Source organism: Aplidium turbinatum, chromosome 16 (genome assembly GCF_918807975.1).
Source record: "Aplidium turbinatum chromosome 16, kaAplTurb1.1, whole genome shotgun sequence".
NCBI lineage: Eukaryota > Metazoa > Chordata > Ascidiacea > Aplousobranchia > Polyclinidae > Aplidium > Aplidium turbinatum.
In genome coordinates this window covers 8,821,019-8,872,015 of record NC_137487.1, presented here as the reverse complement: position 1 = coordinate 8,872,015, position 50,997 = coordinate 8,821,019, and the positions used below count along the sequence as shown (strand labels likewise).

Sequence of the window (50,997 nt, the reverse complement as noted above, 5' to 3'; positions counted from 1 at the left end):
GGCTAACTGAAAGTTCTGCAGACTGTTAAAGATGATAATTTTTTGATTAAAAAACATTAACAGCTAAATTAGGCCTATTCACTATTTTAAGCTGCTAAACTGCAAATAACTAGCAAGCATTATCAATGCAAAAAAATATCTCTTACATCCACAAGTTCAATTCTCTGCACACCTTTAATCAGTGCATTTGCCCAAATAGCCCACTAAAGTTTGTACAGTTACATGCTAAAAGTTCTGCCCTTGCACACACTATGTTTTGTCAAAAATAGGCTATCTGTATATTCCAGGGTAGTCTGTTATTATGCAGTTTACAAAGCTGTTCTTATGCTGTTGGCCAATAATGTGCTTATCTTTCATATGATTTAGCCTATTTCAAGTATATTTCAGCTTCATTCAGTACCGTATCTATATTTTGCGATTTATTTCAGAAATTTATTATACATAATTGCATACACAACAGCTAACTGCTAAAATGCTATCTATTGCTCGTACAAAAATGTTTCATTTGGATGAAGAATCGATTAGTCAACTTCAGTATTGCGATGATAGCGATGATGAAGATGTTTTGGTGCCTGATGAAGAAGATATTGCCTTCTTGGAAGATGATTTTAAAAATGTTGTCAACAATGGTGGTGATTGTCCAATTGAGGTTGTTATTGAACCTCTAGAACAAGTTCAGCTGGTCACACATCTCAAGCTGAACCTCATGTGGTAGACCATTCTTCAATGATGTCAATGAAAGCCAGTCACTGACAAGAGAATGTTCAAGATCCCAATTTGTTGACATGGAAGAAGTCTAGGCCTACTGGTACACCTGTAAACCTAAACTATCAATTATCTAGTCTAGGCCTACTGTGCACAAGTAAAAAGTTGGAAAACAGGACAAACAATAAATGTGAAGAGTGCAATATTTTCCTTTGCAATGTGAATGGCAGGGACTGTTTCAGAATGTACCATCAAGTATAAGTGCATGTTACAATAGCTTTCAATGATACACTGTTAGACCCTAAGGCCTAAATGTTCTTCATTACAATGTACTGTTTTGTTGTTTTGTGAAATTACAAAAATTTGCATACATAGTAGTACGGTACGCATCCTAAAAGTTACTTCTTCTGCAGTAAATGCTGTAGGTGGTAGGCTACTTCAGGTTGGTAGTGGTGGACATCCACTGCAATACCATATAATACAAAGCCTGCATATGAAACAGAAGAATTTGTTTTGTAAAACTTCTGTCTATTGTGTTTTTAGCCATGTTTTTTAGTCACTGTAAGAGCAAAAATTAAAAAAACAATGTTTAAGTATTGCGGATAAAAAATTACCGTTGAGGACCGATGGGACATATATGTCCCATGCGATATCTCCGGCATGTGAAATATTTTTTTAATTTTTTTTTGATAGATGTTTTTTATATGACATATGAAGTGTAAACAAACAAATTCTACCTAAAAAATTTGTCTGGAAAATTAATGGTCCTCAAAGGGTTAAGCATTGATCAACAATCTGCTGTCTCAAAACAATTAAGTTGAACATAGCCTTATTAAAAAAATTAATTTATTTATATGAGATTTTTTTAGTTAGGAAACCAAACCTTTGTGAGATGTCCTTTGAAATTTCACACGACGCACCACTTCGTTGCTACGCACACTCACAGTTTGAGAACCACTGCAATACATCAATAAAGCACAGCCAATTTTTAAATATTGTAATTTATCAATCATGCTACAAACTCGGAAACTTTCACAGACCCCTTGGGTCCCCAGAACCCCGGTTGAGAACCACTGATCAAAACAAAGCCTTTTAAAACTTATTACAAATTTTTTACCCCTTTTTTCATGAAGTTGTTCATGAACAACACTTTGTAAATATGTTATGACGTCATGATGACAAAAAAATCCAGTGACAAAATATTATTTCTTATGTAGTAAGTTTTACATTTCGGTAAGAAAAATATTTATCCCTCGCTTAAAACAAATTCATGAATGAAAGGGATATCATAATCCAGGTGATACAGAAAAGCAGTAATATTTGAACCATTGATTTGTTATAGGCTACTGTACAGCATCATGTCTTTTGCTTCTAAAGTAATCGTTATCACAGGTAAGACTTGAAACAACTTAAGTAGGCCTAGCTATACATAGCAGAGATGTTCGGATTTTAGAACTTAAAATTCAAATCCATTTCTGGATTTCAAGTTAAAATCAAAATTCAGATTATAAGCATTGTAAAGATATCATGTTATAGATTTGGCAATAAACTAACATAATAAACTTCACAGTGTAGATTCAAACGATCTGTTATAGCCTGATGCTGCGGGTTCTTTTTGGCAATATCAAATTACACTAGCTTTCGGAACACAGTTCCCTAGTCATGTGTTATGACGAATGGTGTTGAAGTCAGTGAGTGGTTTTTTAAAGTGGCTCTTTGTTTTAGCTTGAGGCTGCCGGCTGTTGAGTTTCTGTGCTGTTAGGCGTTATTGCTGTGAGATTTTGTTGGATCAGTTGATTAGTAGATTAGGTGACGTAGTTCTTCCCTTTCGGCGCGGTTGTTGATTTTAGGATTTTGTTTGCTAATGAATATGGCCTCTTTGAAACGTAATTGTACCGCGTCATTTTCTCTTCCAATAATTTTAAATTCAAAGTCTGCTTGGCATTGTTGTTGGTGATCAAATACCGAACTTTTATCCGAGGTGAGATGTTCTTTGAGGCGGGAATGGAGTGGGCGGATCGTGCTGCCTATGTAGCTTTCCTTGCATTTTTTACATATAATCTTATAGACACAGTTCTTGGTGTTGCACATGTTGTCGTTCCGTAGTTGGCAGTTTTGCATCCGGCAGGGTTCGGGTTTTTGTGGTTTTTTAAGTGCGTTTCGGAGGGTTCGGGAGCGCCGAAAGAGGCGGACTGGTAAGTCCAGGTCTTTGAAGATTTTCTTTATTTTACGGTCCAACAGCATACGGTCCAACAGTCCAACAGACTCACAGCAATAACGCCTAACAGCACAGAAACTCAACAGCCGGCAGCCTCAAGCTAAAACAAAGAGCCACTTTAAAAAAACACTCACTGACTTCAACACCATTCGTCATAGCACATGACTAGGGAACTGTGTTCCGAAAGCTAGTGTAATTTGATATTGCCAAAAAGAACCCGCAGCATCAGGCTATAACTGTATAACAGATCGTTTGAATCTACACTGTGAAGTAAGCAACGATCATGCTGCTAAAAGCGAAACTCATTCAACTACATAACATAATAAATCTGAAAGTAAAACTTGTCGAAGTGAAAGGATCACTATGGTGAGAGGTTTTTAAGCAACTAGTTTATTAATACAAAATAAAGAAAAATCATTTTTCTGGTAGTTTTTAGAAAGATATTAAAGTACAATTTGTGAAGAGAAATTTCTATTTAACCATAAACAATACTTAGCAACACAACATTTAATATGATAACAAAACAAAAATAAATTGAAATAGCGAACGTTTTCGGTTATTTATGTAGTCCTTTTCAAGTCTTTAAAAGAAGAAAAAAATTTACATGTATATGAAATATTAGAGACAAATAATAATATTATCTGATATTTATCTATAACATTAAAGTGTAATATCCAAATTAGCAGATCCAAATCCGGATGCTGAAATAGCTTAAATCCAAAACCGATCCAAATTCTGTCGCTGACCTGAAATCTGGCCGGATTTAAATCTCTCAGGCTCTGATAAATTGTTTTCTATTGTTTTTTTTTCGCTCAACACTCAGAGCTCAAGGTTGGTAGGCCTATACTCCGTTATGCGCATTTGTAATCCGCAGGTCGCTGCAGCAGATGAGGTCTATTAACCAGTCAGTAGGCAAGATTTAACCCAGCTGAGAATAGTTTCGCTGTGAAAAGTTTAAGAGATCAAGTTGCTTGCAGCATTATTTCTTAAAATCGAATTTGAGAAGAACCAGGGCGAGTTTTAAATGAAATTTGCAACAAAAGCTTTGAATGCTGGCTAGCGTGGATGCTAGGCCGTTATAGTTAGCGAATGCCCGTTGTTTCAGTAGCCTAAGTGCTCAGACTTGTGCTGATAGCCAGGAAGAATGATCCCTTCTTCACAAAAGTTTAGTAAATAAGGTTTGCGTCCTAATTTTGGAATGCTAACTTTTCAGGTAGGCTACTTGTCAGATTTAGCCAACCAAGTGTGTTGCTGGCATGCTTATGGAAATTTCGAGATCATACGCAAATGTTGCGAGTTGTGAGAAACCTGATTAACTAAACTTTTCCTCATAAAATTTCAGCCGCGTTAAATCTTGCCTTCTGACTGGTCAAAACATCCCATTTGCTGCAGCGACCTGCAGATTACAAACACGTCTCCGGGGTGAATATTTACAAAAGGTTCCCTAGTGTGTGTTACGGCCAATCTCTGTACAAATCAAACGTCATATAAAACCGTTCAAGTCTGCTGAATATTACGTCATGGAAGTTGCTAGAAAATGTGCCAAAATTGCACCATCGTTCATAGACTTGTGTCAAACTTGTTTGGACTTGTTTGGGCCTGTTTAAACAGGAAATATTACATCAGCTTTAAACACCTGTTGGAATGACTTCATAATTGTCTTTCATTTATTGCGTCACAGTTACTTTCTACGTGAATTTGAGATATTGATATCTATTCTGGCCATTCGTAAAATGATTGTTTGAAAGTTGGCCGCACATTTAACTGTTGGCTTAGTGCTTGCTAGCTGGACAAAAGTTCCGTCTTTTATCCAAGTAATCTGTTGTGTAGTGACAGTTTAAGTGGTGTAGGCGTTGCACCCCCTCGTTTTCGGTAGCCTCGGGCTAATTTTACAGGAATACACTGTTTGAAAAGAAGTTCAAGTGTGTGTTTCTTCGGTCATTATATACAGACGAACGGATTAGGGAACTTTATGTTAAAATTTTCCCAAGAAGAGATTATGGTTTACCGCTGTGACCAGTGTGTGCCCTATCTCGAAAATTGACCAATCATAAGCTGTATCGCTTTGATACGTCATTTCACTTGCAAATTGTTTTGCGTTTTGGAAAAAGAATTTGTAGGTTTACTCGCTGTCTAACAGGCTGGTAGGTTAACTTGGTGAGTGAGAGTTAACTGAAGCCTGAAGTTAAAGTTAGTTAGTTAACTGATGCAAATCTGAATAAAAAATTATTCAATGTAGCTTGCTGCAGAAACAAGTTTTTCTCAGGCTGTGGATATCAACTAGGCTACAGCAAACAGCTATGCAAACTGTTGGAAAAAGTTATACGTCAATAACTTATGCAGTTTGGTTAAGAAGTGGACAATTAGTTACCATAATGTAATAAATGACAATGATCCAACCCAAACATTCCTCATTTGCGATACACTTCCACTCAGGGTCGTTGAAAGGATAATTTTGGCCAGGTACCGAGAAGATTCTCGGGCCTCAAATCAAGACAATTCTAAAAAACAAACCAACCCTAGCGGAGTATTAATAATAATTTAAACGACTTTTTGTCTCTCAGGTGCAACGTGCGGTATCGGCGAAGCTACAGCAAAATTATTTGCCAAGCATGGAGCCATGTTGACCATCACTGGACGAAATGAAGCCAAACTTTTAAAAGTTTCTCAAGAGTGCAAAAAGCTTGGAGCAGAGGAGGTGCGTCTCTCATATAAAAAAAATCTGAAATTTTTTGTCACTAACGCACGAAAGTTTTTCGAAAGAAGATGCTGTTGATATTAGTGGAAGGTGGACACAAACGTTGGCTTTCTTACTTTCTCGTCCACTCAATCTAAAGCAGGGCTACTCAACTGGCTGACCGCGGTCCGAATCCAGACCTTCTGGGTGTTGATGGTGTACCTTGAGCTTTTGGAAGAATAATCTCATTACCACCTTTCAGGGCTTCTTTAAACATATTTCTACTTGGAGGAAGCAATTTTTACTGTGATTATCCTAGTTGCTGGGGGACTTGAACTTCCAGACTCTCCGATACTTTCTCAGAAATGCAATTGAAGTTACATTTTACCTAAAAAAGTGGTTTGGTACAGATACTTTAACTTTCGTGGTTGCGTGTGATATAGCTTATTCACCCGGACCGTTACAAATATTCAACTTGTCAAACTGGACCTTGGTTGAGATTAGTTGAGTAACCCTGATCTAAAGCTTCAACAGCTGTTGTTGGAAATATTATTTTTTAAAGGTATTGAAGATTATTGCTGACCAGAAGAACATGGAAGATCTCGAAAATATTATTAAGAAAACAGTCGAGAATTTCAGAAAACTCAATGTCCTTGTGAACAATGCCGGATTTATAAAGGAAAAATTTGGCGTTACGCTGGAACGCGTAAGTTATCTTCTTGCTTGTTCAAGTGTGGACTTCGTCGATTGAGATATCAATTCAATAATTTGTTTCAAATATTGATCAACACAACAACACATTTCTTTGGATCAATTTTGATCAATTGTCCTAATAAACACAGAAACACAGAAAAGTAATTTCATTCATTCTTTCTGTTTGTAACGTTGGATTAATGAAGACATACATATCATTGTGTTTAGTTGAAATCTCCCTTCCCCCTTCTTAAGGCTACTGGCTGGATCCGCCCATGCTGAACTCTATGAATTGTCATTCTTTGTTTGTAATCTTTGATGACGGTTTCTTAGATTGGGTGGCTTGCCTTCCCGTCTATGCATTAAACTGATTCTGCTTGGCACAAATGCCTATGTCTTGATATGACAAAACGAATAAGGCTAAACTGGCATGATCTAAGTTGATAAAAAGTTGTATGTGCAGGCTCCGATTGAAATGTTTGATGAAATCTTTCAAGTGAACGTCAAATCTCACTTCCACTTGACGCAATTGGCGATTCCACATTTAGAAAAAACCAACGGTGCGTAAGTTAAGAGCAATGATCAAATGAATGAATTATAACAATGTGTCAGTTTCATGGTTTCTTTTTGGAGTTTCACAGCTGCAAGTGATTCTGCAGTAGCCTAATAATTTTTTTTATATTTTAGCAATTAGCATTGCTAGGCGTGAATGACGAGCTCGATTTATTATTGCTCAATTTACTTGGACTGTTTTCTCATAGAAGTCTTTGTGTGGCTCGGCCTAGATTTGAACGTAGGTTCCAGGTCTACCATTCCAGTTGCCAAAACTCCAACCAGTCGGCCAAAAAAATAAGTAAACGAAAAACATAAATCTTTGACAAGCATTTTAAAATTGCAAGCGTACAATAAGAAATTTGAAACATTTGTTTACCAAATTATCATTTCTCTCAAACGTAAACGTCACAACAATTGGAATTTTTTAACAAAATTAGCAGCCTATACAAGAAAATATTGATCAATTTCAATTTATATAAAAATTGGTAACGTTTAGCGGAGAATTTAGTCAAAATATCCTCTATATGCGACTATTGGGCACTTTTTTAGTCATCATAATGCCTCCATTACTGTGTAGATTTTTAGTTACTTTAGTTTTATAATAAATGAAACAATCCAGTTTGGCAACTAGATAAAATTTATTTGTAGAACTTTCGCCGCCGTAAAGCCGGCTTCATTCAGCACTCTTATTCAAATAGAAACTTAGGTTTTTAACTGAAGAAAGAATAACTTACAACTGCACCAATTTGTAGGTAGCTTACTGGTTTTAGCAGAATTCCACTTGGCATCTAACCTAGACCTTTCACAAGCAGTGGTGCAGATAGTCTACAAACTCAGACATTGCCTTATCCTTCACAGCTAACATTTGAAAATAAAACAAGGAAACGCTTTTTTTCATAGGTAGCGTGATCAATATCACCGGAATCATGGGATCGACAGTGGGGAAATTTTTTCCAATGTATGCGATGGCGAAGAGCTCTATGGAACAATTCACTAAGCTCGCTGCTTTAAGTGAGTCAAGGAAAATGATTTGTAGCCTACTTTAGCCCTCACTGGATTGTAACTAACATTTTATCTTACTGGATTGTAACAGACTGGCCTGCACTGGAATGTAACTTACTCTTTACCTTATCAGGCTTATGCCAGGTTAAGACCTATTTTGAGGTCCAAACACTCATACATGTTGTTTACTGGGCCTTATTTCCAGAGGTGGGCATCCGCTACTTTAAAAGTAGTGCGCTACCTACTACCACTACTCGAGCTAAAGTAGCACCCTTACTCTAGCTGAGGACGTACTCCCAGAGTCCCAATGTGGCTTTAGACCTTCTCGCGGCACTGTAGATATGATCTTTTGTGCTCGACAACTCCAAGAAAAGTGTCAAGAACAACAACAACCTCTTTCATTTATCTTTTGGAACCTGAAGAAGGCATTTGATCAAGTTCCTCGACCTGCTATGTGGTCTGTTCTTGCTCGATTTGGATGCCCTGACGACTTTATTACCCTGATTCGTGCTCTCCATGATGGCATGCTTGGCAGAGTCTGTTACCAAAACACCCTCTCCGACCCATTCCCCGTTACAGGTGGACTCAAACAAGGATGCGTTCTTGCACCTACATGTTTTTCACTGTATATGGCTGCAATGCTTAACGAGGTCCCACAAACCTCTCCTGGTATCAACATGCGCTCTCGCATGGACGGAGAGCTTTTCAATCTTGCTCGCTTCCATGCTAAGTCGAAAACCTCTGCTCATACAATTCATGAGTTACAGTTTGCCGATGACAATGCCACACCTGTTTGGACTCCTAAATTAGGAGTCCAAACAGGTGTGGAGGTCATTAGGAGTCCTAATGACCTCCAAACGATAGCCACCATCTACAACAACTCTTATGAGCATTTTGGAATGGAAGTTAACACTGATAAAACTAGGATACTCAACCAAACGCCACCTGACCACACCTTCCCAGAGATCAATATCAACTAAAACCCTTTAGGTGAAGTAGACTACTTCTCTTACCTTGGTAGCATACTTTCAACAGCACCAACATGTGCAAAGGATATTGAACAACGTATAAAAGCAGCTCACTGTGCCTATGGAAGACTTTACCATCGTGTTTTCCACAACCATGCTATCCGTACAAAAATTATGGTCTTCCGGGCAGTCGTTCTATTTACTCTTCTCTATGCTTGTGAAACCTGGACATTATACCGTCGTGACACCAAACGTCTTGAAAATTTCCAGCAGAGGAAACTGAAGCAAATGCTAGGTACTCGTTGGGAAGATTGTCTTACCAACGATGCAATTCTTGATCGCGCTAGGCTGCCCAGTTTAGAAGCCACCATATTGCAACACCGCCTTCGCTGGACAGGGCATGTCATACGAATGGACCCAACGAGGCTTCCACGAATAATGCTTTATATGGTGAACTAGAGACAGGAAAGAGACCCCCGGAAGACCAAAAATGACATGCAAAGGTCAGCTGAAAGTCTCCCTCACCCATGCAAACATTGATCTGGATTCATGGGAACTACTTGCTAGTGACAGACCACTTTGGAGAAAAATAATTAGGGAAGGCACGGAAATTTTTGATAAAAACAGGATACAAAAGGCCCAAGAAAAACGAAACACTAGAAAAGAAAAGCTAAAACTACCACGTCCCCCATCCTCCATACAATGTGACTTTTGCCCACGTCTTTTCCATCATACACTGGGCCTCTAAAGCCACCTACGACATCACCATCCAAAACGAAATTCAATTTGAAGATAAAACCAATGCTCGGACACGAGCTGGAGCTGACGATTTCCAGAGGTGGGCATCCGCTACTTTAAAAGTAGTGCGCTACCTACTACCACTACTCAAGCTAAAGCAGCGCCCTCTTCCACTACCAATCAAAAGTAGCGAGCAACCCGCTACTGCTACTCGGGCTAAAGTAGTGCGCCCTACCGCTACTTCTCCTGCTACTTTTCTTTTAAACGGACACAGAAAGCACTTCATTGTGACGTCAAAATAACCTTGAAAACGAATGAGATCATTCGTTTACATTGCCATACATATACAGTACATTTCAACGTTGTCACAGTAAACACGTTGTAGGTAAAATTTAGTGTTATGCATCTTTTAAAAACCTGAGTCGCTGCGAAATGTGTGTAGCTGAGGCCAGACCGTTTAGGCTTCGGTACTTCAACAGAAAAAAGTCTCTCCACCACAGCATCAAAGGGGATGGCAAATAGGAATGTTGTATTTAATGAACAGACGTTTTAAATAGGCACAGGGAAAACTCAAGGACTTGCTTCTGTCTGAAAAAAGGCCTCCGTAATTGACGTTTCTTTATGTACCGACGTATCATGTAATGGCATTAACACATCAAAAATTCTTCCTCGGAGTCGTGCCTGGTGTTGGTGTCAAGCTTGTCGTTATCAACTTAGCTTGATATTTACCGTAATAGTCGAATGATTTCTACCTTGATTATTTCCCACATTGTTGCCATGAATATCTCCAAAAACGAGTCATTTTTTTAAACTTTAAATCGGAAAGTAGCAGATAGCGTTATTACGACTGAAAAAAATGTAGCGCTTCTCCTCTGCCGTTGCACTGGCAAAAGAGTAGGCCCGCTACTGCAGCCGATACTCCATCAAAAATATAGTGCCGCTATCGCTACAACTACCAAAAAAAGTAACGGCACTAGCAGCGGCGTTACAAAAGTACCGCGCTATACTGCCCACCTCTGCTTTTTTCACAATAGTTAAGCAGCAACAACAATACTATTAACAATTATTACTATGCTCATTAAATTCTCTTGACGTGATGTGATACAGGCATCAAAGGGGTTGACGTTCTGACTGTGTTACTGAGGTTATGTGAATGCGTTAATGATCATTTATTGTCACAAGTCTGGCTTCAAAAGGGATCAGAGTAAACTCAGTCGCGTAAGTACAATTCTTCTTCTGAAATAAATGAAACAAACTTGCTGTTTTAATCATGAGCAGCCAAGCGCAATGCACGAGACTGAAAACCTCGATAAAGTAAAAAACCGTCCAGCAAAATCATCCTATTTTTTACTTGGATTAACATTTCGGTCACGAATGCTGAGCTTAAAAACAGTTTTTCTAAAGAATCTTTTTTCGAAAGGAAACAAAATCAAGAACAGAATCAAGAACAAAATAAATGTTCGACAGAACACAAATTCCAGACAGAAAAATCTGTGATACAGTCTTTAATGTAGGCTACAATGTCATAGCCTACTTTACAATGTAAAAATGATGGATTGTATTGCCTGGGATGTGTTTGCTAAGTTGATTGATTTTGAATCTTTATTTTTGGACTTAGAAAGCTACTGATAGATTTTATTCTTAGCAGTTTCGCATAGGTCACTTGTCAAGGGTTTTTACCACCGAGGCAGACCGGACGGGTTACTTTGAATACATGAACATAGATGTTGTGTTCTAACAGTTTGTAAATCGATCAAAAACTTATAGCGAAAGACCATAGATTTTGCAGCTCATTTTGGTTCAGCCATTTTGAAGATTTCACGGTTAAGACAAAAACTAGGGGACATAATCGGCTTTTTTTTAAATCCAACTTTAGCTCTGGTTTAAGAATACAGCAGGACATTCTAAGACCTCTGGAATTTTTTTTTTTTTAATTTTCGTCCAACACCTCCCCAATACCCTAAAAATTACTTTTTGCGTTTAGTATCCTAATATTGTATGGACGTCACTTTTTGTTTATGCCATTTAATGTTTAAATATTATTTGCTACTGTACTAAGCACATTAAATATGTTGCAACCTGCCACAAACATTTTTCTGGTTTTGGTTTCATCGTATGTGCGTAAAAGCCCGAAATTAATGCAAACAGTTTGTATGATATTCCAAAACAAAAGTTCATACATAGTTTGTATGAAGCTAGTTGTATTAAGCAGCCGCAAATTGATCAAAACCTATGTCCAAAAACTAGTTTTCAAAAAAGAAGTCGCTATAAGCTTATATTGTTATGATAACTGATTTAACTGATATAACGTCTTTTGCTTTTGTCAGGAAAAACTTACTTTACATCTTTGATTCAAACCCTTATTCTGAGATTCTCTTCCACCTACCTGTCCATTTTATCTGCTAATTTTAGTTTAATCACTTAAATTGACTTGCGTTTGGTATGCTTCTGCTGCAACAACCAATTGAAAACTTCAAGCTGACAACTGCTGCTCAAGATGCTTCTCAACAGCAAGATGTTGTGCTCATAATGCGTGGTTGTCGACGCGAGGTGGTTGTTCAGAACGCTCTATCAAAAGGACAGTATAGCCAACGCACTAATCTTGAAGTGAACTGTCAGAAGGTGTTTCCTTAAATTCCCTTACGATGCATGATCTCAAGAAAAGGCAACATTAATGAATGAACTCTTTTTTCTTTAAGCCTACCGTGTCCCCCCGATTATTTTCTGACCTACAAGGCATTTATGGTGGAGAACTTTAAGACCACGGTTTTTGGTTAACCTGTACACCGGTGAAAGCCTAGCCAGCTTGATTGATTGATTGAATTTTTATCCTCGGACTAGGAAAGCTTCTAGCAAAGCTTAATTCTAGCAGTTTCGCATACTTAGAGGCTTTGAATCATTGACGCAGGCCAGGTCACTGAGATTGACAGAGTGAAGCTTCCGGCTGTAAAGTGTTATTGCCGGGGAATTATTCCATTCATTAGTTGCCGCTGAATGGAGAACAGTTCTTAACGTGCGTTGCTCAAGCGCATACCCTGAGAGTCGAACCAGCGCCGCTTGATCTTAAAGCTTCTTCGTTCCAGAAGTCACGCGCTAACCAACTGAGCAATCGGGGTGGGTAAATCCTATAACCATAGCTCAGCCAGCCATGAATATTGACTACCTTGACCCTATACAGTGTCCATAAATGCACATTATAGACTTGTTTTATGGTAACAAGTAGGTGATTGCAATCACTGTCTGTTCTAGCAACAGTAGCAACCACCACTAATTTACATACATTAGGCTTACTTCAGGACATGGCCTACAACTATGGGCTCCGAGAGGGGGGAGAAGTCGGGAAAATATTCCCCCTAGCAAAACATTGTAAAGCAAATACGAGTAGATTTTTGTTGTCTTATTTTTGAGAGGCCCATTTTTACTACTAAAATGAAAATATGCCAACTCAATAATAAACAAATTCTTGAATGCAGTGCATAGTTCCAAGTATGTTTCAATGATTAAGATGTCACTTTATATCTAAAGTCATGGCTTAAGTTGAAATCAAAATTACCCCCCGACCCTCTACTAATAGGTCTACATTGTTTGTTGATATGTTACATCATATGGAGAAGAGCAAACTACAGCTTTTATCTAGCACAATATGCTTTATTCCAATCTCAAGATCTTTGTTTTTAAAGATATTAGTTTGGAAGCCACTTTGTTTACGCAATAGGCTATATAGCCTAGGCCACAAAGGCGGTGCCTAATGAACTAGCAGTTTACATTGCTTATAGCCTAGGAGCCTCCAGATATTTTTACTGGCGATTCTATTAAGTATCACTAGCTTAGTAGGCTACAAAATTGTTGTTTTTGAAACTGGTTTAATTATGTTTCAGCATTATAAACTGTTTGCTACGGTATTTTTGATGTTTACTTAACTCAGGTGTCCTTACTTCTTGTTTTAGGCCTGGAAGCGTCAAAACGAATATTTTTGTCAGTCATGATTGTCTAAACGAAAAAGATTCTGACGAGTATTTTGTAAATATGACAAAACAGCATCCTCTCGGAAACAAAATTGTGGAAGCGGATGAGGTTGCGAGTTCTGTTCTATTCCTCTCTTCTGATGACGCATCTGCTATTACTGGAACGTGCATGTATGTTGACAGAGGTCGGAAGATTGCAAAAAGTTAGTAGACTACAGTACGCAAAAAGAAGATGAAAACTTCAACAAAATGAATGAACATAATCTTGCGACATCAGAGGTGGTACAACTTTGCAAAAGAATCAAACCACAGCCAGTTTTTCCTCAGCGGTTGTTCCAATATGGTATGGCGAATTTTATGGCCTATATGAGGGGTTGTCAACATTTGTTGGATCATGTGGTCAAAATATTCAATTTTGTTGTTTCAATTATTTGTAGAATTTCCAATGTTGATGTGCTTTCTAAACAATACAGTTGTGTTTGTGATTTTTTTTGCCATGAAACTTTAAGCATATAGGCCCATTTCTATGAATCCACATTTCAAATGCCTTCAACCATATCTTAATACGAGCTGTTTTTGTACGCGGAAAGCACGTTACGCGCTATCTTAGCTCCGTGCTAATTAATCGCTAATACCGGAAGCTATGAAAATCACAGAACCAAAATATTTTATAAGGTAATAGCCATGTGTATTGTGCGTATAGAAATTAAATTTTTACCCAACAACTTTATTAAAATAAAATGTTTGAGATGAAACAACGTCAGAAAGTCGGTTTTTATTTTAATTTCTCAAAAATTGCTTCAAAATTGAAATTTTTGAATTATAACACAGAATAGTGCTAAACTAAACAAAAATTTACTTTTGCTCATATAAGGCATTTCTGATCGTTTTTACATTTCAAAGTAATTGCACTAACATTTATATTGCACTAACAATAAATTATATATACTGTATCTAGCATTGCACGAAAATGTCTAGCCACCTGAGACGAAATGCTTATTGTGAAGGGCAGGAAAATAGAAAAATGACCAATGTAGGTTTAGAAAATTCGTAAAGAATAAAAACTAAAAGTCAAGAAATGTCACATTTCTAGCATAGGCTATTTCCTTCTGTGAAATATTTCACTAATAGAGTGGGGCGTTCTCATAAAACCCTGTGTCGCTACAGATAGGGTTAAATCCTTATAACTTACCATTTGTAATGACAATGTCCATGTTTCTGCATTGAAAATAAACGTAGTCCAGATATAACATTTCATAATTCGTTTTCGAGTGTTAATGTTCATTTTTAATAGCCCTTTTTATGATTTGAAAGAACACATGATTATAAACCATTACTAAATAGTCTACATAGCACATAATCATGTAAATTGGCATGAAAAGGGGAAGGCTTACGCTCTGCAGTGGGTTCTCACAGGCTGAAAATGATGATGAAATAGGCTACTAACTGTCAGACAAAAGTCAATTGTTTCGATCTTAGGGAACTCTTCAGTGCAGTGAAAGAAAGTAGATTTGGATTGCTTTTGTTTTTCTTTCTTCAGATTGGATTGTTGTTTGTGACGTAAGTTATCAAAACGTCGAACAGGACAAATTTTAATTTTTAAATTCAAACGCTAGCGAAGTGTTACTATTTTGCTAATGAAAGGTAAGATTTTTTTTAGAAAAATTGTGCCGAAAAACGATTGGAATATGTCACAAATAAAAAATAAATGTAAAAAAGGCAAAATATTGTCACAAGGCTGAAAACAAATGTCAAAAAAGATGGATCCAAAACTGGCTAAAAGAAATTGGGTGCTGAAGGTACAGTATAAATACGAATAAAAATTGTGGGAAGGGATGGAGTGGACCTGCAAACATCTGTAGGATCGGTCGATGATGCAAGAGAAGCATTCGCAAAATATAACAAACTGATTCATTGGCTATAGGTTCAACAAGTGAAAACAAAAAGATCAGCAACTTTTCAAGCACATCTAGCTCCACACAACGTGAAAATTACTTGACTGAAGCTCTTTTTCACTTCCGTCACAAACGACAATCCAATCCGAAGAACGAAAAATTAAATTTACTCCAAAAATGATAAAACTAAAGCAATCGAAATCTACTTTTCATTCACTGTAGAAATCTCTTCAGTTGGCCTCTTGTCTGCAGTTGGTAGGCTATAGTTAGTGATGAAAAATTATTGTACACTCCAGATATGTAATTTACACCAGATTTATTTTTTTATTTTTTAATAATTTTAGTATTTGTGGTAATTTTTAACCGACACTAGGTAGATATGCTACGTAGTGGCATATGTGTAGCCTACCTGCAACTAAAAATAAAAAAAGGAAAATAATTTTGTGGAAACATCATTATTTTCTTCTTTTGGGTTTCAAATTACTTAATTTACATAGCGCATAGTATTATCAATGCTATTTACTTGAATTTTTGCCGGTCATCTGATTAGCAATCGCCAATCCAGCAAGGATTCCTCCTGTTCCACAGGCCACTACAATGTCTTCAAAGTTTTCCAAAAAGTTGTTTTCATTTATCATTTCTTCCCATGCCTTGATGTAGCCAAACAAGCCAATTGCATTGGATCCACCCATAGGAATGCAATACGGTACATCTCCTGTTTCTTCTCTGTAAACGATTACACCACCAAATAAAGCAGTTGCATCACCATCATTATGTATTTATTTCCCACCATCAACGCAAATAAACAACATTCCTTGCTATAACATGGCAGGGATCTGGAGAAAAGTTCAAGCGATAAAAACGCGAACGAAGTGGAGAGAGTTTTTTTTTAAATGTAGGCCTAACTTTAACCCTGGTTTTAGGTTACAGCAGTCCATCAAGACCTTTGGTAAAACAATTGAAATTTTTGTCCAAAACAGATCTTGTCATTAAACTTTTCACAGTGTTTAAAAATTTGTTTTATGATACAACAAAGAACACAACTAAACGGCTGTGGTTTCAAAAATTTCCACGAAAATATTTCCATGAAAAATCCGACATTATTGTACGGAAAATTATGTAAGGTCCGAAAGTAGGCTATTTCTATTGTGGGAAAAAGGCTGCATAGTGCATATGCTAGGCCTATTATTAGTGACATGAACAGTTACTGTCAGGGACTTCGTCTCCCGCTTAATACGCCCACACTTTTAAAAAGCCCAACTATTCTTAGAAGTTCAACCCTGTTGTGTTGTGCCTTACCTGTCTGTTGCACAAAAAAGCAAACTCTCTTTGTAAACTATATTGTAACTCCGAAGCGCCTTCCAAAAACAAACAAAATTTTCAGAAATTTTTATTAAAAACAAACGGAATATTTAGCTGAAGGCAACAACGTGTTGCAAATTCGCAACATTGAGCTATAAAGGGTTCATAGAATATATTTTTTTTTTTTTTTTTGAATATTGAAGATTTTTTTTGAAGATTCAATTTTGAAGATTCTATTTGAATAAGGCCTTCTGATGATCCGCTAGGTGAAACAATTTGTAAAGGCTTCAGATAGTAATAACTATATTTGATTTTTTTGTTTCATGTTTTCAAAAATATTTATTCTAATCTATCAAAGTTTTGTGGGCCTACTTTCCAATTTCTTGAAACTTTTCGCAATACCTAACTATAATGTTTTTAAATGTGTAAAATATATTGTTATAATGCTCAACCCTGTTGTGTTGTTGTGTCTTGCCTGTCTTTGGTACAAAAAAAGCGGACTCTCTCCCAAAACTATATTTTAATAAAACGTTTTGCAATACCAATACCTAACTAGTGTTGCCTGAAAATGCATTGACAGTTGTTGAAACAAATCCACCAGCTTCGAATACAGCATGTGCTTTATTGAAAAACGTGTTTTTTTATCAATCCGACAAACAAAATTTTTCTCGATATCTTCAACTTTTCCAGACACACATTGTGAATGACATGGTCTTGTTTTCTGTCAACACAAACTGTAGAAGGTTGGAAATTTTCTTAAATCCTTTAACCAGTTTTATCAGTATACCGTAGTTATATTGCAGAGTGCGAAAATGATTTCCATTTGCAAATCTTCTTTTCCATTGTCATTCCAATTTCTGAAGAAAACATACATTGCCATTAAATTTTGAACTAAAAATATGTTATTGTTATCAATTTTTTTTGCCCATTTGTCCACAAAAACGTCATGCATGACACTTGGCGGCGTCTATAGTGGATGAAATAATTTACAGACCAAAAGAATTCCATCAATCTCAGTGACAGAGTGTGTATCAATACTTTTCTAGCACTTCAAAGTAGCCTATGTGAAGTTGCTTGTGGGATGACGTCTCTAAAGAAACGTTTTCGTCTCATGTTGAGCATTCTAAGAACCCATTTTGTTAACTTAAGAGACTAAATCTCAACTTAACTTTTTCCTTTCACATATTTTGTTGAGGTGAAAGACCAGTGTGACATCATTGTGACGTAATTACTATGACATCACAGTAATTTATCAACTTTCTTGCTTTCTAAACATCCGTTAGCTCAGTGGTTAAGCGCCCGGCTCAAGATCAAGCTGCGCTGGTTCGACTCTCGGGGTGTGCGCTTGAGCAACACATTTCAGGACTGCTCTCCATTCAGCGGCATCTAGTGAATAAAATAATTCCCCAACAACAACACTTCAACAATCGGAAAACTTTACTCTGCCAATCTCGGTAACCGGCCCTGCGGCAAAAGCCTCTACAAGTATGCGAAACTACCAGAAATAACCTATCAAGGCTTTGTAAGCTAGAGGATAAAGATTCAAAAGCAAACAAACAAACATAGATCTAAATATTCTTTTTTTTATAGATCTAAATATATATACAGTTGATAAACTTGTTTGAGGCTTTTACTAACTAATAATAATTCAGGTCAGTTTTCCATAAAAAAACAATTTTTGAAAAAGATCAATGATGTGATTAAATATTTGAAACAAGCTGTTTATGTCCCAATTTTGTCTTATTTGGATAAAATAATACTTTCACTATTCACTATTATGTTCTTAAAGTCAATTATAGACTTCGATTTCCGTCCCAACGACGAATTCATGAAATACCTTCATAATTTTTGCACTGATATTATTGCCACCTAATTATTGGTACCAGAAAACAGTTTTGCCAACTGTAGATCTTCTCTACTCTAGTTAAGGCTTATTAGGACACCCTCAAAGGTTGGAGCAAACCGTGTCAACAGGCCCACGTAAGTCACAAAATCTTGAGAAAGTGAGTAGAAAATCGATAAGTGCCAGTGAAATCACTAATTCCACATGTAGCCTACCGCTCTAGAGGCCATACAGGCAAAAAGCAGACCCTAAGCTTTTTTGTGACTACTTTCCTCCGCATAAATGCAAGGACCCAAATAATCGATGCCGCAATTAAAAAAGGGTTTGTTGTTGGCGGTCGTACGAGATTGCGGCAAGCCAGACATAGGCTAAGTTGTCTTATGAGTTTCGCCCACTGTTGGGCGCGATAACTCATTTTTCAGTTAAGCGATAACGATAATCGATAAACGAAAAATGCCTAAAGCGATAACGATAAACGATAAATCAAAAAGAAGTTAAGCGATAACGATAAACGATAAAATTATAATGTCCGATAATGATAATTTTTTTTCTTGATTAGCGCTGCCCCTTCCCATGCAGCACGAACTGTTTTCATCAACATGACGAAAAATCGAATTTAAGTGGCACGTGTTGCGGATTATAGTTTTATTCGAAGATGTTTGAAGAGGTGTCAATTATGCAAAAATCGTATTATTTTAATGTTTATCGTAAATATATCCTCCATCTCTGAAACGTTCTGCTGGGAGTTCCTTCCAAATGCCCACCTATTGGTGCACATCCCTGGAAAGGTAATGTAATACTGAAATCGATGCATGTAAAATTTAAGTGGCACGTGTTGCGGATTATATTTTTATTTAAGATTTTTCGAACGTATGTCAGGTCGCATTTTATGCCTCGCACTTATTCACGGATAACTTTTTTAGGCGAAAAGCGGAAAAATTATTCTGCCAGAATCAGTGCTTCCACTTTGAAGGATTTTATCCCGAAATCGGGATTTTTCAACGCTTCGAAGGATAAATTAAAAAGGGATTTGAAGAAAAAAAGGATTTTTTAGGGATTTTTAACAATTTTACAAGGAATTTTTGCCTTAAAAAGGGATTTGTTCTTTTTAGCAATTTTAAAGAAAATTTTATTCATATTCCCTTTCAAAAGTTCTAAAAACGACTGGAATAGCGATGATCAGCTGGTTTCCATCGTCACTCGCCATCCGGAACCCCTCTTACTCCCTGTCCCATCCTCGCCTTTCTATCGCTTGATTTCTTTTATCGCCACTTTGGGAATTGGATGTGATTGCAGACTGTAGTGAGAGAGTTAGTTTTCAATTCTTTGAGTTAAAATTAGGTAATCCGTTAATTTACAGTTGAAGTTGAGTAGCAATGACAAAGTTCACTGAGGTTCGACCCGGTTCGACGTACAGTTAGGTATGATAAGCTTTTAAAAAAGTTAAAAGGTTTAGAAAAGTTAGTTTTTGCCTATGCTAACTGATGGTGTCATAATAATAGAGGCTATGTAGTATGTATACAACATGTGTAGTGTACACAGTCAGACTGAGTCAGTATCATGAATAGGCCTATAAGTAGGCTATCCTGGAGTTTTTCGTCAGTCTCAAATGATTGTGAAGGCATTACTGACAAGGGGAAAAAAGAGATAGCCAATAATGTTAAGTTAGCGGCTTAGCGCATCAAGGAAAATTAAACTAAACACAAAAATAAATTTGTTAATGGATGGATAATTCGTTGAAACTGGACATTTACCACCTGTACATTTTTGCTGTTGGGGATAGCCGGATAGGTTAGGAACTCCGGGTAGGAAAGATGAGAGTGGTAATTGGTAAATGATGTCCAGGACTCCAGGTGGTAAATGTCCCAGAACCTACTAACTGACAAGCAGTTTTTTGGCTGGACAGTGAACAAAGGAAGTAAACCATGTTATTGTAAAATATGGGCTGCTTTTGTGCAGCCTACTGTTCTAATAAAACAACGTTGCTTCGACATACCGATGCTACTGAATAAAATCGAGATTAAAATAGCTTTAACTGAGATTATAATAACTTTAAAGTTGTATTAGCACTTTTTTTAACCTAAATAACGTTAAAAATAACCTCGCCTATGAAGGAAATTTTGAAAGATTTCCAACTGAGGAAAAAGGGATTTTTCAGGACAAAAAAGGAAATTGAAGAGGATTTATCAATTGTCAGAAGTGGAAGCACTGGCCAGAATGACGGTGGTCTATTAGGAGGTAAGCACTTTAACGGCAAAATTTCATTAACTGTCGAGAAAACCTCGAGCCAATCAGAAGCTACGTTCTGTGTGACGTGAATCATAAAAAACGCGCGAAATCCCAAATGGAAGACATTTGCAAAATTGCATTAGTTTCATAGCTGGCGGTGTGACGACATTTGCATTAGCTGACATTTGCATTACTAGCTTCATAGCAGGCAGCGTAGTGCAGGAAAACGCAAGTAGCCCACATCATGAATGATCATCCTGAAACTCAGGTAAGGTTTGTTTCAGTTAAGTCAGATCTATTCTTCAGGGTAAACTATTAATACTACAAAAAGTGCTTATATTTGATTTAGATCTTACAGTATGAGTACTGAGTAGGCTATATATTTTTACTAAAGTAGTGGTATTTGAAGTTCAACAGTTGTCAGCTACATGGCATGTGGTTGCACTGTGTTGATTTGCCAGTGCATACAATTATTATTATTGTTGTTGTAGTGGTTCACTTCTGTGGAAGATGGCATGAAGTTCATTGAAGAGTATGCAGAGAAAACTGCAACAAAACTTCTTGTTGCACAGAAACGAGCATATGGTGTGTATGTTGTTTGCTACATAACATCCTACAAAATTCATACTGAACTGTAGAGGTTTACCTTTGTTGACAGTAGAAATTTTGGGTGCAACCTAGTTCGTACCCTGAACAGTTCATACCCTGAAAAGATCGAGAGAAAAAATAAAAAAAGCTGAAGCCACTGATCGCAGTGATCGCAAAGATCAAGAGAAAAATTGCCACAAAGCCGAAGTTGCTGATCGGAGTTTTCTTTTTTCCGCAAACATTTTAAAATTTCCGGTAATGATCCTTAGAGTTCGCCGAAGTCGCTGATCGCAGTTTCAGCAAACATTTTAAAAGGGTTAGGGTTAGGAAAAGATCAAGAAGAAAAAATTAAAAATAGATGAAGTCGCTGATCGGAGTTTCCACAAACATTTTAAAAGGGTTATGGTTGATCGGAGTTTTCGCAAACATTTTAAAATTTCCGGTAAGGATTCTAAGAGTTTTTGTTTGTTTGCGGAAACTGCGATCAGCAACTTCGGCTTTGTGCTATTTTTTTTTTCGATTTTTTCAGTGTACGAACTAGGTTGCATCCAAAATTTTAAAGTTTATTTAGCCAGGCTATAATGTTATCATAACTTGTGTAAATGTTATCTTTTTACGGCAATTCGATGTATTGGTTTTGAAGTAACGTTTTTAGAAGTACTCAATTTTTTCAAAAAGTGGTATCTTCACTTTCAAGTGGCATAAAAATGTAGGCTAATATGTCAACGAGAAGTGCTTTTATCAGGATTTGAGTGTTGCTACTATCACCGCATTATGTATATACCACGAGTTTTTTGCAGATTGTTTTATGAAGTAGATTGTGCAGCATCCACTAGGTTCTGCTGAATGGACAGTTGTCCTTTCGATGTGTTGCTCAAGAACACATCTCAATAGTCGAATCAGCGCCGCTTGGTCTTAGTAGGGTGCTTAACCACTGAGCAAATGGGGCGGACAGATTTTTGTGGCCACTGGCCATGTCACCTTTTCATTTACATACTGGGGTATTGACTACGGTACCTCAACTAATGGTATCGTTTTCATTCCGGATGCATTAATGACAAAAAATAAATTGATATGATAATTAAAAAAGCACTACCGGGTGTATTGATAAGCAACATTTTGATTTTGCATATTGTTTAACATGCCAAACACACGTGTGTGGACATTTTGCCGAAAGGACTAATTGCAGAAAGAACTGATCTGTTTGCGAATGATATTTATGTGTTAATGATAATACATTTGTATAATTTCAGCAATTTGTCTTTTCGGCAAAATGAGTTTCGGCAAAATGTCCGGGTACCCAAACACATTACTACAATTATTGCAGAAATCTCAAACAGCATGATTTATTGGCGAGGTGATACGCCATATATTAAGCTGGAATATGTCCAGTTCAAATGTCGACCAAAAGAAGCTTTACAGCAAAGTACTCAGGTATGTAGCAAAATTATGTAGTGCCTCACGCTTACATTACTTCAGGTAAAATCAACTTATCCTATGGATTTTATAACGATTCATGACAGATTGTTTAACAGGTCATGGTGACGGATCAGTGCAATGCCAAAGTTAAACTTCTGAAAATTGCTGAATTTCCCGATTATAAGGTAACTTATACTATTGTGGGATTTCACCAGTAGGCCTATCTTTAAATTCTTACATTTTTTGTATCATTGCAAAGTGTCTTCAACTTATACACTCAATGATATTGGTTTTCTACAGCTTAAATGATCATGTTAACACGAAGGAAATTTTTTTTTAAATTTTACCATCCAGTTTTTCTAGTGTGTTCTACCTTTACTTTTTTAAGGTATCCACACAAACTTCCACAACCAAAAAGGACTTAAACAAACAACTCCGAGTGGCTTTAAAAACAAACAAAGCAAGTTTAAGTACGACTAGATGTTGCATCACCTTTCCTAAACTAGATGCACAGAGCCATCCCTGTCAGGTGAATGTCCATAGTAAGATTAAAAAAGAGCATAATTAAAAAGTTTAAAAAGATATTGTGTCATTACAAATGTTCTTTGTGATTTTCAGAGCTCTGCAGAAGTTGAGGAAAGTGATGACACTGAAAGTCATGGACTGGTACAGGTTTGTAATGTAGTTGCTGCAATATACTAGGGCCCAACAAGACCTTCAACAGTTCACCAACCAATTCTCAACTATTTTACTGTTTCCAACTTCACACAATTGGTAGCCTATACGTTGAACTCTTCTATAATAGTAAATGGTAGTACAGAACTTGAAAATAGCAAGTAAAAGGTAGCTCGAAGCTGCAGTTTTTTTTTTACTGACTCATCAGGAGCTGTCATCAGAATAAAACAAACCTAAATGTGGTGAAATAGTCTATTTATAGTAGAAGGAAAGAAGAAAAACTGGAGCTTCAAACTATCAGCTACCTTATACTCGCTAAAGCATGATCACTTATCATAATTCGGTTTTAGCATGATCACTTATCATAATGTTCGTAGTACCCTATTACTCTGTCCATGATTTTTCGTTTTAAGGTAATTGCAATTTTTTAAGTATTTCTATATCATACTCGGTTTTGACAATATGCCACATTTACCTCTGGTTTTGTTAAGGTGTCTACACCAACTTCCATGACCAAATGGGACATGAGCAAACAACTGCAAATAGTATTGAAAGGAAATACAGCAAGGCTAAGCACGACTGGATGCTGTGTTACCTTTCCCAATCTAAATGAACACAACCATCCATGTCAGGTGAATGTCCACAGTGAGGTTGAAAAGGAGCGTATCGGAGATTACTTTGTGTCATAACAAATGTTCTTTGTAACTTTTAGAACTCCGCAGAAGTTGACGGAGGCTACGATACTCCTGAACGTGATACGTTTGTTCGGGTTTGTATTTACAATGATGTATCGTGTACATAAAACTCAGTGATTCAATGTGATTGGTTTTGTATATGATTTTGTATTGTTCCTCACGTAGCTACTTTAATTGTGTATTATGTTGTGTCGGTGTGTCTACTGTAGGTTAGTATTGTCAATTCCTATTAAATATCTTCCAGCAGAACTTACCTTCATTTGATGAGGTTCAATCTTCAGTGCTGCAGTTTGAAACTTCCACATCCACCAAGTTCATCACATACAGCAAAACTACTTGTGGTAAAACTTGACATGACTGTGTAGTTTTTTAGTTTATTTTTGGCAGAAAGAAAGCAGTACAATTTACACCACTTTTTCCATATTTTATTACAACAAATTCTTTAGAATGAAAAGTTGCGTGTGATCCACTGCCACAAAAACGTGCGAAACCAAACCCCTACACTCACCGTTATGGAGAGCATGCGGATACAATGAGGGCTGCTTATGGTGCAACAACTCTGGACGCAATGAGGAAAGCAACTACATAGAATTGACTTGTTTGCAATCAAACCAGGCGACAATGAGCGATTGGCAAACGCGATACCCCCCAATTCAGGGATAATATGCGTGTCTGTGACCGCAGGGGACCTGGAGCCGAGTTGTTTTGCACGTTGGTAACACCGTGCAGTTGCAAGCACAGTTCTGTGATCTTCACACCAAGGTTTTTTTCAGTTGCTAACACGGTCACAAATCGCAACACATATGCGTGCTTAACTTAACGTGCTAGTGTTAAATAACAGCCTAATGGAAAGTGTTGTGGACTGAATTTGTTAGTTCAAATATATTGATTTCGATGACCAAAGCCTCAAATGAATTCACAAATGTCGCAATTGTTAACGACGACATATAATTGAGGATGTTAATGCACACACAAACTAGGGAAAGCATTGCTTGAAGAGTTAATTCCTGGGACAAAAATTGAAAACTGTAGGCTATGTTGAGCAGAAGCTGGTTTAGTGTGTTAAGGTGGTAAAAACTGTTAGCATGCGTCTACTTACATCCAACAAATAACGAAACTCTAAACTTCTCAGTTTGGTCGGGAAAAAAAGGGTTGCGAGGACAAATGGCAGGTCTCATCTAGGCAAGGGGAGGAGAGACACATGGATGATGATCTGGCCTAACAATAGTGGAAGTGCCATAGTGCATTGGCTATTTACAAAAAGTTAATACCGCACATGTTAAACAAAAATTATATATTTTGGGTACCGCAGCGGCAGAAAAAGTTGAGAAAAGATTTAGACAAAGGCAGTTGGAGCTAATTGAGCTAAACTTTTAAATGTGGCAGAGTGCAGACTTACACATTTCAGCTAGAAGTATGTTTGATTAAAGTAATTTCACAAAGTTATTGGGATTTATAGTACCGAAGATGAAAAGCAGTTTTTTTGTCGTATCCAGGCTCACGCCAGGTGGTTGAAGATTTAGATCAGAGGTGACGAACCTGCGGCCCGTCAAAGAGTTTTGTGAGGCCCGCAAAACTCTTTAACAATCGCTCATGCATTAAAGACATCTCAAAGCTGTTTTATGCATTCACTGGTACACCTTTCCTTTGCTATTTTCTTGCCCTAAACACTAACTTTCAAGGTATACAGTTAGAAAAAGGAAAGCTATAAGGCAAAGTTGTTAAAACACTATTCACCAACTTCACCTTGTATTTTTGGTCGATTCCAATATGTGACGTCATAGAATTTTGACAAGCGCTAAGTTGTGTGGCCCGATAACCATGTGTAATTGACAAAGTGGCCCGCGACCGCAAAAAGGTTCGTCACCCCTGATTTAGATTAAGTGAACGGGAAGACTAATACGACCATATGCTCGTTTCTGTGCAACAAGAAGTTTTGTTGCTGTTTCTCTGCATAGTCTTAAGTGGACTTCATGCCATCTTTCACAGAAGTGAACCACTACAACAACAATAATAATAATTGTATGCGCTGGCAAGTAAACACAGTGCGATGATCATTCATGATTTTGACGTTCTTACGTCACAGACAACGTAGCTTCTGATTGGCTCGAGGTTTTCTCGACAGTTAATGAAATTTTGCCGTTAAAGTGCTTACCCTATTAGGATGGGTTTAGACTACGTGCATTTTTTATATACATACGTTTTTGTTGCGTTTTTGTCTTGTCTAACTGTGTGCCATATTTTTTACAGCATTCTATGCTTATCATTTGAATTGACATGTGAGGAGGTAGTTTTGTTCATATTTTATTTCATCTTCATTTCAAAAGTGGAAGTAAACAGACCAATTCTTCTATTCAAAGTGATTCAACTATAAGATGCCAAGCCAAATGAGCAAGTATTTGTCTGTTGTGTCATATGAAGCTCCAGTATGGGCAAGGCACCTGACGGGGGTTCCAAAAGAAAAAATTGTGGTTTGTTATAGCAAAACCGTTAACTAGGCTACTGAACTGTAATTTTGGCTACGACAGCTACCGTAACGTATATATATATATTGTTAAATCTCTATTGTTGGAATTAAAACATTTGCAATAAAGAAATGAATTAAAACTTATAGAGATTGTTATAAAAACTTAGTACTTTACCAGGGGACCGTAATTGAAATGAAATAAATGTTAATAGCTTAAAATCAACAATCAGAGTAGCCTAATCGAATGAATGAAACAGTTTTCAAGCCATTCATAGACCATTGAATGGAACAATTAATGTTAAAATATGATATATATATACCTAATTTTCCTTCTGTGTATTGTACAGTACATTGCATATATTTGTCAGTTACTTTTTGATTTTACTTGGTTGGTAGTGTTTGTGACATGTGGAAGGGAGAGTTACATCTGGTATGCTAAACACAAAAACTCGGCTCGCTTATCGTTTAAATTTCTTTCCAATTTGCAGAAGTTACTTTAATAGGGATATCACTAACACTAATAAACGAAATCTAAGTACTAAAATCTACTAATAAACAATAGGGTATAATGGGGTAATTCCGGACATGAGGTAATTCCGGACAGCCTGGGGTAATTCCTGTTCTAATCGTATTATCAGTTTATTTTATTTCAAAACAGAAGTATAAAGAATAAATGCGCACGTAAATACAAAATAACAAAGTAAGTGAACAACACAACGCAAACAAAATACATTAATGCATTCATAAAGTGACTTCCCCAGTCCGAGGATAAAAAAAACATTCAAACACAATCTTTTTCAGAGTGAGCAAAATGTTCCTTTTTTATATAGGCTATATACATATAATTTAGCTTTCGAGCGCCAAATGTGGTGAAAAACTGAAAAATTAAAGTTTTCGTGCTGTCCGGAATTATCTGTAACGGTAAGGCTACGGGAAATTCTGTTTTTTGCATTAAAAGTGTGCATGTCCGGAATTACCCCACAGACGGGGTAATTACGGACAGTTAGGCACTGAAAATGTACCATAGGCCTCATCTTGTGGCCATCTTAAAATAATTTTAGAAAATTGCTGTAGCATACTATTAACATATGCGTGAATGTCTTAAATTTGCATTGGGGTCGATTTAAAAGCAACACGTGAGCAATGGTAATCCGAAAACGGAAATTCTGTCCGGAATTACCTCGTTATGCCCTACATAATAGGTTACTAATATCACTAATAAACATGTTTTTGTTTATAATAATGATTAAATGGGCGTTTTATGTCGCAATGGGTGTTAAACATTAAAGGAACATCCTGGTCATTGAGTCTGCTGCTCCAATTATGTTAGCATGTGATTAAGTGCCTTGCTGAGACACAGCCGTGTGCTGAGGAATGGTGTTGATCTGACGTTCTATCAATTGTCTTGCAGAAAGATGAGCAAAGCACTAAAGCAGGCTTTAAATCTTGCACTGATGTCTGTTTTTTTTTTTAGTTTCTTTTATGAAATTACAAATATGACCACTTGACTAAGAGTATTATAGCTTACTATTATTAGCATCCCTTAAAATAGTCTTTCTACATAAATATCCATTATCCAGCAAGTTGTGAACAAGAATATACTCCCTCCAGTGGCTGCAGATAAGTTAGATGGGTCTGCTACTAGGGTTGAAATATCCGGATATCGGTTAACCAAGGCATTTTCACCTATCTGATATCCGGATAGTTTTTTGTCGGTTAACCGTGTAATAAAAAAGTATTACTGTGTGTTGAGTGTTTTATGCCTGTTTTGCAATTTTGAAATCCGATATTTTAGCTATGGGTGGCCACTGGCCAATAGCATCCCGCAGTTATCTACACTGCGATAAACGTGGTGCGGTGACTTCCCACAAGAGGTGAAAACTGCGAAGTCGGCAACATTAGAAGAAATATATCTTAGAAGTTTTGATTGATCTAGATGGCGGCTTTTAGCGCTGTTATGACGTCACTGCAGTCTGCAAATTTTTCTATTAAGTTACCACACGTACTCACCTCACAGTCCAAAAGTTAGATAGATGCAAAACGCAGTGAAAGAAGCGTGAGATAGAACGGTTTGTAAAAGTGGAGAAATGCATAACATTGGCTCTTGTTGAAGTTAATTCTCCCATTGCAATCACTGAGAGGGAAACAAAGATGTGGTTAATGTCCTTGAACCTGTCAAACACGCAGTAGATGCACTTTGCAGAAGAGATTCCGCGCTGCTGACAGCTGAACGAATTCACAATTTTGTAGGCCTACTTAAAACTCTTTCTGATACTGATTCTGCGTTTGTAGAATGTCTCAGATCTTGCCTTCAGACCAGAATCAAAGAAAGGCGAGACACATGTCTCACTCACCTACTTGAATACCTGCATGATCCCAGATTTCTGATGGATGATAAACTTGACACGTTTGGTAAATTCGGAAAAAAGAAGCAAGGTATACGCTCTTGCAGCAACCCTATTGCAAAGGTTACTTGGAAAGGTTGCAAGAGATCCTGAACCTAGAGTAGAAGATGAAAGCAACTTGGTATCAACTACTTCTGCAAGGGTAGAAAGAGGGCCTACATATTTGAAGGAACAACTAGAGCAAGCCATCATGTCAACATCTGTTGCTGCTACTGCAACTCCACCTTCCAAATCCAATACCATAGAACTTAGCAGAAGGACAATCCGAAAAGAATGTGAAGTCTATAAAGCAACAGCGAAACGGCCGGCCAATCTTCAAATTCTTTATGAAGCGCTGCTTACCATTCAGCCCACTTCTGTGGAAGCAGAAAGAGCATTCAGTGCATGCGGGCTTTTTGCTACAAAACTCCGGTCTCGTCTAAACGATTCAACTATTGATGCGTTGTGCTTTATTCGAAATGCATTACAGAAAAAATAAGCATTCAATAGTTTTTGTTTTATTGTGTAAACATGAAACAGAGTTGAACCATTAACTTGTAACTGAGTTGCTTGTAAGATAACATGTGTATTTTAGTGATTAAAAGACTAGATGTGCTGCGACAGGGTAGCTTTCAGTGTTCCTTCCAATACCCGGTTAACCGGATAATAAAATTGCCATATATCCGTTATCCGGATATCAAGCTTTTACAACTATCCGTTCAACCCTATCTGCTACTATTCGGCGAGTCCGATTCGGCGAGTGCCCTATTCGGCGAGAGCCCTTTTCGGCGAGTTCCCTATACGACAATTTTTTGAATTTTTTTTTTTTAAATTATCGGGTACCGTAGGCCGTAGCCTAATTATCATTGCCGCTTTTACATCGTTTTAACGTTGAAATAAGACCCAACCCCCAACCTCTAACTCCAACCCTTAACTCCAACTCTAACATTTAACCCTAACCTTACCCCTAACCAGGGCTGCGATTTTTGCCTTTTTCGGTGACGAGGTCACTCGACACGCGCCATCACTATTCGACAAACGCCGTGCCTTACGGAAAAAAAAAAAAAATGAAAAAAAAAAAAAAAAAAATGAAAAAAAAAACTGAAAGGGGACTAAACATCGTCAGGTCGAGGAACAATCGGGGGGGAGGCATCACGTGATGCTATCATAAGAGTGCTGACTTACGTAAACTTTCCTTCGCCAGGTAGGCCTACTTCAAAGCAAGGTCTAAAAGCGACGCTTCACACAAGAAACTCCCAAGGCGTCAGCGCCGCCATTTTGAACATTGCGGGAGAATGCTTTGATCGAAGTTCCAACGCCTGGCATCAAACATTTCGCAACACACGTTTCGTGCTATTCGACACAACGGATTTATTTTATAGATGAAATAACCTAGGCTACGTTGAGTTGTCAACGTCTATGCCAGTTTGTATTTCGCTGTTTGAGCTAATTAACAATATTGCTCTGGTAAAATGACTGTTATGATGCTTGCTATGAAAGTTTTTCACATGTAGAAAACAGCCTAGTTTCTGACCAGACGTTCAGAAATACAGATGAAAAAAGCCGCTATTTTTATGGAAAGGAACATTTTGAACACTGCGGGAAAATGCTTGGATCGAAGTTCTAACGCCTGGCATCAAATATTTCGCCACACACGTTTCGTGCTATTCGACACAACGGGTTTCTAACTTTCTTCGAAGTAGGCTACTTTTACTTGTCAACGTCTATGCAAGTTTGTATTTATGTCTGACTTATGCACTTGTTGTTCCAAGAATGGAGAATTTTTTTGCAATGTGAATAAAGAATAGTAGACAGATAAACACGGTTGCAACTTGCAACTCGACTTCCTTCCACTAAAAGGGTTTCTGTGATTACGTAATTTTGGGCGATTTTGCACTTGCATTCACAAAAGCACACAACCCAGCTAGCAAAACCCGTCGTTTTTACATTGATTCAACGACTGCAGACGTTGAATCGAAAAAACGAGAAGCGAAAAATATACTAGAGTAGTCTATCACGACTGCACTGTTTGATTTGTTGTGATGTAATAATACCAAAAGTAGCGATACGCACGCTGTTACGTTAATTCACCTTAAATAACTCAGGGGGGAAAGTAAGTTAATTTTGAGTTAACTTTAAAGTAAGTTAACAGCACAAATCGATTTAAATTTCCTGGAGGGTTATATTGGGCAGGCTACCCAGACAGCAAGAATCATCATTTTACATTGATTCAACGTCTACAGACGTGAAGTCAATGAAAAAATAACGAATTTTAATGCCTGCGTATCAATGACCAAGAAGAAATTTAGGTTTGTTTTACATTAATTCGACATCTAGCGACGTTGAATTATCATAAAATAACGTTAATTGTTCAACCAGGTACCGGTAACAAATTATTAGCTCACTGCGAGATGATTGCCTCGATTTACGTTTACACTGACATAATTTCGGCACAATTGGGGTACTGCGAGCAAACACGAGTCTGTTTGATAAAGAACTAGCTGTCAGAATCGGAATTATCAGATGCTGTATCGGAGGATGAGGTTGTCGCGTCGTCACTAGAATACTTGAAGACGCAAAACTGCCTGTTCATGAACGCGCGATGCCATATGATCGGAAGCATGACTTTACTGCCAAAGAACCATTTATCGAATTTCGTACTACTTTTTTAACTTGACCCCGTAGCTTTTCTAATTTCAATTTGTTTCCGTCATAAAATTCTTTACAAATTTTGAAAAATACCACACTAACTTTTCCTTCTGTTTGATAATCTATAGCAGGTAAAATTCTACTTTTTAACTGTATCTTCTTTCACCATGATGTATATTCGCAACGACACCAGTAAATAATAAGCATTCGATGAAAAAATAACTTTTGCGTAACAATAAACCGGTATTTATAAGGTTGCAAACTTTTTACAGTTCACAAGAGCATTGTCAGCGCATAAAATAGCTTGCGTGATGCTCTGGGCTATCGCCGTGTGACACGCGACGAAGAAACGCATAAAATATCATTTGATTAAACATTAAAGCATACGGCAATTGCCGCCCTAATCCAAGGTTTGTTGATTTGGCGATGTCAATGTTTTTGCCGTCGTAGATACAAGCTAATTTCGAGGGCTGTATACATGTCCGGCAGGTAACTTAGCGCTTGATACTCCTTTGCAATCGCTCAACCAGCGTGCGATTAAAAACTTAAGTACACAACTTGTGCGGTAACTCGCGGCCAAACGCTTATAATCTGACTCTTGTGACGTCATATTACTATTCGACAAACAAACGCAGAATTTTTGGTCACTCGACAAGAAAGAAAAAATCGCAGCCCTGCCCCTAACCAATAACCCTAACCTCTAACCCTAACCTCTAACCTTAATCCCTAACCCCAACCCTTAACCTCTAACCCTAACCCTAAAACGGCAATGATAATTAAGCTACGATACCCGGTAATTTAAAAAAAAATTCAAAAAATTGCCGAATAGGGAACTCGCCGAAAAGGGCTCTCGCCGAATAGGGCACTCTCCGAATCGGACTAGCCGAATCGGACTAGCCGAATTGGACTCGCCGAATTGGACTCGCCGAATCGGACTCGCCAAAACGGGCCATTCTGAAGTTAGATACGGTAGTGGATATCACAAGAGAGTACTAACGTTCCAATAGACAAATACCAAAAGAAAAACAGTGATAAAAACAACTGGGTGCCTTATTTATGATAATTGCAGATCTGAACATCATATGGATAGCCCTATGCAATGTTCCACAGTTCTTTCATAACAATTAATCTCTTTTCTTTACCAATTGAAGTTGAGGTGGTAGGCTGCAATATGCAAAAGTATCGCAACTTGTGAACAGAAGATTATAAGTGAAAAAAGCATTAAATATAATAACACAAACTTTGTTTTGTAATAAGCTACACTGGCTGCCTCTAAGCTCTTTTCTTACGGCAATCAAGTATGGCCTACTAGAGCTTCTTCCCGGCAGCCAAATTATTGCCCCTGGCAGCCAAAAGAAAAAATCCGTTAAAAGTTTGTGCTTTTAAGAATCCGTGAATATCGTGTTTTTGCATTTACTGAGGTAAGAACATCGTAAACAAAGCCCTGAAAAATATTTGCAGCTGTATTTAAACACAGTTCTTCCCAAGTAGGTGGATAGGTAGTTTTCGAGTTTTTATAGATCGACGCTCAGACTTGTTGCGAAACTTTAATAGGCAATATTTTTCGTCGGTGTATGAGACCCTTTTGACTTATTTGTGAAAAAAGGTTGCGAGTAGAGAGAAAAAAGTTTCACGTACAAACACAAGTGGAAAAAAGTTTAAAATACTAACACCAGTGGGGAAAAAGTTTAAAATACAGTACCAACAAAGTTGAAAAGTGTTGGCTGTGGGGAAGCCGACGACCAAACATGGTCTGGCAGCGTGGTAGTTTCCGAGGTCATTTAATGACTTTTCGGCGGCCATGGCCGTTGGGAGCTTACAGGCTTGACTGGAATAAAATTTACAGAGTAATACATGTAAGGTGATGTAAGTTAGACGAAAAAAACATGTGGAAGTATTTTTTCAGCTGGCTGCTTTGCCGACACCTGTCCACAAATGGAATATTCCAAATTTACCAAATGGATTTGAAATACATATAAAGCGAGATGATATGACTGGAAGTACCATGTCTGGTAATAAGGTATTGTAAATATTTGATGGTTGTTTGTAAGGACTAAGGAATATAGTGCAATGCTTTTGACTTGCAAGGCAAATTAACATTTTGGATTCATGAGTCCCTAGGTACTCGAAGTACCTTTCCTTGCATTAAAGGTAATAAGACTGCAAGTAACAACAGTTTTACTGTCTTGTGACCTGGCTGAGTTGTTGAGAACGGCATACTGGACACCGTAGGACAGTTTCGAAGGACATTTGATTCCCGCTCAAATCTAAGACGTCCACAATTCCCATCAAGTTGGAAGGTTCAGTTCCCGCTCATGACACATGGATGTGCATCCACTTCTATTGCTAACCACTGATATTGACAAAACAGTGCTATGATATGCAATAGCACTTGGCATGTGGTTTGCAATAGAAGTCTACAAGTTGCTGTGGACAAATCTTTGCAGTGAAATTGTTAATAATTATAACAATAATTTCAGGTGCGCAAACTGGAATTTTTGTTTGCTGAGGCGATTGCTCAAGGATGCAAGTCTGTTGTAACATGTGGAAGCATTCAGTCTAATCATTGCAGAGCTACAGCTGTGGCTGCAAGGGAATTGAACTTAGATTGTCATCTTCTGCTGGCAACAAGTTCTACAGTAAGCAATAAGCATGCATTTGCTTATTTCTTTCAGCGTTTGTGACTGGGATATTTATTTTTCGCATTTGTTGAGCCTGAGAAGTATTCAACCAAGTGTGGAAGACCTTAAGTGTAACTGTGTAATGCAAGTGTAACTGAAACCACAAAACTCGGAATGATGCAAAAGATGTTGCATTGCATCCCTTGAAACGTGTTAACTGTGACGGAACAGTAAACCAAATTAACAATGCTTAGTTGTGACATAACAATAAACTATAGAGTATAGACCCTTCATAACAAAATTTCAATAAGATAGAATCATTGTGTGTGCATTAGAAATAATAGTGATGAATTGGGTTAAAGCAATCGTTTCCGCCAATATCAGGCGGGCCAAATTAAATAACCCATCAGGCCAGATTTTCCCATGTCATTGTCTGCTATAGATGATGTTACTCTGGCATTGGTTGCTCGATTTTGACTCACTAACGATTCACATATTTTTATTCTATGGTTCAACAAGACAAACTCTCTACCGAAGCTCTATGTTTTTATTAGTTACCAAAAAAATGTGTAAAATGAGATTGAATGACAGTTCTTCGTTTGTCAAACAGAGCTTGATTGTAATTAGATCAAGGTAACTGGCGGTAACATAACGCTCACGTAAAATGACATAATACTACTAACAACTTTTAAAGCAAAAGTTGTTTTGACTGTGCTTAGCAATCTGAAGCTAAAAGATTCCTCGTCAACATCAAGAAAAAAAACAAAACACAATAGAACATCACTAAAAGACTTTGATTTAAAAAGGGCAAGACTACTTTTTTTTTCTCCAATCTACAATCTTTCTTCTTCACCTAAAATACTTTGGTTCAAGTTTTTATGATGATGTCTCTGCTCCAGCATCAATGGGGATGAAGTGTTTCAGATGTTAACATTGTTACAGTGCTGCAGTCTTTCAAAATAACAGAATTCTCTTGCCACAGTTTCGAAGCTTAACAAGCAATGTAACGTCCGCTTTGTTTATTTTGGTTGCGACGTTACAGTGACGAATTTTATTTATTGTTGACCTTTGCTCTATTGAACTGCCTGGTCAGTTTCTTCTGCCTAGATTGCTTCCAACAACACGACACAGGTAACTTTGAGATTTAGTCTTACTTTCTGACCGTCTTGAGAATAGCAAATTTTAGAATGACGAATTCCCTTTCTCTAAAGATTGACAAATGTTGAAAAACAAATACGTCATAAAGGTTGTAGAAGTCAATGAAAACTGACGTTATATCATCGAGAAATAAGTTGTTGGTTTAAACGAAAACGAATGCAGGTGCAAAACACAGGTGCACAACCGAGGCCAAATATAGACAAACAAGTCACGTAGTCACTTGAACATAAAGGGAAAAGCATTGATTTGAAGTAAAACTGCTAATTATTCTTTAGAAAACGTCATGCAATGCACAAATGAATGCAGAGGGCTTAAGTAAAATATTCGGCAGTAACAAGCAATATTGATGCTTTTGTAAAGTGTGATTATATTTTTAGGCTGAAGAAGCAGTACAGCATCCGGGAAACCTTCTTCTTTCTTTGTTTTCCAACAGCAATCTTTATGTCTTTCCGAAACGGCCACAATTCTACACAGACCTACAATCAAAGCAAGATATTTTAGTGAAAAAAATAAGGTAATACTTTGAAAAAGCAAACGCATCGACTATTCAGACTAAACGCACGAGTTATCAGCTTTCTTGGCTGATTGGACTTTCTGTGAACGTGTTGTCGCAGCCTCTAAAGCAGGGGTTCTTAAACTGGGGTCCGTGGACCCCCAAGGCCAAGGGGTACGCGGACTAGTTTTAGGGGGTCCATGAAAGCCTAATGGAAATCTTAGTGTATAGCCTAATTTCAAAATAGAATACATTTTTCAAAAGAAAAAAGATAAGTTCGAACAACTATCCTATCAGCCCTATCAAACACGAAGCCACAATTTCATGTCCTTGTTGAAGACAAACAGCAGCATTCTTCACATTAATGAAATTAAATCAAAGATATTGAAAAATAATCTGCATTCGTTATTTCTTAAATTTAATAAAACATAAATTTTGTTACCAATTCATTTTAATTTTATTGCGTTGTGTCCAATTCATGCTGATCAAAAAAGTTTCTCGGAATAGGCCACAAAAGGGGTTCACGCAAACCAAATTTTTTTTAAGGGGTCCGCATTAAAAAAAGTTTAAGAACCCCTGCTCTAAAGCAAGGGTGACGAACCTTTTTGCGGTCGCGGGCCACTTTGTCAATTACACATGAGTTATTGGGCCACACAACTTTTTAATCGTAACCTACTATGAAATCTTCTATAAGCGACTCAAGATATTATTCATTAAAAGTAACAAACGGCAGATGAAAATAATAAAACCCACACAGTTGAAATTATCTTTCGCAGAATCGAAACATATAACAGTAAAAAATAAAAACAAATCAACTTGAGCAAAAAGGATAGAGCAACAGTACTTGCACTGAAAAATAGCAAAGGAAAGGTGTACCAGTGAAGGCATAAAACAGCTTTGAGATGTCTTTTGTCTTTAATGCATGAGCGATTGTCAAATTGATTTGCGGGCCGCACAAAATTTTTTGACGGGCCGCAGGTTTGTCACCTCTGCAGTCCAAAGTCACAATGGATTTACATATTTATTGTTGCATGCTTGTATTGTGCAATTTTAATACAGGACATGAGGAAAGATTGTATGATAAGTTTGTTTATCTACAGCAGTTTGTTACCTTTATTTTATGTTTTATTTACCTGAGCTGCGACTGAAGTGTACTGAAATCTGTTTGTTATATACTTTTTGTAGAGAAGAGACCGGAATTTCACCGTTTTCCATTCCGATCGGTGGATCTAATGGCATTGGCATGTTCGGTTACATTAATGCATGGGAAGAAATGATAAATGAAAACAACATCCTTGACGAGTTTCAAGACATTGTCGTGGCTTGTGGGAGTTGTGGAACAATTTCTGGCCTGGCAATTGCGAATTTGTTAACGGGTCAAAAATTAAAGTAAGGCTTGAGGTTTGTTTTCAGCTCTGAAATCATTTCGCTTTGGCACATTGTATTAAATGCGCCCGAGTTGACACACAACAAATTGTAAAGTAAATTGTTGAGATTGTGCTACAAACTACTGGGTCACCAATAATTAACGTTACAACTTCAAACAACTGTATTTAACATCAATATTTAGCGTTACAATGTTAATAAATTGAATATTTCTCGATTTTATATTTTTAGGCCTAAATTTTATAGGCCATGAATGAAAATTTGAATGAAAGAATAGCTATAGAGCTCTTCAAATCGGGCAAGTCAAGGAGTGATATTTGCAAGGACTTAAAAATCAACAGAATGTTGGTCTGGAGAACTCTCAAAAGGCACAAAGAAACTGGAAATGTCAAAAATTGACCTTGCCAAGGTCGCCCTCGAAGCGCCAGAACTTCAAAATTGATAAAAGCAACCAGAGAAAAGGTACGAAGCAATCCCAAGAGATCCATTCAAAAACTGGCAAAGGAAGCGAACGTGGCCTATGGAACCATGTTCACAGTTCTCAAGAAGGATTTGAAGATGAGCCCATTCAAACACGTGAAGAAACAGTTGCTAAATGCCAATACCATTGAGAAACGTCTCTGCAGAGCCAGAATTTTGCTCTCATACATTGCAGGAGGAGGCAATCTGCCAAACCTTGTCTTCCGCGATGAGTAGAAATTTGACGTCCAGCATCATTTTAACAGTCAGAATGATTATGTTTGGTCAAGAGATGGTGACATGGAACCCCTAGGTAGTCACTCGGAGACAAGTGGTGGCATCAGTGATGGTGTGCGCCACAGTCAACGAATCAGGAAGGAATCCATTGATTTTTGTGGACCAAAGAGTGAAATTGAACCAAGAAAACTACCGAAATGATATTCTTGAGGGTTCATTGTTGCCTTGAGAAAAGAAACACTTCGAAAAACGTAATTGGTCATTCCAACAAGATTCTGCCCATTCACATGGAGCTAAGAGAACGCAAAGCTGGCTTTCAGCCAATGTGCCTTCTTCATTTCCAAGAAAGAATGGCCTCCTTCATCCCCAGACCTGAACCCCCTATACTTTGTCATCTGGTCTTACCTGGAGAGTGTAGCGCCCTGCGTTTCACTTTAGGTCTTTTTAACGTTTGTTACCGTCGTGAAATTTACAGTTGTGCTTCGGGATTTTCACCTTAGGTCTTTTCAACTTTCCTTAGGTTTGTTACTGTCGTGAAATTGTCGTTCTTTTGCATATATGTAACGTTACCCAGTAATTCAAGTAATTTTGTAGTTGTGCTTCGGGATTTTGAAGCGCCATTAGAAATTTGCGTGCCTCAAGAAATCGCATGCCAATAAGCCAAAGCATTCTTGCAATCGGCAGTTTCAATCGCATATGCGTAGTTTTTCGTCTCTTCAACGTTTTAGCCTACAGAATAGATGCTTGATCCCTCAGCGACTATGTATATCGCGTTCTGGCCTACAATTCGACAGAAAGAGAGTTTTACTTTTGGTGTAGGGAGTATATATGTCAGAGTACGGTATAACTTTGGTGCAGTTCTCTATAATATGATTTTGGTACAGTAGTGAATGATATTACTTCTGGCTCCGTCAGTTTGCAGTTTCCGGGGTTGGACTTATGATTTGAATTATGTTCTGTTGTGGAAAGACGATTGCAATCTTTTAAATTATGTGGTGACAATAAAATCATACATGTAGTAAAGAAGCACAGACCTCGTTCTCGGATCATTTCTGCCACATTGTTGTGCCCGAAATGTCGCTGTAGACTAGTATTACAGCTAGGTATGAGCGGATGAGTTAAGTTACCTGCTGTCCGCTACAAGAGCAAGGTTTCGACTAAACACCGCCAAAGTTTGGAAGCGCTGACGGCTAAACTGAAAAAAGAATGGACCAAAATACCTCAAAGAGTTATTCATTACTCTTGCCTCAGGTCCTTTTCGAACTTGCGTCTCCGACTTGTTATTGACGCAAAGTTTTTCCTAAATATTTATTTATTTGACAATAATATTATTATGTTTATATTGTTTATTACTCAAAAATTGTCTTCTTCTTCAATTGCCTTGCCTGAACCAGGCATCGACGGCCTCAGATGAATAATTAGACCAAATATTCCTATTACTGTATATGTTGCATGGATGATTGTTTCTGTCTTGTCGTTAAATTGTTTCAGATGTGTTTGTCTTTGTCTGCCAGGTGCCCGCTTTCCAAAAATTTTACTAGTTAAAGAGAGATGCTCCAGTTTTTGATGTTACACTTTCTTATTAGGGTCTGCTACTATAAACCTATAAAAAACCTATAAAAAACCCAAACCCCCAAAAACCCAAATCCCCAAAAAACCCCAAACCCCTAACCCCTATAACGGCAATGATAATTAGGCTACGGCGCGCAATAATTTAAAAAAAAAAACTCACCGAATAGGGCTCTCACCGAAAAAAGCTCTCACCGAATAGGGAACTCACCGAATCGGGCCATTCCGTTCTTATTACATGGCCGAGAAATTTATATTGTCTGGTTTTCATACTTTTTAACAGAGTTCTGGTTTGGTTCACTTGGTGTAAAATTTCTTTATTTGTTTTCTTTGCCAGCCATGAAATGCGTTGCATTCTACGGAAACACCACATTTCAAAAGCATTAATTTTTTCAGCCATTTTTGTTGAGATTTTCCAGGTTTCAGAGTTGTAATGAAAAACAGGATAAATGTAGCATTTTAAAACTCTAGACCTTGTCTTAAAGGAGATATTTTTATTGCAAAGAATTGGTTTCATTTGTTGGAAGCTTGCTTTTGCTTGGGCTGTTGTTCTTATGTTGAGCTCTGTTTCGTCTCTTGCATCCCAATTCACCATAGTACCCAGGTATTTGAATTTTTGGACCTGTTTAAGAAATGTTCCAATCCATTAACTGATAAATTACAAATAGGAGTTTCGGCTGCTTTTTTCTTTGTTATGACCATGTTTCTGTTTTCTTTTTACTTAATTCCATGCCAAATATCTTGCTTTTCGTACACACGACAATATCTAATATGTTCTGCAGTTTTACGTCCGCGTCGGCTATCAAAACGGTGTCGTCAGCATATCGTATGTGGTTAATGTTGTTTCCTCCAATACTAATACCTCTTTCATCTTCAATATGTCTTTAGCACACAACCTTGTCTTACTCCTTTCCGAAAGGGCATGTAGTCACTGCAGTCATCATTAATCCTGATAGCAGCTGATTGTTCGTAATATAAATTTTGAACGATTCTTAGATCTTTGTCGTCAATTCCAATTCGCTCGAGCATGCATAACATTTCATTGTTTTGAACTCTATCAAAAGCTTTTTTATAGTCGATGAAGCACAAGTACAGGTCTTTTTGCATTTCGATTGATCTCTGAGCGAGGTTTTTCAGAATGAAGACCGCATTCCTTGTTGCTTTATCAGGCATAAACCCATATTGGCATTCGTTTATTTCTGGGTGTAATTTGTTTCTAAAATTCTAACTCTGTTCATGATGACTCTCAGGCTCGGCAGTAGTTTAATAATATTGGACATCAGACTAATTGTGCGATGTTCTTCGCATTGATTCTCTTGTGTCTGGTTTCTTCGGGATTGTAATGAAAATAGATTTTGCCATATCAGTTGGAATTTCACCGGTGTCATATATTTTATTGAAGAGTGCGTGGAGTACGTCGATGCCAATGTCATCTAGTGCTTTTATCATTTCAGTGCTTATTTTATCTGGGCCTAATCCTTCGTTTGTTTTTGTTTCACTTAAAGAGGCAGTTCTACTTAGAAAAAAAAAACTTCAAATTTATTTTATTTTATACAAAATCTAATAAATCTAAATCTAATACAAAATCTTACAAAATCTAATAATGAATAAGCTAAATAGCGCCACCTTTTCAAAAGGTGAACTCAGTAATTTTGTTATGTATTTTGTATATTTTAGTTGTTGTGAATGGACATAGAAGAAAAACAGTCACATTTAAAGTCAAAGGCATAAATTTACCTAATTCTATTTTTCAAATGCGATTTACTCAAAATCATGTTTTTGTGCACTAAAAATGTTTCTTCTAGAAAACTACTTGTCAGAATTGGCTAAAATTTTTAACAGATGTTCATTGTACAGTAGACCCTTACGGACATAATGATTGAGTTTTGTTTCAATATTCAGAGTAGCCTATAATATATAATAAATATTTTATTACCAAATCCTGAAGTTAAATTTGCTCTCGATGCATAGCAATTATGAAATTTTTTATATTTAAAAAATAAAAGAGTTAAAAGAAATCCCCTCTATCAATTTATGGCTAGGATACCCTACTAGATCACCATGCAGTTTGAAGCCCCTACCTCTAGCCATTTTCGAGTTTTTAGGGCTGCAATGGAGACAATCGGTTGATTTTATGTACAAATTCAAAATGGTATAAAGTAAAACCCTTAATGCCCCAGCCTAACAAAGTAAATATTTTTGGATAGCTTGTTTCCTCCTTTTTCCAGCAATATATGGTTTGTGGGTGAACTTTTGTGTGTAGATTGTTATTTATGACAAGTACGAAAAATGCGATTCTAAGTAGAACTGCCCCCTTGCAAATGTTATTTCACTTTTTAAAATGGTTGGTCCTGAAAGTGGCTCAGAGAATTTAAATGGTTTTGTTGTTCTTTCTGGGTCCCCATATAACTCTTCAATGTATTCTTTCCATCTGTTAAGGATTTTGTCTTCTTCCAAAAGTATTTCACCTGATTTAGATTTTAAACACCCAGATTTGTGTACTGATTGGAATTTTTTTGTTATATATGCATATTGCTTTAATCTTTTGGTGTGCTTCACTTGGTGTGAAATTGTAGCTTTTTTTAATAGCAGCACATTCGTTTTTGAGAAAGTTTTCTTTTGCTTCGTTGCAAGCCTTCTTTATTTTGTTGTTTGAGCGTTTGTATTCTAAGTCATTCTTGTTCTTATATTTTCTTCTCTGATCATATCTAGAATTTCGGGTTTCATCCAATTCTTATGCTTTGAGGCTTCAACCGTGGGCAAAATTTCAGCTGCTTTGATTAGAGAATATTTAATCACGTCGAAGTCTTCCTCTGTTGATGTTGTGTTTTTGTTGATTTTTGAGCTGATCATTTCATTTTCGAATTTTTGTTGATATTCATTTTTTAGGTTTACGTTCTTGCAGAAGTTCCAATCAATTTTTTGTTTCTTTTTAAGTTTCTTAACTTTTTGTAGTCTAAGTCTGAACTTGGCAACCAGTAGGTTGTGATCGCTGTCGCAGTCGGCTGTAGGAACTGTGGAAGCATCTGTGATAGTATTTCGAAATTTTTGAAATGTCAGAATATAGTCAATTTGATTTCTCGTATGATTATTAGGACTCTTCCAAGTCCAAAGTTTTTCAGTTTTTTTTATAAACCAGGTGTTGGCAATATACAAGTTTTGTTCGTGACACCATTCTTAAATCAATGTTGTGCCTTTTTCATTCATGAATCCTAAAACGTTATTTCCAGTTGTTTTTCTATGAGCAATATTTCCGACCTTAGCATTGAAGTCACCCATTCATCATCATCATAATCCATCGTCGGTTTGTTCCCCACTAGTGGGGGTGGCCGATTGTTTCCGCGCAGCAATTGTTTTAATCCCTTTTCTCCATTTCACCCTGTCCCTTGCATCTTCCCCCTTCAGTCCGACTTTTTAAAATTCATCCTTCACTTGTTGTTTCCACGTTCTTCTTGGACGACCGCGTTTCTTCTTCCCATCCACCTTTAGATCTAGTGCCTTTCTAAGAAAACTTCCTTCCTCCCTCCTTATCACATGTCCATACCATCTTACTCCATTTGCCCTTGCCAGTTGGTCTATGGTCTCTCTCATCTCTAGCATATCCAACAATTCTTCAGTCCTTTTTTCCCTTCTCGTTTTCACCCCACACATTGCTCTCACCATTGACCTTTCCGTTCTTCTCAGGATTGCCAGTTCACTCTCTCTCAGTACCCATGTCTCGCTACCATATAGCATTGCAGGCTGCACACAGCTCCGATATACTTTTCCTTTTCCATTGGCCATTATAATTGGTATTTCGTTGTGTTTACAGTTTTGTAGAGCTCTTTCAATGTCGCCGTAAAATGTGGTAATTTCTTCATCACAAGCAGTACTTGTTGGCGCATATACTTGTATTAGACCAGTGGTTCTCAACTGGGGGTCCGCGGACCCCTTGGGGTCCGCGAAGCGATTTCAGGGGGTCCGTGAAAGCTTGCGAGTTTGCAGCATGATTGATAAATTACGAAATGTAAAAATTGGTTGGTTGTGCTTTATTTGTGTATTCGGCTACCGTGATTTTCACACTGTACTTCCCAACGAACCGGTGCGATGTCCTTTGAAAGTTCAAAGGTTTGGTTTCTAACTAAAAAAATATCATATATATAAATGAATTAATTTTTTAATAAAGCTATGTTCAACTTAATTTTTTTGAGACAGTAGTCTATTAGTCAATGCTTAACTTAGAAATACAAACGTTGGTCAGCAGTCTATCACCACTCACAGTTTTGCGATGACAAAGATTATAACGAATTAATGTTGATTAGAAACGAAAAAAGGAAGAAATTGTTTGTAACGGTCGCAAAATTCTATTGGTTTTTGATAAAATTTATAGAAAAACATCAAATCAACATAATTATAGATTATATAGCCTACTGATTTTTGATGTGCCAACATAAAGCTCATAACATAATTTCTCTAATGTCATCAATAGTCATAAGTGTGTCGCGAGTTCACCAAATTCTTTTAAGTGTGTCGTTTCGAAACTCATAAAACATTTGATTCCATTATAATTATAGGAAAAGCGATATACCAAAATTTCAGATAAAATTTTTTTGGGGGTCCGCGACCGCTTCGAAGGTACCAAAAGGGGTCCGCCAAAACAAAAAGGTTGAGAACCACTGTATTAGACTAATAATGTCATGTTGTAAGTTCTTTAGTTTTACGAGAAGAACACGGTCTGAAATTGCGGAATGGCCCGTTTCGGTGAGTCCGATTCGGTGAGTCCGATCCCTTAACGGGGGATTTTTTCAATTTTTTTTTTAAATTATTGGGTACCGTAGCCTAATTATCATTGCCGTTTTAAGATTAGGGGTTAGAGGTTAGGAACTCACCGAATCAGACTCACCGAATCGGACTCACCGAATAGTAGCAGACCCCTGAAATTGCCCAGAACCCAGACAAATTAGCGCAAACTTTGGGGTGTAGTATTAATCCAACTCCATTAGAGTGTTTTTGATTTCCTGAGTAAATTACATTGTAACCATTCTTCTTTACTAGCCCACTATCGTTCTAAAGCATTTCAGCCAAACCAAGAATGCTTATCTTCAATATCTCCATTTCTTGAATGATATTATCAAGTTTTCCTTTTTGGTAAAGTGTTCTAACGTTCCATGTTCCAATTTTTAATGTTTTGTTTTTCCAGTTTTTTCTGAGTTTCTTTTTCTTTTGTTGCTGTGTTGTTTGTGGGGCAGTAGCATTGTGACGATCTGGTCCAGCCTGCCTGCAAACTGGAGTCCTACCGAGCGAGGAACCTCCCAAAGCGATTGTTCCCTTTACGCTGTTCTTGTTATACTTTATCTTTGTAATATTCATGAGGTATGTTGAGCCATGATTTGACTAGCACAGGCCATTGCTAGTGCCAGAGCTCCATTGGCCTACTAGGGCTTTGCCCCAGCGTTTCCCGATCCTTACTACGAGGAAGTGGAGTTGGTCTTCAAGTATCTTGGTCTTCAAAATTTCAAATGGAGTTGATTCAATTTTTGAAGACCAACTTCAAATGGAGTTGGTTTTCAAGAATTGTTTACCATTTGGTAAATATGTACAGTTGTTTGAAGTTGTAACGTTAATTATTGATGACCCTGTATACTGCTACTGTTGTTGAATATTATACGCTATGTCGAGCTGTTATTGAACAGAAACTAAAAACAACTCGGTGCACTGATTCTTTAATTCATCACACCAATCCGGTTCATGCTTATTGCTTATGTGCCTTTACCGAGGCAAACATGAGTAGACGTTCAAACGCACACGTTATCACAATTTTGTTACGCAACCTCCTAAGTCAGAATGTGACGTCATGCATGCCAAATTTTAAGTTATTAAAAGTTCATTTCAGAATTCATGGCATATCGGTGTCACGAGATAAAGACCTCATCTACGGACGCATCAACAAAATGTTGACAAACAGTGGAATACTTCATGTAAAAGCTGAAGAAATCGCAGATATCATTGATGATTACAGAGGTTCGGGTTACGGAATCAGCACCAGTGAGGATCGAGGTAGTCGGTTGTACTTTAGACACATTCCATAATAGCGTAATGACCAAAGTCGATTGCTGCTTGTAACTTCACTTCTTTTATTTCTACCATCAATTTTTATTGACTTTGATAACATCATTTGTCTACAGGATTTCAGAACAATCAAGTTTCTGTAGGTGTAGTCACAGTCTTGGTAAGCAGGTGCGATTGCGCACATAGCGAACCATTTCTTTTTTATAAAATAACTTAAAAATTTAAGTTATCTCTTTCAATGCTTGCAGAGCTTTACATTCGGATCGCCAGCACAACAGGAATAATATGTGATCCCATCTACACTGGAAAAGCTGTTAAAGGCATGTTGTCGGAGCTTGAAAAGAATCCAACTCGATTCAAAGGAAAGAAAATTTTGTTCATTCACACAGGTAGCCTACAAGATTACTTGCCACATGTCAACAGTGTTGTACGTTGACGCTGAGACTAGCGCCGTTAGTTTATTTTTTAGTTGACGGAAGTGATAGCGCCGTCAACTATTTTGCCGATTTTAAGCGTCATGCGTCATTCTTCGTTTTCGAGTAAACGTTTTTAAGACTTGTTTTTGAAATACAACACACCAATACCATCCAGCGCTGCTGTGGAACGCATGTTTTCACTTAGAAAGGACATTATGCGTCCCAAACGCAGCAGATTGTCATACAAACATTTTAAAATGCTTGTGTTTCTACGGCAAAATACTTCCGTTTTGTGAGAATCTAATTTGTCTAAAAAGCCTTGGCAGTTTTAAAATGTATTGCGGTAATGATTTGAGAATTAGTTGATAGTGAACGTATCACTTTAGAGTCCTTTTTAAAAGAAACTCTTTATCTTCTTTAATGTCATCTGTAGGTGGAATTTACGGTTTGTTTGATGGAATAATTCAACCTGAGATCCAGCAGAAGTTCAGGAAGAACACTTATCTGTGGCCCAACGATTCAACAACATATACCAGTTTACTTCAATAAATTGGAGAAACGTTGTAGTTTTAAACGACAGCATATGTTGCATAAAAATCTTTAACAAAATCATATTTTATCGTGTACAAAGACATACATAATAGCCTAAGGTGTAGGCCTAAGAACTTGTATTTAACTACCAGCTGCAAATATTTGTAGAACATTGTATACATTGTATACATTATAGAATGTAGAATACATTACATACATTTGCATACATTGTATACATACATTGTATATACATTGTATACATTGCAAACATTGTAGAATGTACCTTTTATGGTCTGTAGGCAAAATTTTGAAAGCTCAAATCGACTTGCTCCTCACGTCATTTTTAGCATGAACGTCACATCCACATAAACTTCTGTTTGTTCATTATTTTATTTTGGTAAACAATTTGCGAGAGGTTTTTTATCGGTCGTCCTTAGCATGAAGAGCAGCTGTTTCAATGCTTTGTTTATTGGTGAAACAAAAAGTTCTAATGGACCACCAGGAAGACCATTACTTGTTGTAGTCAATACAGTTTATTGTGGCCTATTTAAATCTTTAGTCTGTGTATAAAACCTTCTTGTTATACAGCAGTAGGTGTGATCCCAAATTTTTATTTGTAGTTTTATTGCAATCGATGTCACTGCTTTTAAAGTTTACTTTTTTATTAACTTTTGTCTTACTGTGGAAGTGGGCTGAAACGGCTTGCTGTGATCATGTGTTATATTGTTAAAACGCATGACTGGACAGCTCATAGCAACCATTGCTTACTATCGAAAGGCAATTATCAAATGACGAGAGACTTGATATACTCGTCAATGGACACAGCATGACGAGTAAACACCGCTTTGTATATTTAGCTCTGAATAAAGTAAACGCCCAGCAAAAATTGTCTGTTCCCCATTGTCGTGTCGTAGAAGAGCTATTTAAAATTAATAATTCTACGACGTACTGAGTTTTATCTACTGCATACTAAAGCGGTGGCAGAAAGGAACAGGCTAAACTTGCGATAGAAAACCAAAGATTTGCTAAGGGAACGTTCAAATATTACGTAACGCTTTTTTTCCGAATTTTTGACCCCCCCTCCCCCATGTAACGCCAACGTAACGCTTTTTTCAATCCCCCCTCCCCCATGTAACGCTTTTTCACTACGAATTCAGCACAAAAAACTACCATTCCGTACTCGACAGCGTTACGTAACGTTTTGCTTGAACCCCCTCCCCCCGATGTGACGCTAACGTAACGCTTTGCATAAACCCCCCCCTCCCCCTCGAAGGCGTTACGTAATATTTGAACGTTCCCTAACCACATAGAAACTAAGCTTTTTTCTGTTCAAAGGCATTTTTTACGTTGATTCGAAACAAGTATCTAAATAAAGGTTTTGAAGCTACTGCTTTAGATTGCATATTAGTCCACCTTAAAGTCCTTGAAACTAAATTGCAAAACTGGAAGGCCTATTAGATTTCAAAAGTTAAAACTAGCCTATACCACTTTATAGAGGCAGCTTTGTTATTTACAAACCTATGCCCTAGCACAGGGGTCACCAACCTTTTTTTGCATGCGGGCTACTTTGGCACTAACGAGAGCTGTGGTGGGCCGCACTAATGAAATTTTATGTAGGTTGACTCTTGTGCTAGAAAAGAACGCATTTTGTACCCAGTATCCAGCGTTCTCTCTCTCTGTAGGTATCATGGCTGTTACAGCCCTCGATGTACAATGATGTTCCAGTTTGATCGATCTCGTGCGTCTTGCCAAATTTTAGTAGGGTTTTTGATTTGTGGTTGAAAATTGTGCAAAAATGTGAATCTTTGAGCTCCTCTTGACCGTTTTCCTATTATTTTTCCACTTAAAGATAAATCTTCAAGTTCGCCTTTCCTTATGCTGTGATCCAAGAACTTCAGTTGCCGCATTTCTATAGATCTCATTATCTGCTGCTCTTGGCCCATCTGTTGGAGAACTGCTCTGTTGGTTCGAAAAACTGTCCATGGAATTTTAAGAATTCTTCGGTAAAACCACATTTCTGCAGCTTCAAGCTTTTTTCGGGTTTTTGTTGTTAGCGTCCAGGTTTCACATCTGTACATCAAAATTGACCAAACAAAGCATTTTAACAAACGAATTTTTAAGGTTTTGGAGAGCTTTCGATCTTTAAAGATTTTTGTCATGGTGTTGAAACTCGACTTTGATAATGCAATGCGATCCAGCGTTACATGTTAATATTTATCTTAGAATACCGCAGCTGCCAGGCCAAGCTCCTTTAACAACACTTTTGACTTCTTTAACAATGCCTAATAAACGAGGCCACTTGTTTTGCGCACTTATAGCGAGGCGAGCGGTTTCATCAGAATATTCATCGCCAAGCAAGAGTGGTGTTGTCACTTTGCTTCACAAAAGATATCTTGCGATTAACAGTTTCAGTAAACAAGGAAATGTTTGATACTCGCAATAGCTTACAGGCAGAGGTGGGCACCCGCTACTTTTAAAGTAGCGCGCTACCAATTTACAAAAGTAGCGCATTACCGCTACTCGGACCAAAGTAGCGCGCGCTACCGCTACTTTTGTCTAAAATGACACTAGGAAACACTCTTCAAGTCCCTAGTGACACAAAAATGACCTTGAAAACGAATGTTATCATTCGTTTAATCTGTCATTTTAGCGTCGTTATAGAAAACACATTCTAAGGGAAATTTATTGTTACGCATCTTTCAAAAATAACACGAGCATTTCAAAATGAGAGTCACTAAGTCCTGCCCGCTTTGGCTTTAAGCACATCTTTTCCAACAGAGAAAAGTCTCTCCACCGCAGCACTGGAAGGAATGGGGGTGTTGTATTTAATGAACAGATGTTTTAACTCGGTATTCGAAAAGCTTAAGGACTTGCTCCTGTCCGAAAAAAAGGCGTCCACAATTGCTGTTTCCTTCTGCACCGACGTTTCACGGGATGGCGCCAACACACCAAAAAATTCGTCCTCGGAGTCTGATGTCACTCTTCTCTGTATCAACCTGTCTTGATGTCTCCGGCAACAGTCGAATTACATCTGTCTTGACTTTTTCTCGCAGTGCGTCAGCATTATCCGTGGAAACGTAGTGCAGAAATTGTAGCCACGACGTCTTGAAGGAGGGATGACGACATGATGCCATAACGCATTTCATGTCATTGAAGCACTTGTTGAATCGTTTCTTCACCCCTTCAAGGACTTTCACTCTCAGCTCCTCACAGGTTACAAGATCACTGATCTCGATGAACTTCTTTGCGCAAATTGTAATGGTTGGATACAAGACTCCGTAATACGCCTTGAACTCGCCCTGGAGAATGTCTAAAGCCTGGCAGATAGGCTTCATCACACGGAGATATTCGCCGAAGAAGTTGACGTCAGCTAGAAATAAATGAGCTGTTTAGAAATAAGATAAACTATGTTGTAACTTCTAAGTTTTAAAGGGGACCTGAAATGAAAAATGAAAATTTTTTTGGTGATTCTTTGGTGTTTAAGCATTATCTTTTTCAAAAAATTTTTTTGATATACTTTTTTGTTTGGCAAATATAACGAAAAGAAAATCAGCCACTGGATGGCGCTATGTGCCTTATGACGTGTTTGGTTGTTCACTCAGTTGGCAGCTTCATACATTAACACTGGAAGCGTTGCACAATAGAGATGCAGCGAACCCAAAATTTTTATCCGCACACCGCACCGCAACTGACTCATCTATCCGCGCACCGCACCGCACACCGCAATTTATCTGGAACTTTGACACTGCACCGCACCGCACACCGCAAATTACAAAATTAAAAAAAAATATTTTAACGAGTTATTGTTTAGAAAGTCAATTGTAGGAAAAAGCATCCATGGCATATAACTGGTAACCTAGTACCAATACAGTTGTGCACTAATTGGCCAGGCTAACCAGATCATATTCTCTTATCAGCAATGCATCTAAGTTCTAAGACATAATACAAACTAAGACAAATAGAATGTTCCTGGATCCAGTATCAGGACTTTTGAACACTTTTTGTAAGCAATAATGCAATTATAATGCCAGTGGCTATATGAACTACACACACAAGAGTAAAACTTATAGCCTGAACTCACTGGGCTAACTGATATAGTAAATAATGCGGTAGTTGCGCTAGGCCTATAGCCTGGTAACTGAGCTTATCAGCTAGGCTACTAACCAAAAACATTCGTACAGCTTCCCTGACAAGCAAGCCCTAAAACCCTGTCAACTGCAAGCCATTTGCAATTTGCATTTGCATAGCTTTCCATCTTAGGGTTTCCGAAGGGAAAAATAACTGATCCGTGTTTCCAATTTAAATTTGAAGTTTCATAGCTGATTCTTGAAAAGTTGAAAGTTTACGTTTACGAAAGTTTAATTTCTTGAAAGTTTACGTTTACGAAAAATTAATTTCTTGAAAGTTTACGC

General features: G+C 37.5%; 3 protein-coding genes across 3 annotated transcripts; all 3 read left to right on the top strand.

The window, feature by feature from the left end:
* Positions 1-2,063: 2,063 nt before the first annotated feature.
* LOC145785171 (3-oxoacyl-[acyl-carrier-protein] reductase FabG-like) lies at positions 2,064-18,971 on the top strand. Its single transcript, XM_082596866.1, has 8 exons — positions 2,064-2,097; positions 5,488-5,621; positions 6,163-6,306; positions 6,757-6,853; positions 7,749-7,863; positions 10,739-10,774; positions 13,504-13,706; positions 18,883-18,971. The coding sequence occupies exons 1-8, from the start codon at positions 2,064-2,066 to the stop codon at positions 18,969-18,971; spliced, it is 852 nt and encodes a 283-aa protein (XP_082452992.1).
* A 1,977-nt stretch (positions 18,972-20,948) lies between these two features.
* Positions 20,949-25,389, top strand: LOC145785170 (uncharacterized). Its single transcript, XM_082596865.1, has 9 exons — positions 20,949-21,058; positions 21,282-21,375; positions 22,706-22,812; positions 22,914-22,982; positions 23,186-23,326; positions 23,416-23,469; positions 23,964-24,104; positions 24,185-24,241; positions 25,300-25,389. The coding sequence occupies exons 1-9, from the start codon at positions 21,035-21,037 to the stop codon at positions 25,387-25,389; spliced, it is 777 nt and encodes a 258-aa protein (XP_082452991.1). The 5' UTR covers positions 20,949-21,034.
* Positions 25,390-26,421: 1,032 nt separating this feature from the next.
* On the top strand, positions 26,422-47,743 carry LOC145785837 (uncharacterized). The gene is made up of 8 exons (XM_082597543.1): positions 26,422-26,638; positions 33,574-33,687; positions 34,148-34,306; positions 35,824-35,960; positions 37,125-37,328; positions 45,463-45,626; positions 45,887-46,027; positions 46,488-47,743. Exons 1-8 carry the CDS (start codon positions 26,543-26,545, stop codon positions 46,601-46,603), a joined length of 1,131 nt encoding a protein of 376 aa, XP_082453669.1. The 5' UTR covers positions 26,422-26,542; the 3' UTR covers positions 46,604-47,743.
* The last annotated feature ends 3,254 nt before the right edge of the window (positions 47,744-50,997 follow it).

Bases quoted from the DNA above. Each gene is read 5' to 3' on its own strand.
- LOC145785171 (XM_082596866.1), top strand. From the start codon at position 2,064: ATGTCTTTTGCTTCTAAAGTAATCGTTATCACAG. The intron at 2,098-5,487 runs GTAAGACTTGAA...TTTGTCTCTCAG, and splicing joins TAAAGTAATCGTTATCACAG to GTGCAACGTGCGGTATCGGC. The intron at 5,622-6,162 runs GTGCGTCTCTCA...TATTTTTTAAAG, and splicing joins AAAAGCTTGGAGCAGAGGAG to GTATTGAAGATTATTGCTGA.
- LOC145785170 (XM_082596865.1), top strand. From the start codon at position 21,035: ATGAATGATCATCCTGAAACTCAG. The intron at 22,983-23,185 runs GTAACTTATACT...TACTTTTTTAAG, and splicing joins CTGAATTTCCCGATTATAAG to GTATCCACACAAACTTCCAC. The intron at 24,242-25,299 runs GTTTGTATTTAC...TAAACTTCTCAG, and splicing joins AACGTGATACGTTTGTTCGG to TTTGGTCGGGAAAAAAAGGG.
- LOC145785837 (XM_082597543.1), top strand. From the start codon at position 26,543: ATGCCAAGCCAAATGAGCAAGTATTTGTCTGTTGTGTCATATGAAGCT. The intron at 33,688-34,147 runs GTATTGTAAATA...CAATAATTTCAG, and splicing joins GTACCATGTCTGGTAATAAG to GTGCGCAAACTGGAATTTTT. The intron at 34,307-35,823 runs GTAAGCAATAAG...TTATATTTTTAG, and splicing joins TGCTGGCAACAAGTTCTACA to GCTGAAGAAGCAGTACAGCA.